Source organism: Mercenaria mercenaria, chromosome 6 (genome assembly GCF_021730395.1).
Source record: "Mercenaria mercenaria strain notata chromosome 6, MADL_Memer_1, whole genome shotgun sequence".
In the NCBI taxonomy this organism is placed as follows: domain Eukaryota; kingdom Metazoa; phylum Mollusca; class Bivalvia; order Venerida; family Veneridae; genus Mercenaria; species Mercenaria mercenaria.
The window spans coordinates 46,919-119,007 of NC_069366.1; the positions used below are offsets into that span (position 1 = coordinate 46,919).

The following is a 72,089-nucleotide window of genomic DNA, read 5'->3' on the forward strand; positions in this document are numbered from 1 at the left end:
AATATGCATGTCAGAGTTATGGGACTTGATGCTATCACCTAGTCATATAACCCTGAAGACACCCATGAAGTTTCAATTCAATATCTGCATTAGTTTTGGCGATAGTAACTTACATGCAAAACTTCAACCAGGATTTTCTAGTCCTAAAAGGGGCATAATTTGGCCAAAATACATGTCAGAGTTATGGGGCTTGACCCAGTGAGGTTGGTAATTGACTTAGAAAAAGAAAAAAATTCAAAGCTATATGTCTTAAAGTAATAGCTATATGTACCTGACTTATTGTGTATATTGTGCAATCGCTTTAACCTGACTTATTATGTTGCATAGAGGGTATCTGAAATACTGTATGACTTTTAAGGCGGTAAAATGCGGATATCGGAAATTATACACTGTTTTCCAAAGTGAAAGTACCATGTATTTGAATGGGACTAAAATTTCATTCTCATTTTTTTTACTTAATAGCTGCGTAATCTCTCTAAAGAAATTAGCGAAATCTTGTAATAGATAAATAAGTCATATCAAAATAAAGACAAATAATGCAAATAGCTGGGGTATCTTTTGCTCAAAATACCTGAAAAATTTGTTACGTGTCAAAATCTAGGACATGACTTTAACACGCAATAAAACTTCATCAGTAAATTTTATGCTCAAAAAACACAATTGATTTGTCATTCATACACTTAACATAATTTTCATTTTGTAATCAAAACTAACAAAGCAGTGGTGGTTGTTGCTACCAAGGTGTGACGCCGACGCCGACGCCAGGGTAAGTAGAATAGCTAGCTTTTACAGCGACGTGGTAGAGTGTCCGCCTTAGGTGTGAGAGGTCCCGGTTTCGATTCCCAGTCAGGCAAGTATTTTCAGCCTGTTGCGCTTATCAAAGTTATGGCCTGGACAAGCTCTAAAATGACCTTTGACCCCTAAATGTATAACCAAGATTCCTCAATGCATGTCAAAGTTGTGGGCCTGACAAGATCTGACATGACCTTTGACCTCCAACTGTGACCTTGACCTTTGAGATAGGAACATTGGGTTTACGATGACACTCCGTCTCACTGAGGTTAACATTCATGCCAAATATAAACAAGATTGCTCCATGCATGTCAAAGTTTTGGTCCGGGCGAACAAATCCGGATGCACGCACGCACATACAACGAACAGCCATTTGGACGACTATGTATTCGCTTCCGCAAGCGGGCACGACAAAAAAACGAGGGTTTCCCTTGAAAAAAAAAACAACAACAGTTTTTGGTATCATGGAATAACCATTTATTGTTCGACATAAATGACGCATGAATCAGTATTTGAAAGTATTCATGAGCTTGAGCAGACAATAATTTTATCTATCCATTCATTTTTTATGAAATACATAAAAAACTAAAAAGACAAGTTTTTTTCAACAACTTATCTGCATTTCGCTTGAATCTTCTCTCCTTTTTTGTTCTGTGGCAACATTACTGGAAAACTATGACTAATTTTCATTCAGCACAATTCTAGACATTTCTCATCCATAACAAAGATCCATTAGTTTCGAAAATCAGCAAATTCAGAAGTACACAATACATTTTTATGACTGTTTTCTTTACAATGATAATCATACATAAACAAAATAAATATCTATAGACGTCTTATCATGGCAACCACATTGTTCATTTCAGGTGTAATAAAACACACAAACTCTATATAGTTTATGTTAGTTAACTATTATTTTACTATAATGTAATCATATTGAAAATTATTTATATCATTATAATAAAATAAAAAATATTTATCTTAAATTTCATTTTTATTTTATTTTTTTATAATTCTATGTTTATTTCTAAAATTTATATTTATAATTTATTTATATTTTATTTTATTATACACCTATATAAATTCTGTAAAATATCGGCATGTATTTCACAATTAAATATGAACAGGCAGAAAAAAATCCGTATTGTACCTTTTAATTTCCGTGTTGTACCTTCCGTATTGTATGTTGCCGGACTACTATCATTAATATGCATGACTTGACCCAGTTCTATAAATAGCGCACATAAGAACTTCAAGTAGTTCCATTTTAATATCGATAAACATTGAAGATTTCGTTCAATAACAAAACAACAAACAGAAAGGTAGAGGTATATAATAAAAGGGTTATTACAACAGTAGCTAGATCTGGGATTTTGTATTCGGCTTTCGTGGATTTTGCAAGGTCGGATCACACTCGGCGCTTGCGCGCCTCGTGAGATCCGATCTGGCAAAAATCCACTCGAGCCGAATACAGCATCCCAGATCGAGCTACTGTTATGATAACCCTATTATATTAATACAATATTTTTTATATATCTGTTATAATAACCCTATTATATTAATGCAATATTTATTATATACCTCTACCTTTTCGTTTTTTGTTTTGTTATTGAATTTGTGCTTAGGTGAGCTCTTTTAAGAACATTTCCGTCAATTTCACAGGAATGTTTTTGTGCTGGGCCCCTTTCAGATGCCTTTAGATAAAAGTCATCCGTGCGGAATTGTGGTTGCCAAAATGAATAAAATAAAATTAAAAACCTACTAATCAGAAACCGCTAGCCCAGTCTCAAAATAGTTTGACAGCAATATCGCTTTGATGACCTGCCAAATTTCTTCGGTATTGTTGATTTGTTTACCATACTTGACAGCTCAGTTTTAAATATTTATAGTTGAACATAACTAGAAGATACATGCATAATACATTGCTTTGCCCGAAATACATTCGCGTTTTATTCTTTTCCTTGTCATTCTTTTCTAAAATCCAATTCAATCTTATATGAAAACTTACCTGTGCATGATTTGCTTAAAGTAAAAAATGAACGGCTTTGCAGAAATTGTCTCTCCCTTAGAGTTAAGTTTCACTTTGTACTATACAATTCGGCGTATAATGACATATGTGAAAGATATACCCAAAGGTTTTTATTTTCATCGACCAAGTAAGTTCAGTTTTATACAGTTGATTACCAATGTGGCATTCAAATTACGAAAGTAACTAAAGCAACAAAATCAATCAAGTACATCTCTTCTCCTTTATTGAGCTATACATGCTATGGGTACGAAATGGGGGACAAAAGAGAAACGTACATTTTGAAAGAAATACTAGAAATCGATTGATAAGGATGGAGAGAATACCTTCATGAGCGTATATGTTTGGTTTTGTGCCCGCCCACTAACCCTCTCATTTCTTTGTTGGGTGGGAGCACTTATGTTTGCCCTTTTCGTTCGCCTGTCCGTTTGTCAGTCCATCTGAATTGTGCCATGCATATCTCAAAATGTATTTGACCTTAACTGTTGTACACGTTTTGTGCAGTTTGTTTGTCATAATACATTCATTTCCTGGCAATATGCACATGTTCACCTCATATTGATATATTTCTGTCATTCTGGGCAAAATCCTTTGAAACTATCCGGACAATGATATTGTACGGACGGACAAGAGGACGGGTCAGCAACTATGTGCTCCCTTCCAGCTAATTTGGCTAGACATTTTGTTTTGATGGCTATAAAAATATGGCCGAGCTCCATCTTTAACAACCAAAATTGGAATTATTTATCATTTTCTTTGTAAATCATTTCAAGTTTTTATTTTTGAAATTGTATGTTCGTGAAGAATTAGCCCAGTCAAAGTTGGCATTAACTGTACGTAGTTATCTCGCAGTAAAGAAAGATACGAAAACCCGAACAGGAGTTCTCGTAGGAAAACAATTTGGAAAAATAAAAATCAGTCATAATTACAATCATTTGAAAGACATCTGCTGATTTATTTCGATTTTAAGAAATTTCTTAGAGACAGAAGTTAATTTAGGTTTACATACGTATACAAACTAATGCAGGAAATAATGTAATAACCCCCGTCCCCGAAAAAGGAACATTTTCGAAAGAAGAAAGATGTTTGAAATAGGATTTGATTTAAAATTTACAACGCCCTACAACATCTTACTGAGTTTTGTCCCTTACTGAATGTCTAGTTACCTTTATATATACCCGAAAGTAAGGATCAAACATGCTGGACGTTTTTTAGCTGAAGGGAATAAGAATTATTTAGTCAACAGAAATGGGAATTGTTTACAAAATGAGAATAGTTTGCAAAAAACTAACCCAGTTTCATTACTTTTCGCACGCCCCTCATTCGTTAAGATTTATATGAATCATTTTTTTTGTAAATTTGTCCAATTATCAAGGCTAGGATTGTGTAATTATCATCAGTATGATATACACAAACCACAGTTGCCTTAGCTCTCATTTTCGTGTGTTTAGAAATGCTTAAAAATGTAAAAATGTACCGTTTTGTCTTGGAGAATTTCAAAAATTTCGGGGACACCAAAACTCCACCCTAAGATATACGACGGAAGTAAACCAATAGATATCTATACATATAGGCCGTGAGCTGGACAAAAATTTGGTACCATTTTTCTGGCAAATTCTCTATGTCACTTTTTGAAAGATATATATGTGCACTTCTAAAAAAATTCTGGGTGGCCTGTCTACGGCACAGCTTAAGGTCTGAAATAAAGCGATTTCAAAATGGCTTCAAAAATGGCGGCCATTTATTTGAAAATGTCAATTATTTTAATATTCTACCTACCTACTACGTCTTAATGTCTAAAGACATATTCTTGATAGTTTTTAGCACTTACCGATGTGTTACATACATTATTACAAAGAAAACAACATTTTGACTTCAAAAAATGAATTTCTGTGGCAATAAATTAATACAACAACAACAACAACAACAACATAATTTTTCATCAAAATAGTATATTTTTTCAGTTTAGATATCCTGATAATGGTACTTACCTTGATATTTTAACTGAATATGTCAATTAGGATTCTATGTGGAGAAAAACACCACTTATTTCAGCTAATGAGGTCTTATTTTTAGTGAATCATGGGAAATAAATGTGGGTGGGGTAATCACATTTAAACACTATTTTTACTGATAGTATATATACTTCAGGAGTATGCATATGGCTATCATTTTATTTCCATTTAATTAAATTAAATAAGGCCATAAATAAGAAAAATTGATTTTTGAAAAAGGTAGATGAAGTGAAAAAGACTAAAGTGGAAAGTGTAACAGTCTTCGGATAGTCACTTTTATCCGGATTTTCATGATTGATTGAGACATGTTGTTAAATAAGTCACTTTATTACAGTAAACATTGTATACTACTCAGTTGTACTAGCATCTACCGCGCGGCCTTTTCTTATCTATTTAATACTTTATGTAGTGTGTTTTAGTGAAAACAGATCAACAAATACCAGACGTTTCAGTATAAAAAGGTACAAAATGTATATCATAATTCATTACAACTGCACTTTATGAAAACTGTATTTGCAATTGTTGAGAAAAAAAATCTAATATTGGTATCTGGTAGAAAAATATAAATTTTGCTTAAATTCCAAGTCCAGAAATCCACCACTAGTTAACTAGAAAATGGAGGCCAGCCAGCAAAAATATGCAATTATGAATTGAACAAATTAACACTTCATTGTTTGAAAGTAACTCATACCTATATATATTCTAAACAATTTAATATCAAGATGATAATTTTATTATCTATAATGTGTTCAAACACAACACAAATAAAATAGTTAAGTGGTGTTATAATGAGTAGATTAAGAATGTTTCCCAAAAGCAATCTTGACATTAACTTAAAACTCCATTTTCAAGTGAATGTACAATTTCCACATTATACAAATTAAAAAACAAAGTAAAGTAATGAAGGAATGTATCTTTAATTGAATTGCAATTCATCAAATATTTAGACGAAAAATTACGAAATACTATGTAACAAAATCACTCAAATATTCTATTTAATCGTATTTTCCTAATGATATTTTGATTTCTTATACCGCTTTTAGTATTATTCCAAATGTCCATATCAGATCATATTAGTAACCCGCTTCGACCGTCCAACATCGATACTATTTCTTAATTATGTTTCTTTAACTTTAATTTAAATGTCTCCAACTTACTTCTATCTCAAATGTTGTTTAGAATCCGGGATCCGTACCCTTTCCCTGCCCTATATCACCAATTGTTTATTGTTGTATTGTTTTTGCATTTCTCACACTACCTTATATCTTATATCAAATATTGTTTCTAGTAAGTATTTCTAATACCCCAACCACACTTCTACCTTTCTTTTACCAATGGCTTGTTTCGTCATTTTGATTCTCTAAAAGTACTTCAACCCTGCATTACACTTGGTTTGATCAAGTACGTTTTAGAAAGGTAATGAAACTTGTTACACCCCCAAGCCCGCTGGCTAAACCAGAATTCTAATACAGCAAATTTGAATAAACTTCATGATCACATTCATAAAAGTGTCTGAGACATATTTATGCTAAAAATCACCCTTGCAATTTATTAAATATGACTTTATAGGTGTTAACAATCAAATTTAAAAATGTTTCAACATGAACTCATATTTCCACACCAACAATGAACTTTCGTATGGACAAGGACAGTGAAATTAAAGTTTTGTTTCGTCAGAGTTAGAGTCACACTGACAGAATTTAGGTTATATGGTGACTTTTCCAGCTTTTGATGGTGAAGGAAGGCATGTGTTGGTTGTCATATTGGTAGAATGACCAACCTTATGTAAGCCAACTTCTTTGCATAAAGAAAACATACAAAGTGTACCCAGATAAGCGAGGGGCAAGTGATTCGAGTCAGCGACCTTGAACACTCCGCAACCAGACAAATAAAGATTTCCGTTTTCGTCTTTTATATGAATCGTTATCACTTTTCATAAGACCTAAGACCTATTATTCAGATCTTCGATATATAACAAAAAGAGATAATTTTTTAAACAAAAATATGTAAGCCATCTTTGTCCCCGTTCCAATCTTTTAGGGTGTGGTGGGGTTGAGGTCACTTAGAGTTGCCCTTGTCCATCCGTCTGTTTGAATTTAAGTTATGCATATCTCAAAAGTAGTTGACACCGAGTCATCAAATCTCACAGGTTATCACTCAGCATCTGAAGTTGTGCACCTGATGTTTTAATTGGGATTTCACACCACCAAACCAGAGTTGTGACCCTTTACTTGGTTGAAATATGCATTGAAAGGGTCTTAAAGTTTTTGTTGCATGAATATGTAACTTGGAAAAAAGTTGAATAATGGTCCTTTACTTAGTAGAAAAATAATCAGTCCTTATATCTGTTCTAATTTGTGCCGTGCAAAACGTATTTAACCCAGAGTCATCAAACCTCACAGAACTGTCATACAGCATGTAAAATTTTGCAAGTGGTGTTTTAATTGGAATTCCACTCAGCCAGGCCAGAGTTATGGCTCTTTATTTGGTCAAAAATATGCAAAAAAGGGTCTTAAAATTTGTGTCGCATGTATCCTAGAAAGTATTGGACCAAAGGTTATGTTACATTATAGAAATGTTATTTAGTGTATCACATTGTGCATCTAGGGTTTTGTTTGAGATTTCACTCAGCCCAAACAGAGTTTTAGCCTTTAATTTAGTAAAGTAAGCATAAAAGGGCATAAAAGTTTGAGTCACACGAATCTTAAAACGTATTCGAAGGAAGGTCACGAAACATCAGAGCAATATTATTCAGCATGTGAAGTTGTTTACCTTAGAGTTTGTTTGGGGTTTTCGATGGTCAGACCAGTGTTATGGCCCTTGGTTTAGTCAAAAATATACATAGAGCTTATACAAGTTTGTATTGAATGTATCTCAATAAGTATTTGACTTAGAGGATTGTTATATAGGATATGAAGTTGTACACCTTGTGAACTATTTGGGGTTTCACTCGGTCAGTCCAGAGTTACGGTCCTTGACTTCGTGAAAAATTCACATAAAGTGCTTATACGTTTGTGTTGCGTATATCTAAAAAAAGCATGAAATCATACAAGAATATTATTCAGCATGTGAATTTATGCATCTGGATTTAGTTTTGGATTTCACTCTGCAAGACCAGAGTTATAGCCTTTCGGTTAATCAAAATAATGCAGTAAGTGCATTAAAGTTATTGTCACATGTATCAAAAATGTTTAACCCAGAGACTTGAATGTAAGAGGATTGTTATACATCATGTGAAGTTGCACTTCTTGTTTTCTGTTCGCATTTTCACTCAGCAAGATCAGAGCTATGGTCCTTGACTTGGTGAAAAGATACATAAAGAGCTTTAACGTCTTTGTTGCATATATCTGAAAACAAAAAATCATCAAGAATCTCGAAACCATGTGCAGTGGAAGAAAGTGGAATCACCAGTGTCCGGTGGACACACAGCTTGTTTGTAAATATTCACAAACCATATGTATTTTGGCAACATCTCTTACAACAAGAATACATGTGGGGGAAAAGCATGTTATTACCGAAACAAACTTAGCTAGGATTCAGTGTTCATTTTTTAACTTTAAGGTAAACAAGTATATAGGTTTATATTTGATGAGATATATTTCAAGCACTCTTTTCTGTAAATAAAATGATTTTCTGTTTCTCTGTTTGAAAGAAAACATTTTTGATATTACACTTTGACAATTAATAACATTTGTTAAGTTTTAATTGTTTAAAATAGATGGACAATGTATATATTACCAATTGGTAACGTATTGTAAAAGAAAGTACGCTTTTGGATTTGTAACTATGGATATTTACATATACTAATAAATGTTCTTTTTGCACACAAATCAGAAAATGGTAAAGGAAAATAAAATAATTATAGTTTCTATTTCTGTTACTTTTAAGTAGGGTACATATTAATTATATGCGAAATGTTTAGTTCTTAAAACAAATAAATGTCATGTAAATCATAATAATGAAGGGTATTAAAAGCAGTTCTTTCAGACGATACAATTTTATTCATGCCAAAATATTAGGCGCATGACTGTAAAATAAACAGTTCATATACAACTTTGAATATTATTATTAAGCGAAAACAGTGCCCAATGTAACATTTTGTGCAATAGTAACGTAAAATACCAAAAATGTAACATATTCAGCTCAGTTTCCAAAATTCACTTCATGGTAACGCATTGCTTTGATTAATTGCTATGTACACATCTTTACAAAGCAGGTTTGGTCTATAAATATTAATTTTGGATCTTTAAATGCTAGTTATATTTATAAAACTGTACTTGATAAGGTTAATGTGAAACGAATTCTCTATAAAAAATGACTGATTATTATACTGAGTTTATTGTTCATATTATTTTGTAACGGAATATGAAGATAATGTTTCATAAGGATAATTGAATTCATAAAAGGATAAAACTGCTTCAAAAGTTCTAAAATTTCATTTTGATAGAATTAGCAAGATTACATAGAAATGTGACATTTGATATTTTGGTAACGTATTTTGTGTAAGTTACATTGCAAAATCAATTACTCTAGAGTATAATATATATTAAAAACATGCTTTTATATACAAAGTATAAAATACTTCAGGGAAGTATAAAATCACCACAGTTACTGTTATGAAGAAATATTATTAAAATGAATATGCAGTAATATGTTTATTTCTTTAATAAATAATTGTCGCGTAAATTATATTAATAAAAGGTATTAAGTATTTGTTTACTCATGCAATTTTGTTGATGGGATGTGATGAAGTGAATTATGATAAAATAAACAATTTAAGTACAGCTGAAAATTAAAACATTGCTTTGAACATAAACCTCAAAGGCAATTTCCATTGTATAAGTAACGTTATATGTTTAGTCACGTAAATTACAAAAAAGTGTAACATTTTGACTCAACTTGACATTTTTACTTTGCAAGAGCTTTTTGCATCTGAGTAAGTGATATATGATAATATATATACCTAATCTTTACAAAATTATATAGAATTTTTACATCAAAAATATGATAGATATATTTCTCCATATTTTTACAAAATTATGGTTGTCATAGAAACACATAACACTCGGTCACTAAGCTGTGCCATAGAGAGGCCCCCCAAACTTTTTCAAAGACTACAGACATGTACCTAACCAAAAATCACTAAAACTTTTTGCCAGTCTGATTGGTACCAATTTCTTAAATTTGGGGTCTTGGCTCACGGCCTAATAATGGACTAAGACTAATCAATTTCTAGACTTTATTTAATGTGATTCTGTCCTTGAACGTTTTAGGTTCTATCTCTACATGTTAACATCTTCATAACCTCCAAAACCATAACTTTGTCTGTTTAAACTTACGCCCGGAAGTAAACTGCTGAACCCGTAGTTCTGGTGCTGGGGCGTTGATGGAGAATTGTCCAATTTGTGATGGATTTAATTTAATTTTCAAGGGTATTCTGCACTAGGGCTCTGCTGTTTGCACCCCCTGCCTGTGGCCTGCTTCGCTGTCTCTTTTGTTTTTCGTGATCGATCCTTTCCGCTGGTCTAAGCATCCTAACTTGCCTTTTCCTTGGTATGGCTAACAATTAAAAATGACAGAATTGCTGAAAATAAAACAAGCAAACTACTCGTTCAAAGAAATAGTGAACAAACGACGCAGTAACAGACAACAACTGCAATTTTATGAAAAGTGTTACTTCTACAATTCTGTAGCAAAAATGGTAAATTCACTATTAAAATTCCATGAGCACCTGGCGTGCTAAACAATTGTGACGTCTACAGAAGACTGAGCCTGTCATAAGCAAGACAACTCCAATGCACTGTTTGTCTGCTCTGCAGATTTATCTTTCCTTTTCAAGCAATATTGTTTTCGCTGAGAGGAAAACGAGCACTATCGCGCTCTTGATAAATGTCTTCTTTTTTTTAAAGTTCTGTTCCCCGATCAGATCTTTCATGTACCGAGTAGTAATAACTAAGAATATGTAAAACACATAAGAAATAATAAAGCATTTATACATATCAATTATTTTTAGGGTAAAATAAAATATAGCAATTAAATAAATAAGAAAATCAGACAATTCTCAGATGTACAAACATTTTTCCTTCTACTTTTCAGAATACAGAGACAGGATATTTAGCTTAAACACATTTATTTCGACATCAGCATCAAATCAGAATTTTACAAGTATATACATATATTTCACAAATAAGAAAGGCATTAGAACGGAAAAATACATATATGTTTCCTCTCCCTAAATGACAACAATGTATTTACATCTATGGCGGATGATAATTTTATTCAATTAAAAGAGTTAAAGATTTTTAATGATATTTTGAATTGAATAAATAATAGAGTAGAAAAAATATTACATAGACTTAGAATGATAGAAAAAAGACTAACTTTTCATTGATATATGTCACGGATATGTAACATTGAATAAGGAGACAGATTTGATAAAAAGTCTTGTACAATTCAAATAGTTGAAAAAATCTTGAAGTTTTTAGGATTCCAGAGTTCAGCAGGAAACAGGATTTTGCAGCGCGCTTGAGAATGACAGACTAATAGATACATGTATGTTTTCTTATATTCTCAACCTTATGACTGTATAGCTTTCCATGTTTCTCATCTTCAATGCCATTTTACACATTTGGCATCTTTTTTTATTTTGTTCAAAGCTGATCTTCATATCTGCCTGTTTCAAGTCTGAGAGGGGTCATAGCACATCAAAACTTTGAGAAGGCTGCTCTATATGTATAATGATAAATAGTATTGACATATGTTGCGGTTAATTTTTTATTGGGCTTTGAGTCACACCGACACAAGTTAAGGTGAAAGCCCCCCAGTACAGCTCCAGGCATTGGTTTCATGCACGGGCGGGCACCAGGGTAGAACTACCGATCTTCCGTAAACCAACTGGATGGTTTCCTCACATGAAAAAAACCTACACCACAAGCGAAATTTTTTAACCCTCACGTAACCATTCGTCCAAGGAGGCCGCTTTTTTGACTTCAAAATGAAGCACGAAAGTTATGTATGTCCTTCATTTATTTTATTTGCTACCTGTTCTACTGTTAATTAATTGTATATAGATACTCAGTCCCTGCATCCAGATATTCACAATAATTTATCAATCAAAAGGCTTTTGTTTAAAACACTGTCTATGTTTAAGGTAGTCGACCCGTAATGACAATCGACAAGTTATGTATTCTCCGTATGCGATTTCTGCATTCTCCGTTTTTTTACGGCATTTTCCGTTTTTTACGGCATTCTCCGCTTTTTTTACGGAACGTCATGTGTACTTTGAGCTATATTTACAGCCGCCGAAGTCACAAAGCATGCGAATTTAAACAGAAATTGCCGAGCGTCATTACGTGTCCACTTCATTAAAATCCTTAACACAGTTCACTTATTAGCGCAAATTTAGCTAGATATAACGTATGAAAAGCATGAATTATCAATGACTTTCCAGTAAATGAGACTATGAAGTGGTCGTTTGGTATGGAAGTAGATGCAAGTTTTTCGACTTTTTGCAAGTCGGTCGGAAACCGTCTTCTATGGTGTTCAGTTTGGACCATTGATATTTTTATTTCTGAACCGCACATCTCGAAAGTCGAAACCACGTGATTTTGACTTTCGAAGTATGGGGTTCAGGAATAAAAATCTCGATGGTCCAAACGGAATACCGTTGTCTTCCTTAGATTCAGCAGAAATCATATAAACACGTTAGGGGAAAAGCAGGAGTTCAACAATGCAGTGCCTTGCACACAAACCTCTCCCCTACCTATTCTACATAACAAATGTACCTGTCAACCGATTTACCTTGCTGAATTAGGCCTCTGTTGATTTGACAATGGCACATAGAGCTAGCAGTCGACATTCACAATTTCGCATCTGATCGACTTCAGGACACTTATTCCGTTAAGGTAAGCCGAATGCGTGTTAAAAGTTTTAAAACTGTCCATTCCAGAGCACCAAATCACAAAATTTATATTGAATATCATTCTGAAGAAAAACAGGGCCTTCATGAGACTTACCTTTATTTTAAGATTTTGAGACTGCCTAATTCGCATCTAAGACTGGAAACTACCAGCTGCTTCCTAAATATGAGACAAGGAAATGTTTGAATTGGCATGGTCTAATTTTTGGCCAGTACTGGTCTGGCCTGGTCATGCCTGCTATCTTAAGAAAAATATGAGAATACACACAGGGGAGAATAGTTTTAAATGTTATTCGTAATTATGCCCATTATTCAAGCGTTATCTATAGAAAAAAATGGAGAAAACACCTTAACCTTTACCCTGCTAAATTTATGGCCAGGCAGTCTCATACTAAAATGCATATTGTTCGTTGGACAAAAGAACAAACACTTTCCAACTCAATGTTTTTATTCAACAACCAGTACTGATCAATTCACTCACACAAACATTGTTACATGTATACAGGAGATCACAAAACTAAGAAATGATGACATCACGTTTCTAGTCACAAAATAGAGTTTAAATAGGAAATAGCGAAGCAAAGAAACAACAATAATAATAAAAAGCAATGAAACAGAATAGCCTGCAAGCAAAATGCTATATAACATTTGTCACATTTTTTGTTCATTCAGCATAGCGTGTATGCCTTGAATTTTAAATACAAAGCATCTCTTTCAAAGACTGATTGGCGAAAATAGGATGATATCAAAATTTTAATTGTAGGGTCGAAAGTGAATTAGATTATTCAAATATTCTGCTTCAACGTCTCACAGAAAAGGTACACGGGAAGGAAATAATAATTAACATTCAAACATTTTAACTAAATATTTTGCATTGATGCTAACTACGAAAGTATCTATTCAATCAAACTACCAAAGGAAATAAAAAAGATCCCGTCAGTGGCCAAGTATGGTTAAAAGTACAATGAAAAATATATGTAACGATAAATTAAAAATGCTTTAAAGATTTTGAACATTTAAAACAAATCATATATCAGTACTCTTTGAGTTATTTATAAAATTATTTGATATCTATTGTGTGTTATTGTAAACCTAAAGCTACGAAGAAACATTGTTATAAATATACGAATTTTAACAGTAATGAATAGATCTATTACATAACTACACAACCAAAAAGCTTTTTTAAAAAATTGGTTCTAATAAAAACAATGTATTTTTATGCTTTACACAATTACTTACTATAACAACCTTGTCTGTAAACTATAAAAAACTAACAAACGTAATTCTAAATTTATCTATTCACTTTAATGAAATTAAATCACGGTATATCTGTGTAAATAATAGTTATAAAACAGGGAAAATGGAAAAATATCACAGCTTGACGGAATTAAGGTTTTACCCTTGAAGAAGCATTCTTTGCCTGCAAAAAGCACTTAAATGCACGTGAATTTCAGTCTTTTTCAAAGCTACTTATTCTATATTTATTATGCCCGAAAACCATTCTTCTATATTTAGTAACAATCAATGACCTTGACCCAAGTTACCTAAAATGAAAAAAAGTTGGTCTCAATGGAAGCTACCTATTTACCAGTTTTTGTCTGCTTATTTCATTCCTAACTAAAATCATCGTGAGAAAAATCACTTTTCTATTTGTAGAAACAATGTTCTGTGACCTTGCCCTTGGCAACCCAAAAACATATAAAAGCATAGACTCCATGCAAGCTTCCTACATTCTAAGCATGGATGCAATACCCTTTCCTCGGTGAAGTTATTGAGCAGAAACAATTTTTCTCATTTTTAGTAACAGCTATAAGAAAGCTATATATGTATTAAGCTTGGTCACAGTATCACATAGCAAAAATGGATATAATTATTATAATATATTTGCAAACAATAAATGGCCTGTATAGTAAGCATTATATAAATACTAAGGGCCATAACACATGTACAAAGGGCCATAAATATTGTTTTCCTCATGCAATCAAACTAGAACTTGCAGGGACACATGACTTAATACCAGTTAACATTTCATGTTTTATTGAAATCCTACAAACTGATTTTGCGGTATGACTCCGGACGGACAAAAAATCGAATAAAAACACTATATATGTACTATATATCTAATCTGTCAATAACTATAGTAACAATTTCCTGATTTCTTGCAATTTTCCCTTTCCTTTGTTGTCGTACGATGTGGAGGCCAGTCCCTCTAGAATAAGTAAATGCATGAAAAGAAGACATGCAGATTTTTTTTTTTTGTAAATGGTGTGATACTGTCAGGATATATAGCCCCTTTATTGCTAATTCAAACAGCATGGTAAGTAGCTGGTATTATTTGCAGAAATATTAACTTAAGAAATGATGTATCCTAAACAGTTATTATTTGTCGTTGAATATAGTCATTGTTCGGTGTTCATATGCGAAAGGGCACAGCCAAAGTAATATGATAACATACATCTGAACGACATACAATGATGTTGTTCAAGAGAAAATCGCTGATTGAGAAATATTATTTCAATTCTAACTCATTAACAACGATTATTATCTACAACCTGAGATATATTCACTAAATATTTGCCTGTTTTGTGTGGTTCTCTTTTCAGCGCCGCTATGACGTTTGAAAAATAGTAATGATTGTGACGTACAAACGGTGCATGTGTTGCATAATAACACACCGTTTCATTCTTCTTTGTTAATAGTGAAATAAATCGGGTCGTGTTAGAATAGTCATCTTCAGTAACAAACTTAATAAACACATTTTTATTGCAAATAACATAATCTAAGTAGAATAACTAAATATTAAGTATGCCAGTCTGATATATGCTGACAATACTTGCAAACATTGCATAAATGCAAATATTGCATACTATTATATAATACATTATATTACAATAATATATTGTAACTTAACATGACTGTTTATGTTTTCCTTACAGAAAAAAGGTAGTATGTAAACAACAGTGAATATGTAATACACATATAACTTTGTTTTCATTTTGCAACGAACAATTGCGTATGAATTTTCTACAAAAAATGAAGAGTTAAACATATTCACAACATAGGCACACTGGCATGGTACCAATACACGCAATTGTAAATGTAACACATACACAACCATGAAATAAAATGCAGAAATATGAATTTTGTTTAACATTGGAATAAAACAACATATTTATATCACATGTGCAAATGATTCAATTTCAACAGTTAAACTATTTTGTAAAATACAACATATACAGGAACATAAATCTTGATGTCTTACAGAAAATGATGATTATATTGCAAAATGTATTGATCACTGAATAAAGATTAATGTTCCATAAGGCTTTAAATTTTAACCCTTACCCTGCTAAATTTCTATAATGAACTTTTCCATCTTTCAATTTGGACAGTACCATTAACTGTTAAAGGGGTGTTTACCAAAAATATACTGACTGAATGACGAACAGTGCAGATCTTGATCAGACTGCACGGTTGTGCTGGCTGATTAAGATCTTGCACTGGCCGCAAAGGCAGAATCGATCATGTCCAGCATGATAAGCTTTAAGTTAAAAACAGATCAAACAGCTGTCCAATAGATGTTATTTATAATTACATGGATAGACAATCTGACTAAAGTACTTGATCTTCTAAACGAAGATCTGAGAACGACCCATTCACATTCGTCTTGTGTATATTTTGGATTTCCAATATTGCTATTTTCATTTTCGCAAATCTATCTTTATTTGAACCAATCAGACAACTTGTTCGAATGTCAAAGAGTAAGAAAAAAGAAAAATTTGAAGTCAATCCAGGGCTCGAACCCGGGACCTCTCGCTTACAGAGAAAGTGCCCTACCGACTGAGCTAACCGGCTATCTAATTACTTTCGACATAAAAATTGTAGGTATCAAATACCAAGGCTTTTTAAAGCTTGCAGAATGTTGTAAGTTAGCTTTTGATTGGCTAGCGGAAGGGTCGTCAGAACGAGGCCATCAATAGCTCGTTGTCAGATCCTAAGCGTAGCGTAATAGGAGATGTACTTTAGTCAGATTCACACCCTGGTACCGGCTCCTCCAAAATCGCTTATCAAGCGCTGTATGTGCGAGTGCCACCTGTACTTGGGAGCGTCGGTACCAGGGTGTGAGATTGATGGATAGAAAACCTTACTCACATTACTGCACATGAACATATACAGTTAAAAGCCATAAAGGGAGATAACCAAATTCAGTGGATTAAGGGGACGCATATTGCTACATTCACAGTTCATACAGCAATGCGGAAGGGGTGCATATTCAAGAAATCGATGGTGGGAAAATAAAAAACATATTCCTAAACTGATATAATACTGATGGACACCTGTAATATTCAGTATTTTGTGGATAAGGATGTGGTACTATGAATGTAATAGGAAAACAGAGGTCTTTGTGAAAGTACATTCAACACAAAATATTAAGCTTTTTTATAAGGAAAATACAGGTTTTTTACAATAACAGTGTTCCAAATAATGTTGAAGGGATGAGATTTTCTTTCTAACACACCAGGTTTGCTTAAACATGTAAAAATTTAACGCCACGTCTGTTCATCTCGGGATGGACGCCATATTTCTCATTGATAAAAAATGTAAACAAAAAAATCAGAGTGGGATTAGCATTGTAAGGGCATAACATGACATTCTACACAATGAATACCTTAGAACAGATATCTAAGATGCTACACAGGTCAGGCGGGTTAAATGCATAATGTCGATCACTTGAAATTCATCTTGAAAAGGTGGTTAATTTTAGTTTGTTTACATGGTTTTTAATTTTCCCACGACTTCTCGGCGATTCACTGCAAATGTATTACTGCGCCGGACGAAAGGTAACTCTAATAAACAACGGGAGACAACTTAGGTGTCAGCACGTGTACGATTTTTAAAAAAACATGTCGATGATTATAATTTCTTATCAAATAATGAATCCTATTCAGATATTCGTCTTTAATATTAGAAAATTATTAATTTCTGTGGACATTTGTCAAATAATATTACTTACAGTGGACTACTTTGCGCATCAAACTGGTTTCCGCTTCAGTTCTGAGGCACTTCCGTTATACTTTCTGACAACAATAACAAAACACAAAATGAATCAATAAAGTCACTTATAAACCGACTGCTACTTAAATCAGTGTAAGTAAAGTTGTTGTTACAACATTATACATGTTCGTTACGTTATGAGATAAAGTTTATCTTGAACTGCATAATTCATTAATTACGTTTAGATGATATTGCATTTACAACTTATTTGACTCCGTTTTTTTACGTGAATGACAGCATTCTCGTGCAACTCGTGCAAACAGAGTTATGAAAAGTATGGTGGAGAATTCAAGGACAAATTATAAATGACATTGTGACAAGTGAGGATAACTGTATATTCGTCCAGTTTTGATCATTGACATTCCTGTTGTTTATTAGTAACTTTTGTGAACAAGATTAGAATGTTGCTTTTGCACATATACACATTGATTGGACCTCTCAACCAAATTTCATACCTTATTTTAGGGATTTTCAAGACAATACATTTTCAAAAGTTTGTTGAATGTGTTTTGATATTTAAGTGCATTGTAGTTCATGAATACCAAGTTAAAAATTAATAATGGCAACATTTCTAGGCCTTTATTGTAAGCCACTAGACTTCTGTAACAATAAATGTTTAATGTATTAAGGGGAATATACTCTTTTAGTTTTGTAATGTGGCATTCCTTGACCACCGTATCTTTTCTTATGCACTACTTTGTAAACAAACTAAATAATGTGTTTTAGCTCACATATGCGAACTGAAAAGCAAGACAGTGAACTTATTTCACATTCTTTCTTTAAATTAGAATCTGTAGGACATTGATAAATGTTTGGACAAAGTAAAGCACTATTATGTTCGCACCAAAAAGTCTTAATTGTTGACTTTGAATGTACACAAGAAGTCTTATGTAATTCAACAATAACTTTCTTGTTTCAGTTCTTCTCATTTTTATTTTAGTGAGCAATCCTTTGTGTACTTATAACAGTTGAAACAGTATTCATTTCATTTACCAAAACCTTGTACTTTTTTGCAGGTAAATTTTATAATACCCCACCCACTTTTTTCTAATTTCAAAGTATGCGTCCCCTTAAATAAAACTTTCTACTGTGTTAATCAGTATGCTAACATTTGACAGTTTCAGAGAAAACAATTATCGAAAACAGGATTTAACAAGAAATTAATATATTTTATGTTCATAACAAAACAATGTCTCAGCAGGCATTATGACCCTACCTCAGCAGCCCGAAAAACATCTTCAATACGCCTCAAACGGGAACCAAACAAACGAAGTCATTGGTATAATGTTATAAAAATAGTATCGATGAATATATTTCTTATCCATTTTATCAAAAAGTACGATTCATAAATTTTCCCATAACGTTTAACAATCTGAAACAAAAAGTTGCGATTAATTGATATGATGGATGCAAAGATATAGCAAACACACTAACATGATACAAAAGTGTTATATATTCGTATAATGCGATTTTACATTTTAGTCATCTAATAGTGATTAGTTCACTTAGCTAATGTCCTTAAAATTTGGAAAACTGCTACAGAATGATCTTGCGCTTGTGACAACTCTTCAACAGAAACACGAGGCGGAGGATTTATTTCAAGATGAAAACCAGGCGCATCACCATTGAACACTTTTGCAGCCTCTCTACTTACAGTACTTAGTTATATAGACAGGGCCAAAGTAGCTTACCATCTGCATTGAAGAAAGCAGTTCGTTGAAGGACATACTTAGGGGTCAATCAACAGTTTTGGATTTTTTGGTGTTTATTTCATATAAATTCACCATAATTTCCTCTATCAGATGCAAGAAAAAAAGAACTTAAAAGTTCAAATATAAAACCATTATTTGATGAATTTCCAGAATTAACAGTAGATATTTGACATGTGTTTACAATAACACTCTTCTGAAAAGAACAGCCAGGCTATAAATTTAGTCACCGTATTTATGGACCATCAGCTTAGCATCTCAATAATTATAATGGGTCATTCATAGAGGGAGCGTTAATGGGTGATGTAATGGAAGTTATATGGGTGATTTTCATCAGGTAAATATAAATGATTTTGACTGACTGTCTTGGTGGAGAGGGTTAATTATTTGTGAATAATTATTACTAATGTTCAAATTGTGGATGGAATGGAATAATGAAGTAGTCTGATTCGTTGGCAGAAAAATAAGGGAAGTTCATGCTCTGATGAAGGTATTATACATTTTCTTCGTTTTCTCAGAACAGAAATTCACAACTAATTTTATTTTAATGCGATTTCTCTGTGTGACTGTTACTGTCTTACGTAAGTAGTCTTTCAATACGTCCACAATACCAAATGCAAAATGTTTAAAACTTTAAGAACCCCAGCGGAGAGACAGATCAGGACAAACCATCAGCTCCGGAGACATTAGATGGGCAGACACCATTCCTACCTGTGACCGGGACAGTGGCGAAGTGTTTGATGTGATTCAATTCCATTATTTATGAAGAAATTGCATAAAATTGGCAGTCTGTTCCTTTGAAGGATATTCTATAAAAGTGTATCACAGTTTGTTAATAAATGAACCATTCTTGAATTATATCAATTTTAATTCATTGGGGAAGGAAATAAATACCCACAAATAATCGATCTGTCTGTAAATCTTTTTTCTGGCAATTTAGAGAAAATTTGTGAAACACTTTTGTAGTTTCTGGGCCTCCCATACTGCACACAAAATGTTGGCTCATTGGATGTACTGATGAGAGAGGTGAATCTGTTTGAAGATAACAATAGACTCTTACATAATTTGTTATCTAAAAAGAATCATACTGCATATTAAAATGCTATGAAAATACCGGTAGTACCATGGTATAGTTCAATCTTTCACCTTCATTTTGGTACGCTACACATCATGTTTATTATTCAAAAATAGGAGAAAAATCATGTTAAAGCAGGTCACCCCTCGACCCCTAAGTGTGTCCTTAAATTTATGATCTCTGTTATGTCACTATAAATTGAACTACCTCAATTTAGTGGTAAATATGTTTCAAAACAAAAACTTACATCAGTCAATCTCCTGGGCTGTCTTAAAAGTTACTGAAAACTTCACCACCTTTCGAAACTTTATCGGAGATAACAGCTAAACCCTCTTCAATGTGTACGTCTTCCTCAGGATTGAATGGCTTGTGTTCATCTTCCACGTCATCTGTCTCATCAATATTGGTCTGAAAAGTCCAAAAGAAATATATTAAGTGCTATAAAGTCATCAAGACGTATAAATGTTGCTTTTATAAGGAATAAGATATCCAAACAGTAACAATCCTAAAATGTAGCCGAATGGTCATCTTTCGGCTTAAATATGAATCTGCTTTATTTACCTAAAAATAAATTGTCCAGACATCATTATCATAACATGTGGCCAGTAAAATAGGGGTTTGCATTCAGAAAATAATGTTGAAAATAAATCTTTAATGTCACAGTTGTTTGTATGGAACACAGAACATTTGTATTAAGTGACGCCATCCCCAACCCCTAACCCTCCACCCGCTTTGTCAAACCTTACCCTTTCGCGCCAAGTTGTGTATTCAGTACCTAGTATAAACAATATGTTTTAGTAAGAATGGGCAAAGGGGGAACGATGTTCGGTCTAGTGTAAAAAACAACGACAAAAGTTGGTGGGGGTAAAGTTGTATGGTACAACTGAACAGACTTTGCACTAAAATAGCAGAACAAACTTTGCACTAAAATAGCATGCAAAAAAAATCATTATTAGAACAAATATTTTTTCGGATATAATTAAGATACTCTGTGCCGTTCTGTTGACTGTCTGCATGTTTAGAAGAAAAACAAATACAAATTGACTTAGGCTAAGCCTGCGAGAATATAAAACATAGATCGAAAAAATTACCTCACTTACGTTGTTTGACAAAACAACACTAATCCTGATTAAGTCATAACTGAACAATGTACACATAAAATGTGCAAGCTCATGGCGTTTCAAAATAATATGAACCAAGAATTAACAATCTGAACTGTAGAACAATCAGTATTTTCTGCCATAGTAAATTTCAACATTTAACGCATTTATTTAAAGTGTAAATACACATATATCACAAGAAAACCTAAAAGATGCATTATCAATATTTCAAAACAAACATTAATTCCTAACGTAACACAAAACTATGAAGTATTCAACCATTAGCCCTTTTGATACATATATTGGTAAAGCATCAGTACTTAGAATGATACTGAACGCATGTATTTCAGATACCTCTGAGCGATTCAACATACTTCAAAAAATTAGACAGACTTCATACTAAACTGTCACAGGTCTTTTAAAATTTCAAACTTCTATTTGTCAAAAAAGTTGGGAATCATCCTATCAAAGTAAATTTTATAAGACATTTAGATAACTTAAAAACTCTGATTACCAGTCAAGGAGTTTCTTAGAATGATCTAAAATATAAATGGTACTGTCACATGTTAAAAAGAAACCGAGGAAAACCTTTGTTAGGGATAAGATAACATAGATAGTGCTTGGTATGTGAAGTAACCTGGAATGTGACAGCTAACATACATCCTGGGCATATAATGAGTTTCATATTGCACATGCAAGAAAAAAAACTGCCGTTCATACAGAATCATTATCATAAATAACCAAAATGTCTGTCACTTAGACGGAAAATATTAACAAAATACAAATTAATTTAAAGAAAGCTCAACCTACCTCTTCTATTTCAATGTCGGGCATAGCTGTATGAAGTTCATTGACTGACTCATAAGTGCTGCGTATCGGAGCATGTTTCTGTCGGTATTTGTACCACCAGTAAACAATTACGAACACAAGGACAACCGACAGAACGACAATACTGGCTGCAATCAATCCAATTATAATGTCTTTATTGTCTTGCAAAGCCACTTCAACATCTGATTCTGAGCTCGTAGTGGTAGACATAATCTTATCTTTGTTTCTGTGGTAAATAGAAATCTACTTTTAATAACAATTCTACTGGCGAAGAGTTAAGTTTTCTATTGCACATTTTATAACAGGATGAAGGCGCCCCTGCGTTAATAGGAAATATAGAAACCATTAATTATAAAGCGGGTAGGGACACAGTTAACAGAGCATCATGTATTATTTCTATTGCAGGGGTGAGGTTGTATTACGTATAATTGTTTATTTTCGTGTTAAATTGGATTTTTTGCATGTTAAAACATTTCTCATCTTTGCTTTCAGATTTTACTTATTGTCTCAATTTCAAATATCAGTTGTAATTTCAAATAGCGGATCCATTCATACAAAACTGAGAGGAGTTTGGTTAAAGATATCCAATGACTATCTTTTATCTATAGATATTTACTTCAAATGTATAAAATACTCATCAAACGTATTTAACTTAATTAAATATATAAATTAAGTTTGCACATACAGCGGCTATATTCATAATGAAATTTCGTGCAGTAACAGTTGATTGTCAAAAAAACAAAAAAACAAACAAAAACAGCCATTTTAAAACTGTGATTATTTATACATGTATACAGTGTGTACTATTTTAAACCTAAAGCATAGTACTGTTAGTACGCATAAACTTGTTAATAATTGTTCATGCTTTATATAGAGGATTTTACACGAGTGTCTTTTCATACTGAATTTATTAAAGGAGTTGAATAAAATTATCAAAAGGGAGGCTCTGCCGAGCATTTTATCAATTTAAGTCAACGAGTTTAATCAATTCAATGTGGAAAGACACAAATGTAATATTCTCTTTATTACATGTAAGATTTTCTAGCCGAAACATAAAATTTCTACTTTCTTTTATTATATAAACAAGTCAATTTGACCATCGCCTCCTATACTATAAACGACGTCGACGTCAAAGCTTTATTACACTAGAGTATTATCATGTTTGGTTCCGGGTTTATCCCGCTATCAAAGTTAAAGTGTATTTCTGACAGTCATAGCATCTTTATTTTATTCCGAATCACATCCAAAGGATGTTCATGTGCTACACAAAAACGTCCCATTCATGAACAATGCGGATGAATTGTCAATGAACAAGCAGTTCTTATTCAACCTGCATCCACTCACACTGACCATTTAGATTATATAAGATCAATCAGCCCATGGTTACATCACACGCTGGGTCAGGCAGAGTTCATGTTAGATATGAGGCACATTAAATTTGTATTTGTTTCTCATTCATGTATATTCATAGACTGACATTTAAACAGAAAATAAATTTACCAAAAGCCCGCAACCATCAGACATTTCAAGGCTTCAAACATGTGATAAAAACTATGAACTTTGGATCTAATATACATTTACATTCATCAAGTGGTTCAAGAAAACAAGTCGATTTGAATATTTTTCTATTTTGTAAGCGCCGAGGGTCCCTAAAAATGAACTACTTGATTAAAATTAATGATCTTTAAACCAAGTTTGGTGAAGATTCATCAAATAATTCATGCGAACTTGTTTAAAAATTGTTTCACATTCAGTTCTGGCAGTCCCTAAGCGTGGTCCATACTAGGATGTTACAGATCAAGTTTGGTGAAGGCCCATAGTTTGATTATAAATAAAAGTCGTTTACTGAATGTGAATGTTTTGCGTTTATATTAACTATTGCCTCCCCTTAAAGGGACTAAACACAAATAGAACAAATTTGAGCGAATTCGATGCAAGGACGCTACAGGCCAAGTTTAACGAAGATCCGTCATCTGGTTCATAAAAGCTTTTTCATTTTTAGCTCTGCCGGGTTCTGAAAGAGTCAAAGCGGATCCATTTGCACAACTGTTAGCGAGGACCTTACTCCTGCATTCCAACAAATAACCATGTACCAGAGCCATTTGATCAAGCATCTGCACATCAACAATCAGCTCAACGTATCAAAATTATTCGTGGGGGAATGTACGAAACTAGAAGATGCTTTTGTAGAAAAGCGCATGTCTACCCCAATGCATATTCGTATAGGCAAAAAGTCAAAAGGGGACTGCAGCGAAAGTCAAAGAGACACTGATGGTTGGCTGCAATATGGATCATCTACTTGGCATGCCCAATCATCCAACTAAGTTTCAACACTCTGGGCCTAGTGGTTATCAAGTAATGGATTGGAAACGGTTTTCCGTGTTCAGGCCCCTGTGACCTTGACCTTTGATCGAGTGACCCCAAAATCAGTAGGGGTCATCTACTCTGAAAATGTCCAATCATCCTATTAAGTTTCAACATTCTGGGACAAGTGGTTCTCAAGTTATTGATTGGAAAGATTCTTCTATGTTCAGCCACCTTTGATGGAGTGACCCCAAAAATAATAGGGGTCATCTACTCTGTAAGTCCTATCACCCTATGAAGATTGAAGGTTCTGTGTCAAATGGTTCTCAAGTTATTGACCGGAAATGGATTTCCATGTTCTGTTCGCTGCGACCTTGGCCTTTAATAGAAAGACCCCAAAATCAAAAGGGGCCATCTACTCTGTATGCCAAATCATCCTATTAAGTTTCAATATTTTGGGTCAAGTGGTTCTCAAATTATTGACTGGAAAGAGTTTTCTATGTTCAGCCCCCTGTGACATTGACCTTTAATGATGTGACTACCAAACCAATAGGGTCATCTATTCTGTAAGTCCTATCATCCTATGAAGTTTGAAGGTTCTAGGTCAAATGGGTCTCAAGTTCTTGACCGGAAATGGATTTCCATGTTTTGTCTGCTGCGACTTTGACCTTTAATAGAGTGACTCCAAAATCAATAGGGGTCATCTACTTTGCATGTCAAATCATCCTATGAAGTTTCAACATTCTGAGTCAAGTGGTTCTCAAGTTATTGATCGGAAATGGTTTTCCATGTTCAAGCCCCTGTGACCTTGACCTTTAATAGCGCGACCCTAAAATCAATAGGCGTCATCTACTCAGCAAGTCCAATCATCCTTTGAAGTTTCAACATTCCGGGTCAAGTGGTTCTCAAGTTATCGATCGAAAATGGTTTTCCATGTTCAAGCCCCTGTGACCTTGACCTTTAACAGAGTGACCCCAAGATCATTAGGGATCATCTACTCTGCATGATTAATCATCCTATGAAGTTTCAACATTCTGGGTCAAGTGGTTCTCAAGTTATTGATCGGAAATGGTTTTCCATGTTCAAGCCCCAGTGACCTTGACCTTTGATGTGGTGATCCCAAAAACATTAGGGGTCGTCTATGCATGATATAAAAAGTTCTTAAACAGACGGATATGGGTACACAGTTATCAGATCAATCATATGACTCAAAGTGATCAGCGGGTTTCCCGCCTAGGAAAACCACGTTCTAATAATAGGTACATATATAAATACGTTGACGAGGACGAAACGATACAGTGGCAACCGATAGACGTCAAAATGTTTAAAAAATGTTGTGTTAGATCTCATTTATAGGACTAAGCTCCCTAGAAACGCTTAAAAGATATAATTGTTCCTTCTCTCGAGAAGTAACACTTAGAATTGGTAAGTCACACATGACTGAGCAACTGACCTGTTGTCATTGCAAGCTGGCCAATCAAATTCCGTGACCTTAGACATAACCTCTGACGTTAAAGTTATTAACTTATTATTTTTCTAATTGAGGTGACTCTCTGACTGAACGCGCTCCGCGGATTACATATTACTAAACCAAAGGATGGAAAAGTGGCGTTGTTGAAACACACCAAACATCTTGTTTGTCACAAAGGTTCGTTACCCTCGAATGTATGGTCAATATGTGGAAACAAAGCCCATTGCGACCCTCTCATTGTGCTCAACAACTTCACGTATCGAATGCCCGGATGTCACATGCACGATATTTAGGACAAATACTACAAAATTATAGCCATGAATTACTTGATCAATGTCCACTAAGTATGTAAACTGTTAGCGCATCAAATCACTACATTAGGATGTTTAACAGAAAAAAAATAAAGCGAATAAATGCCAATAAGGTAGAATGGCTTTGTCCTTGCGTCCAATCCTGGGGTTCCACACACTGATGACTAATATTTAAAAACCAAAAGTTTACAAGATGATCATTATATATTTATATAGATGTGCCCTAGAAGGAACTTTTGCTACGCTTTAACTTGTTTAATAATAGTATTTGGGTGATCATGTCAACATAAGTAGAATGTGCAATTTTATTGTATTTTATATCGCATGTCAGTTTTTCACCTGGCCTTACTCGTTCGCAGATCGAGATAATCAGATATTTATTCCCCCTCTACCCCTTCGAAGAAGGATGGGTATATTGTTTTGCAGATATCGGTCGGTCGGTCCGTAGACCAATCCGTTTCCGGGTGATAACTCAAGAACGCTTGGGCCTAGGATCATGAATGTTAATAGGAAGGTTGGTCATGACCAGCCGATGACCCCTATTGATTCTGACGTCAGTAGGTTAAAGATCAAGGTTACAGTTAAATAGTTTCCGGATGATAACTCAAGAACGCTTTGGCCTAGAATCATAAAAGTTGGTCATGACCAGCAGATGACCCTATTGATTTTGAGGTCAGTAGGTCAAAGGTCAAGGTCACAGTGACTCGGAACAGTTAAATCGTTTCCGGACGATAACTTGAGAACGCTTGGACCTAGGATCATGAAAGTTGATAGTGAGGTTGGTCATGACCAGCAGATGGCCCCTATTGATATTAAGATCAGTAGGTCAAAGGCCTAGGATCACGAAACTAAATAGGGAGATTGATCATAACCAACAGATGACCCCTTTTGATTTTGAGATCAGTAGGTCAAAGGTCAAGGTCACATTGACTCAGAACAGTTAAACCGTTTCCGTATGATATCTCAAGAATGCTTGGGCCTAGGATCATGAAAGTTGACAGGGAGGTAGGTCATGACCAGCAGATGACCCTATTGATTTCGAGGTCAGTAGATCAAAGGTCAAGGTCCCAGTGACCCCGAACAGTTAAACTATTTCCGGACGATAACCTGAGAACGCTTGGGCTTAGAATGACGAAACTTGATAGGGAGGTTGATAGTGACCAGCAGATGACCCCTATTGATTTTGAGGTTGGTAGGTCAAAGGTCAAGGTCACATTGACCCAGAACAGTAGAACGTTTTTTTTTGCCAGATAAGTAGAGAATGCTTTGGTCTTAGATTACATTTGATACGAAGGTCACTTATGACCATAGTTATTGATCTGAGGTCAGCACGTCAAACGTCCAGTTCACAGTGACCAAATAATTTCTGTTCCTTGTGCAGTTACTGAATGCATCAAGGGGGTATTTCGTATTCTACGAGCTTTTGTTTTTAGTTGCCATCATTCTAAGCGTGACGGAGCAGCGACAGTCAAATGTTATCACGCTGTCCCTCAACGTCATATCATATGGACCAAGATTCACCTAGTCTAAATAATGAGACCTCGAGTAGACCGATTTTACAGTCTGATATTTCACGTTGTCTACCCAAAGCGGACGGGGATATTGACCAGTCAAAACAATATAACGATATTCAACTCTTGAGTACAATTATTTGGACTAAGCTCCACATGGATTCGTCTCGGGTTGTGGCATTATTTCGAAAATGAATAACATATGACAGCCTCAATCTTTTTCCATTACAGCTTTCAAAACTTTCAACTTTTAATGAAAATCCATGTTTTATGTCTCTCCTTGCCATTGTTTACATACACACTTATTTAGTATGTACAGGATAGTTTGGGTCATTTTTCAATAATTAGTTATAAAAACCACATTGAAACAAACATTTCAAGTTCTTTCTTTCTACAAATCAAAATAATAATGTGTAATTTTCTACAAAACATTCAGCTTTTTAAATGTGCACTTGTTGGGTGTTTTTACATACACACTGACTTACTGTACAGGATAGCTTTGATTTTCATAAGATGACATGTGAAAAATACACGAGATGCAAACATTTTAAATGTATGTGCAAATCAGTAAAAGAATGAGATGAAAGTTTATACAATGATTTAAGTCTAAATGTAAAAATTGTCAAACTGTCGTCTATACCCTAAAATCCACAATACCCCGAAACACTGTACAGATTTGAACATGCATTCAATTTCAAAGAATGTTCTTTTTAATAGGAAAGATTTTTATACATTTTGCATGAGGACAGAACAATTCTATATCATCATGACATAAGCTATTCAAGTAGTTTTTACGTGAACTAATTGTGTTCTGCTACATTATACTGTAATTATGTGTTAAACGCTTTACCTGCTAATTCCCAAGCATCCTAATTTTCAATATGACTGTAAACAAGCGGGTTTTCCCGAAATTAAAGTTATGTCATGTTACGTATAAGTAACTTTATTTATAGAAATGGAAAACCCCACTGCCAACAAAAATAGCTATCTAGTATGGTAAACCCATTTTATCATGTGATTATTTTAAAATTACTATTTTTAGTTCATTCGTTAAGAAATATGCGATATAAATAAACATTCCTAAAGGTCATGAAGGTCGTACCGCCGAACAGTGTGCTTTTACACAATTTATAACAACTTCTTTTAAGTCGATCAGTTCTTTTACCCTGGCAAAATACTTTGATGTACAAATCCCTGTATGTAGTAAAAATGTGCACTTGATGATTTGTTGACAATCAGTAGCCTTTATGCTTATCAAGTTTTCCCTAATTTTATATTAATTAATCTAACACAATTACTAGAGCTACAGTCGGGAACCTGGCTCCACCAATTTTGAAAGTAGGGTTGGGACAACATATGCTTTGTTTTTTAGGTAAGCTAGCCGGTCCCCCATTGCAGCTCCCCAACCTTCGTTCGAACGCCGATTTTTAAGGTCAGCTATGGCGCACGCAATTAATGCATTGAAAGGCGTGCAATCATTCCTATATTCAGACCATATTCCATTGCATACGAAAGGATAACCGAATGAGTGCCGTCACTGTTAAGAACAATGAAGGACAATTTTGAGTAACTTATACATGTATGGAAAAAAAACCATTAGAAAGTGTAATTTCGAAATTAGAGGACTTTGTCTCCAAATTGAGAAAAGAATATAGTATTATTTTGTGGAGTTTCTATAAGATACTGTAACAGTAGATTCTTTTGTCATCCATGCGACAGTCAAAGTTTTTTTTTTTCATTAACAGCCTTTCTGGGAAATTCATAGCAACCTGGCAGTTGCAATTTACATGATTTTTCACTATGATATCCTTGCAGTTTACATTTCCGGTTATTACAGCGTTTTATATCTGAGCTTTGCTGGCACTTTGTAACCATACGACTCCAGTCTGACTGTTCATACATATTGCTTTTTGCTATTTGACTAGTGCCAAAAGGAAGTAATATTTGACTGAGTAAACAGAGTCCATATCCAACTACGATGAACTTGTTTTTACAATACTGAATTTTGAAACAAGGACAGAGCCCAACAAGGCATTTACTCATGTACATTTTTCATCCAAGTTCATAAATGTGTTTGAAGATTATTGCCTTAAACAACAAGAGCTCCGCTAAGCGGGGCAATGTACACCCGAAAGCCCCAAAGGCTATTTCAGAAGAGAATGGAAGCAGAATTTTAAGAAAAAGCTTTTTTTTTCATGGGAGATGAAGGGAAGCAGTGTGTGTATGTGTGTGCATGTGTTCGCGTTTGCATGAGTGCGTGCATGCGTTTGCATGTGTGTGCGGTGTTGGTGGTGGCAATATACTAGAGGGCAAGAAAATAGATGGATTGTTTTTGGCGGGTGGATGCGTGTAACGTAGATTGTTGCAGTCATCACATTCTCTCATCACCATCTGCCTATATTCAAAGCTTCAGGTCAATACCTATAATAGTTATGCTCTTGACACGAAATATGATGGGTAGATTTGACCTTGCTGTGTCATTGACCTTTGTCCTCCCACCATGGTTCGTGAACTCTGCAAACCGTCCTGCATCCCAAGTTTGAAGTCATTACCTCGAATGGTTAATAATTTAATCACTAAAGGACACCAAATAATTATCACACAAAGAATGGACCTTGGAGCTGCAAACCCGGTTCATGTGCTCGGCACATCGCCTCATCGCCATCTACCTACATTCAAAGTTGGAAGTCAAATACCTTGCATGGTTATTATGCCATTTTAGCTCTATTTGTGAACTTTGATCTACAGAGCCGGTTTAAGCGCTCTGCACATTGTTTTGTCGCCATCTACTTATATGCCAAGTTTAAAGTTAATACCTATAATGGCTATAAAGTTATGCTCAGGATACGAATTATGACGCACAGACGAACGCACGCGCCATCACATAGTACGTCCCATATTTCCTAGACTGGCATATAAAAAGTTACAGATATCTTTCAATTCCTTCTTGCATAAAAACTGCTTTTCCGCTGTATCCGGCTCTGTATTACCGTATCAACAAGGCGAGATTTGTTGTTACACTTTCTTATCGAGTCCTTGATGCGACAGAAATTTTTTATCTTTGCATCAAACAAAGCTAGTTTATATCATATTTTTGTCGAGACTTGTTATGGTAATGGCATTGAAATAAAATTGAACGAGCACAAAGAACAGTGGAAAAAAGAACAAAAAGAACTAAGTCACCTTAACCAAAAGCTTTATTAGCAACCAATTATCATTGTACATGAAGAAAAGAAGCGTATAAATAAAATTATTATCAAGCTAATTTGCCATAAAATACCAAAATGAAGTAAAAAAGATGAAATAACTAAAGCATGATGCAGTGCTTATAATGAATTACGAGTGCAAGATTATTTCATATCTGTATATCTGTTACAATCATGGTGATAAATGTAGTTTCACTCTATTTATAATTTTGTTTGTGAATATATATGTAAAGTGATACTTATTTTCTGATTATACGTGTTTCCTGTGTGAAATTCTAAATATTTAATCCATTTATATTCTATTTTTCTTCGTTCCGCTACAGTATATTATATAAATTGAGTACAATGTTTCTTTGCGTGCATGCTTATATGTCTTTTCACATTTTGCACATTCAAAAGAAATATTATAAAGAGACTCAGTCAAACCGAGTCCGCTATTATTTCATTTGGTCACGTTCTAAAATGATTTTATCTGCTGTAAATACGTTTCACTTGTTCAAACGGTTTTGTACATTTTTTCCACAATAACGTGTATATGCTATATTTGTTCTCAATTATAATCCATGTAAAATTGGAAATAGCGAAATAATAATACAATGATGTAAAAAATGATAGAAACAACATTGACACAAAATGTATGATAATTATAATGATTACTATATAATAAGAGCCTAATGAATAACACGTAACTAACTAACCTTATACATTAACTTGCATAAGCTATATACATTTAAGAATGATTTCATATGTATTTGTACTACATGGTATTAGTTATTAAATATGTATCAGGAGTGGATTCCTTTTCTTACACACTTACGAGATTGAGCTAAATATCAGTCCATGATACATACTTTTTATCCTAGTCTCTAATTTGAAAACAAATACACAAAAAAAAAATCGCCGGAAAATATTTCCTTTTTACAAAAATAGTTGGCATCCTATATTAATTTATCAAGGTCAAAAATGTCAGTGTAAAGATACTTGAATGCCTAAAATAAAAACAATATTATACAAAATTGAACTTTGGCAACATGGAGTAATTAATAAGGATTAGATCTATGTGTTTGCTGTAACAAATGAAAAAAAAATCCTGACTGGATGAACTTTTGAGTTTCTATCATTCTGATAGTCAACTAATTAATGAGTAGCTACTTTTTATGCTGTTACTGATAAATGGTGAGTAACTAATTATATTGAGCTTCATGAATACTTTATGGCAATAATATTTTTAAAATTTTGATTTTGCCTTCAATGACGGTTATTAAAAAGAACTGAATAATGAAAACTTAACCAGTGAAATCAAAACAAGTGGAAATTATAAAAGTAATGGAATTCTAGTTACATTTATTTACAAAGATAGTTATATGAAATATGTTTTCAGCTTTATAGATAAACGGAGGCCATAAAAATAATTTGAGATAACAGAGAGGCTGACATTTACATACGTAAGCTGTTCAGTAGATTGAACTTTTGAAATATAACTCGTTCAAGTTCATAATAGATAACCCGTGAAATCAGTCTCCAGAAACTTGACATTTTCTTATGCTTATGATGTTATCAACAAGTCAAATATTCGCTTAAGCAGTGAGATATAAACTTTCTGAATAAGCAGCATTTATACCAAAGTAACTATTTCAAATTGTTCTGATCAGTATTCATTTTTTTTTGCATTAGAAATTGTGTAAATATTTAAAAAACCACATACTTTTGATATTTCAGTAGCTTTATGAACACATGTTATTAAAATTCATAGGTGATTCAAATATAATGCGATCTAAAACATGATCAGCTATGCCATTTAACAGCTCAAAATATTAAAAAATATGAACGCTAATCATGCAACAATGACCTGTCTGATGCATGAAAGCATCTGTCAGATACAGATTAATCATATAACCATGACAGTAGAAGAAATATTTTAGAAAATACCTATGAAAAACTTAACTTCATGGCCCATGCACATTTCGAGAAGAAAACAGTAGATGTTTGTAAAACACATACGCCCCCATGCTTGCCTGTCCCATTATCAGTTCGGAGATCACCATGGCGATGACCTTTGACCTACTGACCCCAAACTGAAAGGGGTCACCTATTGACCAAGTTTATCAGCCTTATGAACTTTGTCGACCCTCGGGGCAAAGCATTCTTCAGAGGCCATTTTGATATTGACCTTTGAACTACAGTCCTCTTAACAATAGAAAAAGGCAATCGTCCTGAATCTTAATTTGACTACTGACCCCCAAAACATCTACTTACAACAGGTAACCGTCTTATGAAGTCCAAAGCACTCTTTACCATTTGAGTTGAAACTGTTTTCAGTATCGATGTAATGGTGGCATTGTCCTTTGAACTACTGACCGCAACACAATATGTGCCACTAACTGACCACACTCGGTCATCCTATGAAGTTTGACGACTGTAGGCCATACTGTTCTGCACGTATTAAGCGGAAACCAGTAATCTTGACCTTTGACCTACTAGCCCACGAGTCATTAGGGGTCATCTGCCGACAACAGGCAATCGTCATACAAAGTTTGACGACGGTTAGACGGAGTTGTCTTTACTTAATACGTAGAAACCGATTTCAGCATCAAGGTAACTGTGACCTTGACCTTTGACCCACTGACCCCACAACAGGGGTCGGGGTCATTTAATGACCACATGCAATCACCCTGTGAAGTTTGACTATTATATGACCGAGCGCTCTCTTGTGACTGATTGGAAACAAAATGGTCTACCAACAGACCGATAGACAATGGTTGCATTTTTTTGACATTCTAGCATAAAACTGCTGTTATTGTCACTTTTCGGGAGTGTTTTAACAGGAGTGAAAACGTGTTTTAACAGGGAGATTCTCGCGCTCACGTGCTGTTAAAACACCTTTTTATATATGCGCGTTCCATGGCAAAGCATAAACGTATTACGGCCCGAAACGGATAATTCAAAAGGAAATGACGTCAACGTATAAAAAACAACAAAGCCTTGACCGCGCATTTCATGGAAATTTAACGACGTTAAGAGAAATATATTCATTTACGTGGTTCTACGCGATTTATGCTAGAATAGCGTCAGCGCATGTTCTTCGAAATCTTTCGGGAATCGTTGGTACCCTCGCCCTACCGGGCTGTGGTACCAACTAATCCCTCGGGATTCTACAGATGTTATAACAAGAAAAACAATGCGTTATCCCTACATTCTCAAAGTTTTATATGGATGGTCTAGAATGGTTGAAATTCAGACCGAAAATTACATTATCCTATTGTTTCGAGATGCTTTGAGAATAGAAAGATGTATATCTATAAAGATGCATGATATGTAAAGGTAAATCAACGAAAAATCTTGTAAGAGAACAGGTGAATCAAACAGTACTGTCATGTCTAATTACAAAATTGTTAAAGTAGTCACAAAATGTTACCAGAAGTTACATTCACTGATTAAAAAACTTACAAAATGTATGGCAAAAACAAAATGCTATATCATTTACACCACAAATAAACAAGAACTACCAAAAACCAAAACTCCTGTATAAAATAAAAGATTAAACAAGCAAATTCGATGAATTGGAATCCCCCGCCGAAAGGGTCAGAGTTGAGGAACGGCAAAAAATATCTCCAGCAAAAAGTTAAGAATGTTACCAAGAAGCAAATAATTTCATTAGTCAAAATCAAATTAAAAGAAAATGAATAGTTTGTTTGGGTGTGGGGGTGGGGTGGTGAGGATACAACAGTTTACATGTTGATTATAAATATTGATAGAAAACGAAAAATGAAAAAAAAAAAAAATGAAAAAAAAAAATTGGGTGGGGGGGGGGGGGGGGTGAGGGGGGTGACCAGGTGTAGGTACACAACATCACATGTTTATAATAAATGTTCATGGAAAAGAATGAAAGAAGTTTAATGAAATTCTTCCAATTGGTTGGTTTGTTATGTACAGATCTGTGGATTTTTAAACAATTAAAGGGCAATAACTATATGGAAAATTGACCAATCGAAAAAAAACTTGAAGGGCATCGTCGCAGTATCTTGGTTCATGTCTATTTCAAGTTTGATGAAATTCTACCTGCTAGTTACTGAGAAATGGCTGCAGACGGACATTTTTCATTAAATCAAGGGCAATAACTCTGAGGGAAATTGACCTATCAAAAAAAAACTTGATGGGCATCAGCGCAGTATCTTGGTTCATGTCTATTTCAAATTTGATGAAATTCTACCTGTTAGTTACTGAGAAATGGCTGCAGACGGACATTTTTTATTAAATCAAGGGCAATAACTCTGAGGGAAATTGACCAATCAAAAAAAAAACTTGACGGGCATCAGCGCAGTATCTTGGTTCATGTCTATTTCAAATTTGATGAAATTCTACCTGTTAGTTACTGAGAAATGGCTGCAGACGGACATTTTTTATTAAATCAAGGGCAATAACTCTGAGGGAAATTGATCAATCAAAAAAAAAAACTTGACGGGCATCATCGCAGTATGTTGGTTCATGTTTATTTCAAGTTTCATGAAATTCTACCAAGTAGTTACTGAGAAATGGCTGCGGACGGACGGACGGACTGACGGACTGACGGACGGACAACGCCATTTCAATACCCCCCTCCCGATTTCATCGGCGGGGGATAATAACTTGAGTAATAAAATCTAAAACTATGCCATGCTAAAAGTCAAAAGCTAGGGAAGTAACAACACACATGATATATGGTCTACTAAACCTCCTCTCTTCGTCTGAATGAAGGTGGGAAAAGTCATATTTAAGACGAAATTCTTCAAATATAAATTCTGAACAGCACATTCAACACACTTCAACAAAAGCAATTAAAATCCGTCATCTAAACTTTCTGTATTTTTCAAATACTAGCAGTGTGTTAATCTACATGCCTGATTTTAAGAACAAGGTCTTACGTTCTCAAAACAGTATCAATCTCAGCGGAGTTTGATAATGAAACGTCATTCGTCACGTGCATCTAAACGGCATGTTTAAAATTTTAATTTAATGAAAATTTCAAGTGACTGTTTAGTGTTAATGGTCAGTCTCAACTGGAATTTAATATTAAAGTTCTAGTAAAATTTGCTTCTCAAACTCACCTAAAAATGTTTTGTGAACATAGGGCTTGAAATTGCTAGAAATATGAGCACGCGGTACTTATAAAAGATATCACTTTCAGTTATTAAGGACAAAAGAGCATTTAAGGAATGGTGCCTAAAATCCATTGTATATTTTGATTCAATAACAACAAAATTTGATAAAAACTTTAAATTAAATGTTATGAAAGTTTAAAGCCAGGAAAATGATCGAAGCTTCAGCCTAAAGATCTCTTTGAATACAAGTAAAATAATGTTGTTGGAGGTGCAATCATTGAATATGGTAAGATATATAAAATATTACTACAAGTTTTAAATAAATTATTGGAAAATCAAATAAAAATTATCTTGAATTTTCACAGTAAATATATCAAATCAATTTTTCAGAATTCGTAAGAACATATTAAATAGGTAAAATTAAGTTAAGATATGAGTATAAAGAAAATTTGTGTTACATTAAAGATCAAAATATCTTTCACTCATGAACACAACATTTTACATTTTAAATATGTGGTGTTCACTTGGTAAAAGATATTCAAATCTTACTCTGGAACAAACAAATTTTCTTACACACTATGTGTTTTAAAATACAGATAATTAATTGGAAAGAATTTATTACTTTTGTTGAAGTTTTCAAAGGTGTCTGGACAGTATCTATATTTAAAACAATATCTCTTACACATGACTAGTCCCTGACACAGAAGTCCAAAAGAATTTTGCTGGATAAACAAGTACACATCCTCCACTATCCCACTTATCTTCCACTCAAGAGTCTCTTTCACTTGCTTACCCCTATCCCCCCAAAACGATATAAAGCCCCCACCCCCGAATTTTTGGAAAGAAACATTACTGAACAATTCATTCAAAATGAAATACATGCAATTACAACCTATTTTGTCCATATGAAAAGATATGGAAGCTGAACTAGAACAGGAAACAAGAAAAATTATACGTGTCACTTAATGCATACGAGGAGAAGAGCTAAATAGGACATAATATGATAGCGGAAATGCCGTCCAAAATGTTTTTCACTACCTGTAAAATTAATAGTAATTAGAACATTAATCTTAACGCTAATATGAATAATAAGAGTTCCATTTTAATTTTATATAGAAAATATTGACTTAAAGAGACTTGTTTTGATATAAAAGTGAAGTTTTATCGAAACTGCTCAAGGCTGTTTTTTTGGCTAAATTGAATAATACGAGTCGTGTTTCAAAGTAATACAGAAAAATCTAAGACAAACATTTTATACCAAACTCTGTGTTGATAGTGATAAAATTGTCACTCCAACTGTGAAAGAATAGATTTAATTCTTTTTAAAACAAGAGCTGTCTCATGACAGCGCGCTCGACTATTCGAAGAATTGATTGAAGAATGGGGTCAAAATATTTCCACGGATATTCAGACAAAAGAAATAAATAGATTAGACAAACAATGTTCTTGTATTACTTTGATTCCGGTAAGTCTTGCACTAAATGGCAATATATGAGCCAATTTCAAAGTCCAAAAAGGGCCATAATTCAGTCAAAATAGTTATGTACTCTTGCCTACAGATGGAAATCATAATGATAAACAAGTGTTCAAAGTTTAAAAGCCATATGTCAAATAGTTTTGACAAAACATGGACTTGTATGAAAACAGAACCAATTTCAAAGTCCAAAAAGGGACAAAATTCAGCCAAAATAGATGACAGAGTTATGTTCTCTTTCCTACAGATAGAGACTATTATACTAAACAAGTGACAAAAGTTTCAAAGCCATATGTCAAACACTTTACAAAAAATATGAACTGGTACAAAAAACTTAACCAAGATTTCTAAGTCAAAAGGGGCCATAATTCAGCCAAGATCTTTGATGGAGTTATGTACTCTTGCCTATAACTGGACATGGTGATGGCAAACAGGTGTTGAAAGTTTCAAAGCTTTATCTCAAAAGACTTTGTCAAAATATGAACTGGTACGAAAAACTTAACCATGATTTCTAAGTCAACAAGAGCTGTCGGAGGACAGCAACGCTCGACTATTCAACAGCCTTGTCAATTGAATGAATACAAAAGTTGAAAAAGGGGCATAATTTTGTAAAATGCAAAGTAGAGGTATTGAACCTCTGTACTGCAAGTCATATCATGACAGTGAACAAGTGTGTGAAGTTTCAATCCTTTCCAATTTTTGGATACTGAGATACCAGCTTACATACAAAAACTTCACAAAAAACTGCTAAGTCAAAGGGGCATAATTTTGTAAAAATGCCAAGTAGAGTTATGGGACCTTCACAGTGCATGTTAGATCATGACAGTGAACAAGTGTGTGAAGTTTCAATCCATTCTAATTAGTGGATACTGAGATATCAGATTACATACAAAAATTTAACCAAAAACTGCTAAGTCGAAAAAGGGGCATAATTTTGAAAAAAAAGAGAGTAGAGTTATGGGACTTGCTTAGTGCATGTCAGATCATGATAGTGAACAAGTATGTGAAGTTTCAATCCATTCCCATTAGTAAGTACTGAGATACCAGCTTACATACAAAACCTTAACCAAAAATTTCTAAGTCGAAAAAGGGGCATAATTTTGTAAAAAAGCAAAATAGAGTTATGGAACATGTGCAATGTAGATCAGTTCATCACAGTGAATAAGTGTGTGAAGTTTCAATCCATTCCCACAAGTGGTTACTGAGTTACCAGCTTACATACAAAACCTTAACCAAAAATTTCTAAGTCGAAAAAGGGGCATAAAAGAGAGTTGTGTGAAGTTTCAATCCATTCCCACAAGTGGTTACTGAGATACCAGCTTACATACAAAACCTTAACCAAAATCGGGACGCGGACGCGGACGCCGACGCCGACGCCGACGCGGACGCCGACGCATGGGCGAGTGCAATAGCTCACTATTCTATGAATAGTCGAGCTAAAAAGGGCCATAATTCAGCCAAAATCGTTGATGGAGTTATGTGCTCTTGCCTATAACTGGCCATGATGATGGTAAACAAGTGTTGAAAGTTTCAAAGCTTTATCTCAAAAGACTTTGTCAAAATGTGGACTGGTACGAAAAACTTAACCCAAGGTGTGACGCCGACGCCGACGCCGACGCCGTGGTGAGTAGGATAGCTCTACTTATTCTTCGAATAGTCGAGCTAAAAAAAATAATATAGACATTCTAGGAAATCTAATCCTTTATAATATTTCCATTTACTGGAATTTATCTTTGTATTGGAAATGACAATAAAAGTTTTCACTCATCGAAATAAAAAGTTACTAATGCTTATTTAGTGCAAATCTACAAAAAGTATAGTGGAAACTAAAGTATAGTGGAAACTTAGTTAAATAATGACCCCTTACCATACGTAATGCTTCAACAGTTTATAGGAACAACACCGAGGTCTCAGAGTCTTGTTGAAAGTATCTGTGTCTTCCAAGGTTTCCATAATGCCAGCGGTGACACCAGAGAATTTCCCCCTAACATCAACACTGTCCTGCGACCGTAATTTTTTGGATTATTTATCCCCCAAACCACAAAATAAATGTTGGAAATAAAACATTTTGAACGGCAGGGTTATATGAATAAAGTACAGACAGTCCCTCATTCACTCATAATATAATACTAATTACAAAGATACTACATCGTTTCTCAAACATTTTGGTAAATAAAATCTTTCTTTATATACGTAAATATGGGTTCAAGACGAAGAAAAGCATGCCAGTAAAATAAGTTAATAGTTTGAAGTGATTTCAAAATCATGTCGAGTTAGTTTATTTCTATATAAAATCGGAAAAGACAAAATCTCTCGAAAGATTATTAACTTAAAATGTTTGAGAAACAGAACGTATTTCTCGCGCTTAATCATCTAAAAACAAATTAACTTCAATTGGAAGTCAATTTTTATACATAAGTGAGTATGCATGCACACATATTGTGCTGTAATAACATACATCACACTACACAGCAATTGTTACACTACAATAACATGCTGTAGTTAAACAAAACATATGTCTATCAAAATAAAACTGGTGATGCTTCAACGATGTAGTGGAATCCATTGCTTGGTATACATCAAAGTTATAGAAGTTCTAATGTACGGATTGAAATTCAGGCTCCGTAAAAGTATGACCATCTGAAATAAAATTAAACGTGCAGAAAACAAATGACATAGAGCTAGAGGCAAAAAAGGTTATTATTTTCAACAAAATTTATTTAGCAAATATCTCGTGTCTATTGTTGGCTCTCATTTTTGACTATTCAATAGGTCAAATTTAGCTCGGAAACCCGATTTTGATATGATTTGATCAGTACCAGTTAAGTTCTGCCAAGTCTGATTTATATACTTGGAAATCAGTTATACAAGTTAGACAACCAATTCACATAAATCTGTTTTTGATTACTTTACATCTAAAAGTGAAGAATGGAGCTAAGTTCAACATGAGCTGTCTGTTGATAGCGCGCTCGACTATTAAAAGAATTGATTAAGTATGGGGTCAAAATATTACAAGATATTTTCACACAAAAGAAGGAAAATTAATAAGACAATGTACTTGTATTTGTTGGTTGGCTGGTTGTCTTTTTGGGGGGTTAACGCCGTTTTTCAACAGTATTTCAGTTATGTAACGGCGGGCAGTTAACATAATCAGTGTTCCTGGATTCTGTACCAGTACAAGTGACTGCCAAATTCCCTACATGAATTAGAGGTTGAGGACGAATGATTTCAGACACAATGTCTTTTATCAAATCGTCACGGAGAACATACGCCTCGCCCAAGGCTCGAACTCACAACCCTGCGATGCGTAGATCTGCGCTCTCCCTATTGAGCTAACCTGTATTTGTGGAACTGGAAAAATATCTTGCACTATGTAGCAACGTGTAATGTGAGTGGAATAGCCATCCTTATTGTTTCAAAAGCTCCAAGTATCAATGCAATATGTGAATTAATTTCGAAGAATGTAAAAAAATGTCGGAATATTGCATGAAGTGTAGGATATGTCTAATTATTTTTCGAATGGTCTAAGTAGAAAAGTTATGTAGTCTTGCCTACGTATGGAGACTATGATGGTAAACAAGTTGTCAAAGTTTCAAAGCCACATGTCAAACACTTTTGACAAGATGTGGACTTCTACGAAAACTGAATCAATATAATTTAGCAAAAATAGTTGACGGTTATGCTCTTGCCTTCAGATAGAGACTGTTATAATATGATAACAATTTAAAAGCCATATGTAAAACAATTTACACAAAATAAGAACTGGTGTGAAAAACTTAACCAAGATTTGTAAGTTAAAAGGGGCCCTAATTCAAACGAAAACCTATATGTCAAAAGGTTTTGTCAAAATGTGGACTGGTACGAAAAGCTTAACAAAGGTGTGACGCCGACGCCATGATGAGTAGGATAACTCTGCTTAGAGCTCAAGTTGTACAAACCATTATGAGAAACATATTGAATTGTAATACAAATACGTAGACTACTTACTTGCTTCTAGCTCCCGTACTTTAGAGAAACTTATTGAAAATCCTTCACCGAAATCATTGTGTTCCCCGGAAGTTACACTTGGTTCCATATTGTCATTGACGTTTTCAGTATGAAAAGACGGGATGTGCTCATCCGCAACATTCCCTGTCCCCGGAACAAAAGGTATGTGCTCGTCCGTCTCCACCGCTGCCTCGGGCTCCGGAAGGTATGGTATATGCTCATTCGGCTTTGTCCCGGTCCCCGGTAGGAATGGTGTATGCTCCTCCGCATCTGCTCCTGACTCCGGTGGGGATGGTATGTCCTCTTTTGCCTCTTCCCTGAGGTTCTTAAAGTTTTAAACATTTTGCATTTAGTATTGTGAACGTATTGAAAGGCTACTAACGTAAGACAGTATTAGTCTCTCACCGAAATTGCATTATAACAAATTACAGTACAGTGTGCCTATGACAAATGTATTGTATAAAACATGACGCTAACTGTGATGCAGTATGACAGTCATTTTGTGACTTTCAGCCTTTACAATTCATGTTATCCATTTTATCTATAAAACGTTATGTGCCTAAAAGAAATCAATTAACAGAAAGGCCAAAAAACCACACCCGTGAATGGATAACAGAACGAAAGAGACCCCGATAGTAACAGTATTGAATTGATCTTTGGCGCACGGGTCTTGGTTTTTCAGAGTACATACCGTCACGTTATAAATTAAGAAATGAAATGATTTATTTCGGTGTTCATGCGAAATGAACGGCAGAATAGGATCGGCAAATTAAACATGAATCGCGCTACACCGAAAAAAAAGTTTCAGTTCTTATATTTCCTTTCAATTTGTAACCTATATAATATTATGAATAGCATATAATTTGTAGCATTTAGCATTAAAATCAGCTTCCCGGCCATTCTGTTCGCCAGACGGAACAACTGCGACGTCATCTAAGGAACGTTCGCCCTGATTATACGCGAACGTCGTCAAAACAGCGGTCGGTTATCACTAAGCAGCGACGACGTAACTTTCGCGCCTTTCATTTTGCTGTTCATACGAAATGAACGTCAAAAGTTTCAATGGAAAAGAATAGGGCGAATGTAAATATGAATTTACGAAAGATGACGTAGTTGTAGTCCGGCCGTTAACATCTGACTTTCCAATTAAGCAATCTTAGAGCAACGGGACTTGACTTTATGCTCAACATGTCGTCTTAAGATAAATAATCTTTAATCCCTTAAAGGATGACATACCATACACAAAACATACCCGTTAACTTTTTAAGACCATGTATGACACTGACCTTTGAGGTAAAGACCTGAGCACGTTAAGTTGTCTTCTTTTGGGAAACATTTGCGTCATGTGATTTTTAAAGTTTTTGAATAATGGCAGTGGTCTGTACCAGATACAAAGTGTGACGGGCGCACACTATTTCTTTATTCACTCACGCCATTTCTTTGACAACAGGCGGAGAACAATGAAAACATCGATTTATTTCTACAAAAGCATTTCATATCGTACCTCTTCACTTTCCTGAACACCCAAGGACACGATCACATCATTCACTGGAACCTTCGGCATAGTTTCCTGTGAATTGCTTGGAGTCAAAGCATTTTTGTGCCGATACTTGCAATAACAATACAGTCCAATTGCACTGATCGCAATGACAATGAATATGGCAATTGCAGCCATCAATCCAAACGTGTATTTGCTGTCCATCGTCGCCGCTACAACTTTTGAAGACTCTTCAGTTGGCTTGATATCTTTTTCTTTCTTTGGTGGTAAAACTGAAATTCAACTTACACTCCTGTGTGTGTCTCTAATTTTATCCATTTTAATGTTTTCATTTTGATAGGAATGGGCAATAAATATACAATAGTTGTTTGAAATATGTACATGTATATACCTATAATACAATGGAAAGATAAGTTACAGTGCTGATAGCAACAATACTATTAAATCACTGCTTTAATCTAATGTTTTGCTGATGTCTCAATTCAAACCCTAAAAGCTCAAAATATTTAACATTACTGTTTATCAATTAATAATTGTTCTTTTGAGCAAGGTAAATGAAGTACTTAGTAAAGACTTAAATTTAGAATACATATGAACATAGTAATGTAATAGAGCAACTATCGATAACTTACATGGACATCTCTCGCCACACGTTTCCGAGGGACTCATCAAATCTTTACCGCATGGAATAGTGCAATTCAGACACGTATAACCTCTTTCAGTACGGTATTCGTCTCTGTCACAGATATGTTTTGAAGCTGAAAAAACAACATAAATATGTTTTAAGAATAGGTTAATCTGTAAAGTGAATTCATAAATATAAGCATATGTGTGCAGTTAAAAGTAAATATATGTTAATGAACCAAATTTACATTTTGTATAATGACTATTATTTTATTAAAGAAAAAAGAACAAAAAAAAAAACAAACTAGCGAACGCTCTGTTAGTATTTAAAACAAGAGGACCATGATGGTCCTGAATCGCTCACCTCTTCCCACATGATCCAGTTTTGAGTATGACGTCGTTTTTTCTATTATTTGACATAGTGACCTAGTTTTTGAGCTCATGTGACCCAGTTTTGAACTTGACCTAGATATTATCAAGATAAAAATTCTGACCAATTTTCATGAAGATCCATTGAAAAATATGGTCTCTAGAGAGGTCACAAGGTTTTTCTATTATTTGACCTATTGACCTAGTTTTTTAAGGCACGTGACCCAGTTTCAAACTTGACCTAGATATCATCAAGGTGAACATTCTCACCAATTTTCATGAAGATCCATTCAAGGGTATGGCCTCTAGAGGTCACAAGGTTTTTCTATTATTTGAACTACTGACCTAGTTTTTGACCGCATGTGACCCAGTTTCAAACTTGACCTAGATATTATCAAGATGAACATTCTGACCAATTTTCATGCAGATCCCATAAAAAATATGGCCTCTATAGAGGTCACAAGGTTTTTCTATTATTTGACCTACTAACCTAGTTTTGGATCGGACGTGACCCAGTTTCGAACTTGACCTAGATATCATCAAGATGAACATTCTGACCAATTTTCATGCAGATCCCATGAAAAATATGACCTCTAGAGAGGTCACAAGGATTTTCTATTATTTGACCTACTGACCTAGTTTTTGATCACAGTTGACCCAGTTTTGAACCTGACCTAGATATTATCAAGATGAACATTCAGACCAACTTTCATACAGATCTCATGAAAAATATGGCCTCTAGAGTGGTCACAAGGTTTTTCTATTATTTGACCTACTGACCTAGTTTTTGACCGCACATGACCCAGTTTCGAACTTGACCTAGATATCATCAAGTTGAACATTCTGACTAAATTTCATGCAGATCCCATGACAAATATGACCTCTAGAGAGGTCACAAGGTTTTTCTATTATTTGACCTAATGACCTAGTTTTGGACCGCACGTGACCCAGTTTTAAATTTGACTTTGATATCATCAAGGTGAACATTTTGACCAATTTTCATGAAGATCCATTGAAAAATATGGCCTCTAGGGAGGTCACAAGGATTTTCTATTTTTAGACCTACTGACCTAGTTTTGGACCGCTGTTGACCCAGTTTCGAACTTGACCTAGATATCATCAAGATGAACATTCTGACCAATTTTCATGCAGATCCCGTTTAAAATATGGCCTCTAGAGAGGGCACAAGGTTTTTCTATTATCTGAAGTACTGACCTAGTTTTTGACCGCATGTGACCTAGTTTCAAACTTGACCTAGATATCATCAAGGTGAACATTCTGACCAATTTTCATGCAGATTCCATGAAAAATATGGCCTCTACAGAGGTCACAAGATTTTTCTATTATTTGACCTACTGACCTAGTTTTTAACGGCACGTGACCCAGTTTCGAACTTGACCTAGATATCATCAAGATGAACATTCAGACCAACTTTCATACAGATCTCATGAAAAATATGGCCTGTAGAGTGGTCACAAGGTTTTTCTATTATTTGACCTACTGACCTAGATTTTCACCGCACGTGACCCAGTTTCAAACGTGATTTAGATATCATCAAGTTGAACATTCTGACTGAATTTCATGCAGATCCGATGACAAATATGACCTCCAGAGAGGTCACAAGGTTTTTCTATTATTTGACCTAATGACCTAGTTTTGGACCGCACGTGACCCAGTTTCAAATCTGACTTTGATATCATCAAGGTGAACATTCTGACCAATTTTCATGAAGATCCATTGAAAAATATGGCCTCTAGGGAGGTCACAAGGATTTTCTATTTTTAGACCTATTGACCTAGTTTTGGACTGAAGTTGACCCAGTTTCGAACTTGACCTAGATATCATCAAGATGAACATTCTGACCAATTTTCATGCAGATCCCATTAAAAATATGACCTCTAGAGAGGTCACAAGGTTTTTCTATTATTTGACCTACTGACCTAGTTTTTGACCGCAGCTGACCCACTTTCGAACTTGACCTAGATATCACCAAGGTAAACATTCTGACCAACTTTCATGAAGATCCATTAAAAAGTATGGCCTCTAGAGAGGTCACAAGGTTTTTCTATTTTTAGACCTACTGACCTAGTTTTTACCGGCACGTGACCCAGTTTCGAACTTGACCTAGATATCATCAATATGAACATTCTGACCAATTTTCATAAAGATCCCATGAAAAATGTGACCTCTAGAGTGGTCACAAGCAAAAGTTTACGGACGGACGGACGGACGGACGCACGGACGGACGACGGACGACGGACGCCGCGCGATCACAAAAGCTCACCTTGTCACTTTGTGACAGGTGAGCTAAAAAACAACAAAAAAACAAGAGGACCATGATGGTCCTGAATCGCTCACCTATCCCCACATGACCCAGTGTTGAACTGAGTATGACGTCGTTATTTCTATTATTTGACATAGTGACCTAGTTTTTGAGCACAAGTGACCTAGATATCATCAAGATAAAAAATTCTGACCAATTTTCATGAAGATCCATTGAAAAATATGGCCTCTAGAGAGGTTACAAGGTTTTTCTATTATTTGACCTAATGACCTAGTTTTTGGAGGCACGTGACCCACTTTTAAATTTGACCTAGATATCATCAAGCTGAACATTCTCACCAATTTTCATGAAGATCTCGTGAAAAATATGGCCTCTAGAGAGGTCACAAGGTTTTTCTATTTTTTCGACCTACTGACCTAGTTTTTGACCGCACATGACCCAGTTACGAACCTGACCTAGATATCATCAAGCTGAACATTCTCACCAGTTTTCATGAAGATCCATTGAGAAATATGGCCTCTAGAGAGGTCACAAGGTTTTTCTATTTTCAGACCTACTGACCTAGTTTTTGACCCCACGTGACCCAGTTTCGAACCTGACCTAGATATCATCAAGGTGAACATTCTGACCAATATTCATGAAGATCTCATGAAAAATATGGCCTCTAGAGAGGTCACAAGGTTTTTCTATTTTTAGATCTACTGACCTATTTCTTAACCCAATGTGACCCAGTTTCGAACTTGATCTAGATATCATCAAGGTAAACATTCTGACCAATTTTCCTGAAGATCCATTGAAAAATATGGCCTCTAGAGAGGTCACAAGGTTTTTCTATTTTTAGACCTACTGACCTAGTTTTTGACCGCACATGACCCAGTTTCGAACTTGACCTAGATATCATCAAGCTGAACATTCTGACCAATTTTCATGAAGATCCATTGAGAAATATGGCCTCTAGAGAGGTCACAAGGATTTTCTATTTTTAGACCTACTGACCTAGTTTTTGACCGCACGTGACCCAGTTTTGAACTTGACCTAGATATCATCAAGCTGAACATTCTGACCAATTTTCATGAAGATCCATTGAGAAATATGGCCTCTAGAGAGGTCACAATGTTTTTCTATTTTTAGACCTAATGACCTAGTTTTTGATGGCACGTGACCCAGTTTCGAACTTGACCTAGATATCATCAAGGTGAACATTCTGACCAATATTCATGAAGATCTCATGAAAAATATGGCCTCTAGAGAGGTCACAAGGTTTTTCTATTTTTAGACCTACTGACCTAGTTTTTGAACCCACGTGACCCAGTTTCGAACCTGACCTAGATATCATCAAGATGAACATTCTGACCAATTTTCATGAAGATCTTGTGAAATATATGGCCTCTAGAGAGGTCACAAGGTTTTTCTATTTTTAGACCTACTGACCTAGTTTTTGATGGCACATAACCCAGTTTCGAACTTGACCTAGATATCATCAAGGTGAACATTCTGACCAACTTTCATAAAGATCCCATGAAAAATGTGACCTCTAAAGTGGTCACAAGCAAAAGTTTACGGACGGACGGACGCACGCACGCACGCACGGACGGACGATGGACGACGGACGCCGCGCGATCACAAAAGCTCACCTTGTCACTTTGTGACAGGTGAGCTAAAAAACAAACAAAAAACTAGCGAACGCTCCTGTTAGTATTTAGTGACCTTGGTCTTAGACTTTCTGGCATTATAGTAATGTTAGGTTCTCAAATTGTTCTGGACAAAGTTATAGAGTTTGACCTAGACTGCTGACCTCCAGACCCTTTAACCTCGAAATTAGCGCTCCGTTTCGCCTGCTATTTGTCAAATACAATCTAGGCTATAGACAGAACAATCCAGCAGCTGATATGACCGTAACAATGCAGTTATATTATTTCCCTTATTGTATGATATTTCTAGATGTCCGTTTGTGAGTATTCAGTCATTCTCATGAAAATTGTTACTACTTGATAACAAGAAATATCTTTAAAAATGATGGTCGGCGAATTGTAATAAGGAAAGAAGTTTGTGAATTTTTCATCTAACATTCATCTTTCATCTAACATTTTTCAAATTGCAAAACTAAACACCGCACTTCAACAATTTAAATGGTTCTCTTTTAATTTTTCGCAAAGGTTTCGTAGGGTTGCAATTTTGTTTCGTTTATCCTTAGACGAATAATTACAGCAGTAGTTTGATGAAGATTCATGAAGCGGTTTATGAGAAGAGGTCATTAAACGTGTTTATATTTTTAGCTAAATTGGTCCCTGTCCCCATTTGTAACAAAATAGCAGGAGACCTTACGATATTGTTACACATCGGGTTTGATAAAAATCCATTACATTTTAGTGGTTAATGTGAAGAAAGGCATATCTACTTTTAGCTATAGTGGTCCCTATTAGGGCCCAAGTTCCTATATAAATAAATTTGGAAGAGGACCTTATAATGATGCTCCAGACCAAGTATGACAAAGATCCACCAAGCTGTTCATGAGACGCTGTATAAAGGCATTTCTAGTTTTAGCTCTAGCAGCCCCTAAATGGGGTCAAATGTCCCAGCTGAACAAAGTTGGCTGCGGGCCTAATAAAGATGCTACAAATCAAGTTTGATTAGAATACATGAGAAAAAAATCAATTAAAGGATTTTTTTATTTATTATTTTTATTTATTTCTAAAATAGGCCGACTGATCCCGCTTTAACAAATGCATATTCGCTATTCATGTATCTTTGGACAATGACGTCACACCTATAAAAAAGTGAAGGTCAAGCAAAACATACAATTGTAATTATTTCAATATTTCTGTTTTATAAGCAAAGTTTGACCGTAGTCATATCACATAGATAAACTGTACGCAGCGTACCTTCATTTCAGTGTAATGAGATTCAGTCATTATATAGCATATATATAATAAAACAGATTTCAACTGAGTTCAATATTTGCATACCATACTAAAGAAAAATATTTATATGTAATAAATCAGTTAAACAATTTATAACAAATGTACTCATTTTAATATGCAATCTGAATAAGTCACAAAAGCAAGAAACCTTCTCATATACAGACGCCAATTGTAACAAGGAAAATCTTTTAAAAAGCACTTCTCTACATAAAAGACTCTTATCACACCCTTATTCATGTGATACGCAGACCGTATTCAGCTCTTTCTTTAATTTGATATATGTTGGTATTTGAACAGGTTTTTATCATATTTATTAAACTAACTTATCATTTTGAGATATATCAATATTCTTGCTAAATATACTGAGCCAAAGTTAGCTTTATAACTGTGAACAGCGTCGTTTAGGATAAACGCTATGTCTACATTTCACTCAGCGTAGCACAATCAACAGAGTGAAAGAAACTGACACTCTCGTCCAATCAGGCAGAGTGTTGCATAAATCTTCCATTTTGATAAATTATCTATAATGCGTTATCAAGTAGTTTGATTTGCAAACTGAAGTCACGTGGCATATGTAACGAAAACGAATTTAGACGGCGTCGCCGAAAAAAATCCAAATTTCACCACCTTCGAGTTTGTTCTGTATCTGCATTATAGAGAAATATTAAAGAGTTTCAGTTAAAGAGTTTTCCTGACAATAACTGCTTAACTGCTACTTTGTCTTTAATAAATTTCATTTTGTCACATTTTAAACAAACAGTGCAAATTTGTATCTGGTGAAAATGTTAATAACTTACCACATGCGATTTGACTGCTGATCGAGTTTATTAGTCTGGTCAACTTGTTTTCACCTTCACTGAGTAAATGTGTGTGATTTTTGGTACTTGCCAAAGGTCCATAAACACTTGGAATTGAGTCCCCAATGACCACAAAGATTGCTTTTTTCTTGTAAAGCATCACCGACGTGCCAATTACATTTGTCGAATCACTTACAAAGACGATAGTAAGTTCAGCTTTTGTCCTGTGTTTATTAACAGTAAATTGAGAGTTAAGCTCATTATCTATGGCAGCCAGCGATATAGAGTTGCCTCCCTGTGGTAAATTATAATCATACAGTTTGGCAGACCAGCTCATATTGGCATACGGTGTACTGACTGAAACAATTTGTGTCATTATAGAACCAGACGCTGCATTCACCTTGACTGAACTGTGAGCTGGAAGATCGGAGATAATCTTTACAATAATTTGTTCAACAGTGTTTTTGTCTTTGCTGCCGATGTTTTTAGTCCAGTCCACTATTATATCCATCTGAACAGGCTTCGACTTACAGGCTGAAAAATAATTAAAACAAATTATTTCTAAAACTAGTCGGTTTTAGTTTGAGGGCGCATATGACAATTTCCCTGCTATGGACATCCCGGACGATGAAAATGATTATGTTGGTGCGAAGGAAACTAAAAACAAATAAAATATTTCAGTTTACATTTCTTGTTGTCCCTTGTGTTAGCTTTATCTTTCGAAATAATATCAACAAATTGCATCTTTCAATGATTGTGGAGTCTGTAAGCAAGATGACTACGTGGAAGACAGAGAACCATCGCCCTTATAGGATTCTATATATGAAAGAATTCTACACTGTAATAGGGCTTCGATTCCGCAGCGATGGTGGGAGATGTGAAATCATGCATACTTGTCTACTAAAACAAGCACCTTACATTTTATATAATTAACAAACTGCAGAAGACAACAAGCTCGAAAACATTTGTTACAATACGTGTCCTTTCACATCGAATAATTTGTAGTGTAATGCTCAGGTGTTTTGAATTTTATTTCGGGTATTTCTTTCAGAAGTTTAAGATTTTAAAAATTATAGAAGATGAAAACTGTACATTTCATAAATTGACAAGTCAGACAAGATTTGACAATCTTCAGTAGCTTTAGGCTTGTTGAACTTGTAGGTATCCTTAAGTGATCGGGAAATTAGATAATGTGTCTGCTGTGTTTTCCTGTATAATTCTTTATAAACTCAATACACTCTGTGATCAAGGGAGGTGCCCAGGTACGGGCAAGGGACATGTCGTCCCGTTCTCTTGAGCTGAAACTTAATAAGCTTTGTTAAGAGCTAGTTTGAAATATATTTATAATTAAGAAATGTTGTTAAATAGATCAGTAAACAGAACTGTTTTAAAAGACTTATTGAACATTGATTTTATTCATGAAATTAGACTGAACATTCATAAGTAACTGTGCATTGCTCTTCATAAGAAAATAAATGTTAGAACTGTTGTAATGTGTTGTGTTCAAGACAAACTTCAGGTACACAGAACAAGTGCTACGTTACAAATTGGCCAACTTCGTTTCACACAACTTGTCATACTCCAGTCACCTGAGCGGTAAGAAAAATATCTGCTTACATGCAAAACTTCGATCAAACTTTCTTTGTTAAAAAGGGGCTTTACTTTGAAAATGCAAGCTATAGTTTTGATACTTGCTCTGCGAGGTTAGGGGCCAATCATTTTAGATTCTAGGGAAGAGGGGGGGGGGGGGGGGGGGGGGGGGGGGGGGGGGGGGGGGGGGGGAGATTATACATGGAGTTAAGAATTTTTGTTTTGCGTTCTATGAAAGTCAGATTTCTTTCCTCAGAACATGAAGGTCAGATTTTTTTTTCAAAGTAAACTAAAGATAATTCAGTCTTTTCTTTTCAAATTAAATAGCTAAATGCAAGTCTCCTTGATTAAATGTTTTCAGTAAGAAGCAGTCGGACTCAAATTTATAGTGCTTAACCTTGAGCACTATCTCAAATACTTTTATAAGCAAAATGGTAAAAAATCTACCATTTATGTACATACATATTAACTATCTGATTGATACATGAAAAGATAAATGAACCAGGAGCTAAAGATGGATATTGACTGATAAATTGTCAATAAGAAGGGCCTATAATATACACTCAAATACTAAGTTATGTATACGGTATATATGTGTTCATCCAATACAAACTATACCTTTAAAATACTTTCAATTACTCCAATACAGCAGTGTTTATTTAAAAAAAATGACATGGGGGGCCTACTATAATACTAATCCGGCGTTTAGTTATTTTTAGAACTAAGATATAAATAAATTCGGATTTTCCAACTGATATTATCATTATTTATATATACTAGTCAATCATAGGCGTTCAGCTATTTTTAGAACCAAGATATAAATTTTTTACCACATTGATATGTTTACTGTAATAGCTGGGGGTTATCATATAAAAAGTTACAGTAGGCTTTTGGGAGACTTATGGATAGACTTTCAGATTCCTGTGTTGTATTAGTTTTCTTCCGTTCGACATCACAACCTTACAAAACATAATGAATACACATCACGTGCATATTACTCAGTTGCCTTAAATAACTCGGGTGGAAATCCCGGGAAAAGTATACATAAATAGACTGATCGCGGTTTAACTGGTTCCTGTACCGTCACCCCAAACCCTATTATTTTGTATCTCTTTACCTGCTTCCCCACAGGCACCTGAAATTCTATCCATAATAAAACTGAAACGGCTAAATGTTAAAACATAAAACACTTAAAAAATGACCCCATGACCCCCATTTAAAAACACACTGTGTTTGTTATTGGGATATTTTTTCACAAAATTAGCCGTTTGAGGTGTATTATGGATAGAATTCAAGGTGCCTGTGGTTTACCAAAATTTAAGTAATAAAAACAAAAAAAAAATCGTTGCACTTGTTAATTAATTAATATGTGTTTACTTCAAAATTAACTTTCAGACTGGAATGCAGGATAAATTTTATCTGCGTAGGCGCGGTTACTTCACGTGCCGCCGTGCTTGGATGGAGAAGGAAATCCTTAATTAATTACGAGCGTTTTTTTCAATTGCGATAACGGATAATGTTTTCCATTTTCGAGAAAAAAATCTGATCAGATCTAATTTTAACTTTAAAAAGAAAGTAAAAAAAACCAACAAAATAACATACCATAGTCTGCTGATTCTATTTCCCGAATAGCTGATATAATTACCAAAAATAACAAAAGAGAATGTTTGTTCGCCATTCTGTTTAACAACAGCACTCCCGTCAACCGCACTTTGCAATAATCCCGAGTGATGCAACGATACTAAATATAAATATATGCGCGCGCAGGTAAACTTGATTTTCGCCTAAGATAAACGTAAAGAAATAAAATAACGTTCGTTTTAATCAATTTCCAAGGGGAACATACCTTTATTCACTTAATTGATTTATGTCTGTTTATAAATATTTGCACTAATCTGAAATGGGGCAAGCTATATATGTGGACCTTTATCTTAAATTTATTTAGAATATATAGATAACAGGATTTAGTACATGCCCAAAACATTTTGACCACAGTTCAAACGATTCCTGCTCTCATTATAATGGATCCGTAATGAGTATCCACAATTTCCGTGCAGTTACGTATTCTCCGTGACGGACTTCGGCATTCTCCGTCTTATTGCTCGACCAGACTACATTAGCATACGAAAAATGCCGAAGCATCATCGGTACATTACGTAAACATGCATCCAAAAACATTAAATGCTGTTTATAGAACGTTATCTGGAGAGGACCAGATAGATATATTAAGTGAATAAAGGTACGTTTCCCTTGATGAACACACTGGGATCAGAACAGAAAGAAAATGCCCTTGTACATGTTATACCTTACCCCTAGATATTCTATAATAACCATGGTCATGAACGGCACTAACCCATTTCAATCGTACATTTCTCACCTAAAACGCGCAGTTCGATGAATGGGTACCCAGCATATTGAACAATCGGTAATTTATCTTACATCGAGTACCAGTCACTTTGTCTCAATATTTCATATTGCAGAGATACTCACATATTTTATGCTTCCGTACACGTTACAGAAAAAAACTTGCGTGAATTTCCCTATATAATGATCAGTCCGGTCTAGAGGTTACAGCAGTGCACACATGTTAGACGAAATGTAAACAAACAAAAACAGAATGCAAAATATTAACAGTTTTACAATAAAACTCGAAATGATGATTGAAATTCATCTTAGCTATGATTTTGAATTTGAAGTCATACATTTGTATACATCTGTACTGTTTACTTAATTCATATTGCACATGTATGCTGCATATACACATATTAGCGTACACGTGTAGTTAAACAACGACTGACATACATTTTCACATCAGCCAGTCAGAATGGTTTTGTAATCTAGACAGGAACTTCACCAGGGGGAGTTCAACGAAGTTTTTTGTGTAACGTTGAAAAGGTATAGACTACGCGTTGTTTCTCTCAAGTAAGAAATATTGAAAAAATGTGACCGGTACACAATGAAAGATAAATTACCTCTTGTTCAATATCAATAGTACACATTTACCGAACTGTGCGTTTTAGGTATGAAATGCGCAATTGAAATGGGTTCATGACTATGGTTCTTATAGAATATCTAGGGGTAAGATATAACATGAACAGAGGCATTTTCTTTCTGTTCTGGTGCCAGTGGATGAACACAGAAGACAAGTCTGAAGCTCCTACGTTACTGCATTTTGCAGCCCCCGAGCCTTTGGCTCCAGAGTTATCGATCAATTCGGTCATGCTGGGAACAAATTTCAACGAGAATTCCGCAATATCCCAAGCACATCTTGCGCTGTATACCGCCTTTGTCAGTAATGTCTAAATAACTGAAAAAGAAAATGTTCTCGCCCAAAATCACCAAAACCGCTGCATTTGGTCCGAGATCATGCGTTACTGTTGCGTTTCTTTTCTTTTTCATAGTAATAATTGGATGTGGTGTAAACGGTTTTGCGGGCGTCTCTCCATAAAGTTTTGTGGATGATGTGTGCTATGTCGTCTTTGTAAAAAGATTTTGTCAAATTTTGTCCATCCGAATGAGCACTGTGACCATTCATTATCATTTTACATCTTAAGATTCTAGATCTAAGGATTTATTTTGAAGAAAATCTGTCTATACATTTCTTTAAACAAAATTATTTCGTAAAATTGTTCAGTTTTCAATGAAAATGGATTTAAATAATTTTCAACTTACTGATTTCTCCTCTTAACGTTTCAATTTCTTATCAAATCTGTTTAAGTATTTAGATAAATGCAATTAGCATCTTTTGTTTGTTTTGGGTTTAACGCCGTTTTCAACAGTATTTCAGTCATGTAACGGCAGGCAGTTAACCTAACCAGTGTTCCTGGATTCTGTACCAGTACAAACCTGTTCTCCGCAAGTAACTGCCAACTTCCCCACATGAATCAGAGGTGGAGGACTAATGATTTCAGACACAATGTCGTTTATGAAATAGTCACGGAGAACATGCCCCGCCCGAGGATCGAACTCATACCTGCGATCCGTAGATTAATGCTCTACCTACTGAGCTAAGCGGGCGGGTTTTAGCATCTTTTAATTACGACCAAAAAGATCTATAAATGGCGGGGTATTGAGTCAAAAAAGAGACGGAATTGTAGAGTGGTGGAACGAAAAGACGCTAATTTGTGCTCTCTTTTGTCTAAATATTAAAACTAGATTAGTATGTAGGGCATTTAAACATATTTTGGCAGTTAAGCGTTCGTAAAAAATAGAGTATGCAATACATTTAAAATAAATACCGCGACCTCTATTTTCATTGACTATTTTTCCATTTATTCGCCTTATTCAACAAATGGACAAAATTTCAGAAAAGTCTGTCTATTAGAAGGAAACGAAACTTTTAGGTGTGCCTTTAGGCAATTTATTCTCGTGTCCTAGCTCGATGGGATCGCAGGACAAAAACAAGACATTCTAAAAGGAGCGGTGGTCTAGTGGATAAGGTGTCGGCCGCTCAATCAAGGGGTCGTGGGTTCGAGCCCCACTGGGGTCACGACCATGACTTCTAATACGACACCAGTACTGGTTTTTCCAGGAAGCGGACTCCAGAGTGGTTACAATAAGTTTAAAGCTTCCATCACAATCGAGCTAAAATAAATTAGTATAAACTAAGACGTTCAAAAATTTTAAGGGGCCTCCGCGGCCGAATTGTAAATGTCGCGGACTTCGAATCACTTGCTCCTCATCCATGTGGTTTCGAAACCTCGCTCAGAGTATACAGTTCTTTCATGAGAAGCTTGCTTGCGGAAGGTCAGCAGCTCTACCAAGGAAGCCTCGCCCATGATAAAACAAGAGGGCCAAGATGGCCCTAGGTCGCTCGCTTGAGAAACACACCATAACAGTTTAAACATGTTTGATCTAGTGTTTTCATGGAAACAAATATTCTGGAAAATTTCCATTAGGATTAGACCAAAAATGTGGTCTATTGAGTTTAAATAAGTATTTTCTTTGATATGACCTAGTGACCAACTTCTTGACCCCAGATGATCCATATTCAAACCTGACCTAGATTTCATCAAGGCAATCATTCTGACCAAATTTCACGAAGATCAATTGAAAAATACAGCCTCTATTGCATACACAAGGGTTTTCTTTGACTTTGACTTAGTAACCTACTTTTTGATCCCAGATAACCCATTTTTGAACTCGACCTAGATTTCATCATGGCAATCATTCTGACAAAATTTCATGAAGTTCAACTGAAAAATACAGCCTCTTTCGCATACACAAGGTTTTTCTTTGATTTGACCTAGTGACCTACTTTTTGATTTCAGATGACCCATGTTCAAACTCAACCTAGACTTCATCAAGGCAATCATTCTGACAAAATTTCAGGAAGATCAATACTGAACATTAGCTTGTTACTTCCCTTGAAAAGTTGTATGATAAAGCGCAACGATAACCAAATATTACATTGGTCCCTTTCAGTTGGATTCCTCTGACTTTTTCGTTATAACCTTTATCCAAGATGTTGCAGTTGGTCAAAATAAATATGCTTTTTATGTGTAGGTTTTAAAATAAAATGATTAATCAAACCCAAATCTAGCAGAGGGCCACTAAAAGAAAACCTGTCCTTAACCATTTTCCAGTCCAGTGAAATTTAGTATGGATATTGCTTTTAAAAATTACAAAGAAGTCAACGATAAAAACAGAGGAAGGACCAATCTACTTCTTGGACATAATCAGGGGAAGTAACTGACTAATGTTCCCCATTGAAAAATACAGCCTATATCGCATACACAAGCTAAATGTTGACGGACGATAGACGACAGACATATGGCAGACAGACGACGGACGCCGTACATCGAGCGATCATAATGTCGGTATGGGGCACCTAGGGTCTTCATCCGCCGTTAAAAGGCTAAACAGCCGCGATATAGCCTATAACTGAGTCGATTTGACGTGAAAAACGACCAAAAAAGGTCTCTGAATGGGGTATTGAGGCAAAAAAGAGACAGAACTGTAGAGTGGATGAACGAAAAGACGCTAATTTGTGCTCTCTTTTGTCTTTATGTCTAGTTTTTGTTCCGCTACCCCGTCGTAAGAGGTCCAAAATCTCGACTTTTCCGCGCGCCTGCTCATTAGTTGGTTATCGTCAGTCGAACCCGATGTTTATTTAAGGTTTGCTTAAGGGCCAATTTAAATTCTTAAATCTTGAGGGCTTTTTCGCTAGGCGGCTTCATGGGTTGAATAGACAAAATGGTACTCATCAGCTACCGTAGTAAACTATATCAATAAAAGTAATTTTGAAGAAAAAAAAACGATCTTATATCCAAATAGCTATTCAATACTAAGAGGGCGTTTTATCATTTTGAAATTGAAAAAACGGACATAATTATCTGTCTGCTTGTCCAGGTGGTTGAGCACGTCAAACCGGGCGATATATTTAGAATTACAATCAAAACGACTTTTAAATTACGTAGCGCGATATTTGAACATAGAGAAGAATCTAGAACATTTACTATGACGCATTACATTATACACCAGATATTGCATTAAAACTCATGGGCGTAGCCACGGAGGGGATGAGTACTCTCACAACTACCATTTTCTTATATTTTTATCGTGTTTAAATGTTTTGTTTTTTTAAATACCGTACATTTATGGTATTTTTCTGTAATTTTCCAGGTACATTTAAGTAGCAGGTATGTGTCTCTGGACGGATAAAGCCGTCAGAAAAAAAGGTAGCGTCAATGAGTTAGGGTCTTAGAATATTATGAGCATACACAGATGTACAGCTCCATTTTGAGGTGAAATATATACAGTATAAATTTTGATAAATTTACATTCCTAATTATTATTACAAATATAGATTTAACTGATATATAAGCACAGTCCTTTTTCATTTGTATGTACAATGTTTCTCAAATATTAGTGTTCGATTGGTGATTGCTTTGTAATGCGTTTGTGCCAACAACAATAAGGTGCTTGCGTTAAAGGCCCTTTTCTCGTAATTCTGAGCCCCTTGGCTGGTACTTCAGCTCTTGCCAAATTCAAATACTAGTAACAAAAGACTTTTGCTACACTGATTTACCCCGACAGTTAAACTAAACAAATTACCAGAAAGAAAATCAAAGTTTTTACATGACAACCCTCTCCCTATAAAACAGTCAAGTGCTTTTTTATTGAACCGAGATTGTGATCAGTTGGCAATGCACTATTTCTCCAGAATAAAGACTTCCTACTGAAAACTGAAAAAAATGGTATACATTTTATCACTATACGATGAATATTATCATAAGCCGCCGCTGTTTTTCTATGATGAGGAATAAACTACCTTCCTGATCTAAAATAAGCAAATTATGTGCCAAAATTTCTAGTGATGTTTCGTTTTTAATGTGAATAATACTTTATTTGTTACTCCTTTTCAATTTTATCATAATTTGCCACAAAATACGTAAAATTTGGAAAACGACAATAGTTGCAAGTTCACTTTTCCGAAGGGTTTCGGATCTTATAAGGTAATTGGTTCCAATACTGGTGCATTTAAACCAATTCCCATCCCTAATACGTTGGCTTCTATGCCATTACTTCCTATGTTTATTCCAGTTCCAAACACTTTCAGTTTTACTCCATCTAGACCTACTCTAGCTTCAGTATCAATGTCATATCCAGCACTTACAGTTATCGGACCAGCCCTTGCAAATACTTTTCCTAATCCCGCGTAGAGTCCGCCACCAACCCCGGTATATTTAGCGTGCGCTTCTGCCCCAGCATACGGCCCGGTCATTGAAACCTCTAGTTGGTGTCCATATTGCACTCCAAGGCTGCACGCAGAGACACCAGCCCTCACCTCATGCCCGATGCAAGTTGATTTATGCATTGCGTGCGCATATGGACTTTTAACGTGTGTCCTGTATCTACCGTTCCGGTGTTCGGCTCTAAAGAATCCTGCATGTGCATACCTCTTACCGCCCCCTATTCTTCTGTGTCTCTTGGAGCCACGCTCAGAATAAAAGCCATCGAGAACATACCTTTCTCCATCATCGCTGTCTCCATCCTCAGCTGCGTCTAAAATACTGTCTACAAATCGCTCCCATTTAAATCCGACACTGCTGTGCCATTCCGGGTGCCTGTTTAAGGCAGCGGCTCTTATTTGTGCTCGTATGTCCTGAAAATGTATACGTTTTACAAATTCAAAGGGAATACGATAATGGTGACTGCTTTACTGTTAAAGACCCAGGCTGACCGACTTTTCAGTTCTTTATATTTGTTAAGCATTTGGTTTAAAAGGTGATTCTCCTGACCCCTTGGGTTCGATTCCGGTGTCTCGATTTTTTTTCAATTTCTGCGTGTCTTTTAAAACGCAAACTATAGAGGTAAATCAATCAAAGTCATTTTTATCCATATGAATTTAATTTTTTTTTAAAATAGAGTGTTGTTTATTATAGTGCCACCCCTACTGAAAGGGCCAGCCAAGTTGGCTTATGAGACACCGACATACACTGAACAGCATTACTTCCTGATTCCTATTTTTACAATGCCAGGCACCAGGCAGGTAGGCTATCGGTAACTAGCTGGCGGCTCACCAACCGGTCCCTCTGCAGTATCAAGACCCGCCTCTGACAAGACTCGAACCTTCGACCTCCCGATTGCTGGGCAGATTCCTTATCCATTAGGCCACCGCAGCTCGGTAAATAATGTGCTGCAGTCAAAACTACCATCAAGGAAACAAAATGGAACAAAAATCCCTGGATGTTTTACGAATATATTCACATTATCTGTCTAAAATGTCAATAATAACAGTTATGAGTGTAAATGTCAATAATAACAGTTATGAAAGTTATTAACAAAACACTTACGTCCATTATAATAGTTCAGGTTTCTGAATCTTGTTCTTCTAAGGTCTTCGTAAATCCTTTTTTACAAAAAGAAAAGAAATGAAACACATCTTATTCAAATAGCATAATTATTTTGATACAAATAATCATGTGTTATCGAACTTTTGTTGTTGTTGTATCCGTAGTCATTCTTACTTTATTTTGTTTTGTCATATACTGATATAGTCCGGTTATCTGTGGAAATATAAAGACTATTTAAGCAAGCAATGCAAACTTTAAAATGACTAAATTAGTCACCTCCTTTTCCAAAAAACTTACACCAAATAGCATATTTTTAAAACGATAATGAGTATAAAATCTAAGAATGAAGTTTAAAGAAAACACTCTCTCTTTATCTTTTACCTCTGTACAGTGTTGTATCCGAGAGCTATCTAAGGTCCAGTGAATAACAAAGATAAAATATATGAAAAGCTAAATTTGTGGGATTCCATGTCATATGAGGATCGAGAGGGTCAGACTACAACAAACTCCATCTCTAAAAGCAGAGAATACCCTAGGGAAAAACAGGGACGTCTAACTCTTCTGATTTAATCATGTCAATTTATTAGAAATTTAGATATGCAGGGAAGTAATGTCAATTTGAAGTACTTGTAAATAGAATTATTTGAAGTATCATGTTCTCTGCACTATTTTGTTTTACCAGAACGCACGTGTGGTCAGTAAAAAAGTTATAACGCAATAAATGTTTGGTAAATAAGAAATATCACACTATTACGATGAATTCAACTTCAATGAAACTGAATTTTCATGATTCATAGTTATATTTCATATCTGACTTTCTTTTTTATAATTGATATTTTTTGCTGCACATCTGGATAGGCAGTGCTTTAAAAACATATAATCCTATATGGACGGAACAACATGTAAGGTAATTTAAAAACTAATTTCAGGTTAACGGACATTGCAATGCTATTTAAGTATCGTAAATTAAACAGACGAGAATAAAGCTTCCCTATTTTCATTTTGGCAAAAAAAAATATATACAAGTATGCACTGAAATTACCCACCATTATCTAACAGTGATGAATCATGAAAAGCTATGCATAAAAATAATAACACTTTTATATACATGCAGCGTATGTTAGACCCACGAGTCCCTCCAACTTTAGACCATACAGGTTGATAAGTTTACTGACCCTTGTCCCAACTCATCCCGTATAGCATCGCCGAGTATGTAGCATACTATACATAGAGCGGACGTCACACATTCCGTCTGAACATTCTATACATAGAGCGTGACGTCACACATTTTCCGTCTGACCTCTAAACTATGAACTGATAACTAGCCGATTTTGATAATAGTACATACACTAAAACATAAGTCCCGCGGAGGACGGTAATTTTTCAGAATCTACATATTTTTTTGCATGTTTAATACAAAAAATGTGCGTAATTTGATTACTTAACTTTTTAAACCGATATCGTTCTCTAACTCGTTCATAGATTATTTTTTGACAAAAAGGAAAATCTAACTTTTCATCTTTCCTATACTGTAGTATTGCCACGCAATTATGGTATATTAAATATGGAACGGAACTTAATATCAGAAAGATCAATGTCCTAAACGTCTAAAAATGATGCACAAATAGAGTGCTTACGTCATGTCATCAAACGGAATACTGTGTGGCCTGATACTACCATCTGGCACCCCATGTCAATGTACATGTAAATCATAATTCATATTCTGTCAAAGAGTTATTTACTAACCAAACACATACTCAAAGTTTACATATGCAATCTGATAGTCTAGTCCTTCCCTTGGTGCAACCACTGAACATATAGGACTAAAGAAGAGAATAAATCTTCTCTGCTATATAACTGGGGAAATGCTAAAAAGTACTTGTTGATTGTATAAGAATCAAGGACAATGTTAATACTGAAAGGATTTTCAGTTCAAACACCACATCATAGTGAAAAACAAACCACCTTTGAAAATTCCAGGTTTATTTGTACATATATTAAAGTTCATACACACTATTGTGCGTCTATTTTTTTTAATAAACAGGCCTACCAAACATGGTGAAAATATCAAACAAATACACTTTCAGGTAGAACATATAAAAATCCTAAGCACAGACAACTCAATAACATAAATTAATAATGGAAGTATTTCTGGTCATATAAAAAAAATGGCTAATTCATGAATACTGACTGGCTATCCATTCAATAGTAATATAACATGACGTTAGACATTAATATTAACTAATTATCCTCAATATTAGACATGTCATAAACAAACATAGGGATCAGATAATAATGTAAAGAAGTCATGCCATATAACAGATGATTATAATATTAATATTATTTCTTTACACACATTAAAAGTTTTTATTTAGATCATAAAAGGTATAAGGTAATACACACATAACTTAAATGAAATATAACTAGAATGTTAAACAATGAGTGTATATATAAACTGTACCAGTAAAGGCCCTGATACCGGCGACAGTAAACCATCCAAACAAATCAACACCCTTAACAATATTTACAAATTTAATTACATAAGATGATTATTAACAATGAATAGATATGAAAAGAAAAAAAAAAATGATTATAAGAAAGAAAAAAAAAAGAAAGTTTCGTATCACTAGATATAAAATTTCTATAGTCCATTCTAATCTGACGTGACACAGGTCTTTATTAATGTAAATTGTGACTTTAAGTAGCACAAACAAAACATAAGCTTCTAAATTAAGTCCCATAAAAAACCGTGAATCACGTATGATTCCCGTGTTGGCTTCCCTATGGTGGTAGGAGATTGCATCCCTGAGCTGACTTCAAGGATAACAAAAATCATCGTCTTTTTTTGCGGTTTACCCGGCACAACCATGGGACGTAAGCTTCTGCGTGGGGAATATCACATCCAGGCGAGTTGAAAGACAAGTGCACCTCGGGCATTGTACTTCCGGGTAAGACATCACCAGGTAAAATCGACAGGCGGAGAAGCTAAAATATATAAGCATATGGTAAGCTCAACATTGCAAAACAGATAGAGAGGTCAGGGCCAAAAAGTGGGCTCCTTGTGGGGGTGGGACAGGGGGGGGGGGACGCGTTAGAACTACGGTCATGGGAGGGCACACGGGTGTACTGCGGCCCAGAGCTATGTAGACTGACGCTGCACTGACTGATATAGCATTACGTTGTCTGGAGTGGGGGGGGGGGCGACGACGGGTTCATCGTCACAATGATTAAAAACGTCACTTATTACTTCCATATTACAAAGATTACTACTTAAAAGACTAAAGTTAAGGATGAAAATGATAATAAAAGTAGATGATGAAACATTATAGATACGGACATGAAAAACTGCAGCATTATTTACAACTACAAATTAACAAAATTCAATGTAAATAAACGTTATATCATAGCTGGCATCCATATAATATCTAATGCCATATACTAAAACGGACATTGTATGTGTATGCAATTGACTGTCACACAATTTCATATTACAATCATATATTACATCATGGTAACTAGACTTTGCATATAGAGTTATACAAAACAATACAGTGCAGTATGGCGTTCATAACAACGAAATGATTGACATAAATTTTTGAAACAGTGCTTTACATTATCCATGTTACAAATTTTCAGTACAAATTTAAACATCCATATAATAAACGAAACGTTTAGAACTCCTCTTTCTACATAATTTACAAAATTCTGAAAAATTTAATAAATCAATCCTGACATACCGAAACTAGCCAAAATCATGTGCCGAAAAGTAAATGTTTACAGAATTCTGTAGGAATGAACAAAAAATTTACCAAATACAAATCGTAATGCAAAAACATACAAACATCTAACAAATAAATGCTTACCTCGACGAGCAACAATTTCTAGCAAGAAATAATTCAGATCATAGATTCGTCCTATAAAGTCGTAAGGTGGTGTGCGCAAGGCATATCTAGTCCATCTATTTAAAGGATAATGTCCGCAAATACTAAATTTTCATGGATCCACGGTTAAGCCGTGTACTCCGACTAATGTCATTTTCACGGGATTCACGATATAGGCCGGGGAATCTAACTAACTTTGGCGCAATTTAAATTGACAATTTGAAGGCCATATAGTGGTTTTGATAAAACAATAAATTACTGAAGTTTATAAAAATCAACTTTCTTAATTACTGAACAGAATTTTAAATGAAATTTTACATGGAAATTTAAGTTATGAAATACAGAAAAACATAGAGATATGTCAAGCGTGAAATCTGACATTTACCTCAAAAACTCCAAAATTTACAAAAAGATGATCAATACCTGCATAATACAATACATAACAATAAGGCCCTAAATGTCATTTTGTGACACACCGTCCCCCCTTAAAAAGAAAATTCAATTTATTTCCTTAATTGAAAGACAAAATTGGACATACTTAAAATAGCAAACACAAAAAGAAACACACACTGTCACTATCTGTACACCATATACATATAGCCACCTGTCTACACTCTACTCAAATAATCTGCGCCTCACATTTCTCTACCAGGAATTGCACTAAAACTGGATCCTATATGGCTTGCAATGCCAAAGCCCCTCTCATCAGTCCTGGAGTTGCTAAGTTCGCTTTTAATCAATAAGTGAGCGGCTGATGAATCAGTCTCTAATACAAAGTCTTTACCGAACAAATACCGGTGAAAACTAGTACTGCCCAAACTATCGCTAAACACTCCTTCCCTATCACTGAGTACTTTTGCTCCCAAGGTGAAATTTTTTCTACTACAACGCTACAGGTATTTTTTTCCTACATCACATTCCTGAAGTAATACAGAGCCTAACCTACATCTGAAGCATCTACCTCTCAAGATAAAAGTCTGATCTAAATCTGGCAACTTCAAAATAGGCGGACCCAATAAGCAGTCCTTCAAAGTCTGGAAAAGCCTTTTCTTGACTTTCACCCACTCTACAAGATTGGCTGACCCTTTTTCGTCAAATCTGTGAGAGGAAATGCAATTGGCTCAAATTTGGGATAAACTTTCTGTAAAATCCAACTACACCTAAAAGAACGTATTGCCTTCTTGGTTTTCGGTCTTTCGGCTAATCCTGTATAGCCTGTACCTTATTTGGAACTGTTCAAGGGTCTGACATCTTCCTATCATGTGCCCTAAACATTCTAACTTCTGAAAACCTAATAAAACACTTAGTCGGTTTTGCTGTTAACTTCGCCTCTCCTTAGTCTGGTAACACTCAGTAAAGGGCTACTACATGTTCTGGCCATGTGATTTATTCACCCTGGATATCATCTATGAAGCTATCTGAGTGCCCCAAGGTCCCTTCAAAACCTTCCGCATCAGTCTACAAAACGTGCTGGTGCGTTAACTAATCCAAAGGCATCTTACGGCGAACTGGAACAAACCTTTCCGGGTTTCCAAAAGCAGTAATGGGTTTTGCTTTTCAGACAAAGGAACCTGCAGTAAACCTTTTGCCAAGTCTAGTTTAGAAAAATATCTATAATTAGATAGCATTGAAAACATCCCATGTTTGGCATAGGTTCAGCATCGAAAACCGTCAGTTTGTTGAACCGTGACGAAAAATCTATACAGAACCTTATACTGTTATCTTTTATTTCCTTAAGAGGACATAGGGAGGAAAATGGAGCATTGGATGTTCGATTTACTCCCTACTCCAACATTTTATCTACTTTCCTCTTTCACTACTGGCTGCGAATGAAAGGAAAAAGGAATCCCTTTACTCTATCGATCTTATTGACAACTGAATATCCATTTCTCAAACTAATATAGTATTCCAGGAATATCTGTCAGTACATCTGAGAAATTTTCTAACAAGTCTACTTACTTCCTGCTTACATTCCCCTACTGGTAACTCCGGATTCATCTCTACAACTTTGTACTTTCTGTACCCGCTTATAGGACACTAAAACTATATCCTTTTCTACTCTACTTGAAAAACTCTCAACTACTTCATTCGATCTAATCTGTTCATACTCTCTCTGAACTCTCTACAATAGCTGCTCCAACTTACTTAATATACCCTTATCTGGTATAGCCTTACTATCATCCTTTCTTTCACAGTACTGTTTCAGCATGTTTGCATGAAACGTTTTCAACTTTCCGTCTACATCTATCCAGTAATCTAGTCTATTTACTACCTCTAGCTATTACGAAAGACCCTCCAATTGTAACAACAACTATTATGTTTCTAGGTAACAATACAAGTACCTTACTACCTGCCTTACACTCCTAACTCAAGCCTTCCTATTGTATACTTCTTGTATCTAGCACAACTTTTAGCTAACGTTGCTGAGCTATCTTACACCGTAGCCTCCAACTTTCTTGCAAATCCATACACATACTGGTAGTGGTTTTTAAACCTCATCACTCCTCCGCCTACCAGCCCATAACTCTCTAGCCAGTTACAACGTCCACGGATTGTTTCATCGTAAAGTAACTCAAAGGAGAAAATCCCAAACTTTCTTGCGGAACTTCACGGTAAGCAAACAACATAGCATTCAAAACCTATTCCAATCTCAAGGTCTCTCACTACACATACGCTTCAAACATTTGCTTCAAACTAACCGTTAAACTTCTCTACAAACCGTTACCATAGGGTATACGTTGTATAGTTAACTGCCTTAATGACAATATACCTACAAACGCTGCCATAAGGTCTGACGTAAAAAAAACTTGGCCGATCCACACTCGGTAAGCATCTCCGTCTGGCACGCCTAATCTACTGTCCATACTACTAATGCCTCTGGCTACCTCTCAGTTTCAATAACTAGATTGCTATAGCTTTCTGGATAACTAGTAGCATAATCTAACCAAGTCAAGATGTACCTGTTTCCTCCTATCAGTCAATAGTTCGACTGACGAGAGAGACCAACGATATTCGACGGCAACTCCTCTAAAACGGAGTATCCAAATCAAAGGCATTTTTCCTACGGAACTTTACTTACTCTACCTTAGCTATAGTACGTTGACAAATGACTACATGACCTGACAGTACCATCCTAACCTCTGTCCATTACTCCCTGGCCAGTAAAATTCGCCTAATACCCTATCACTAGTTTTCCTTATACCTAAATGGCCTGACCAGTAAACGAGCCAAGTGCCAACTTCATCACAGTTTCTCGGTAAGACATTTAGGTACATATCAACAGTCTACTTTTGTCTAAATTCTGGGCGGTATACTCGCTATATAACATTTTATTCTTATCTCAAACCTAACTGAACTTTACCTCTACACGCATAATCGTACCTTCCTCATCCTTCTTTCAACACAGATCTAAACGTGCATATCTTTCGGTTGCTTTTCTAAAATTCCTCTCTAGTTACATCTAAAATCTGAGACGAACTTTAAGCTTTAATTGCTTCTTAACTAGGCTTGCGCCCTAGTTTTCTACAGCTGACGCTAAGCTACTAAACTGAGGTTCACAGCTCCCTCTACATTACCAATTATAACATCATTGGTAGGATTATCTACATACAACGCCTCTACTGTACCCTTAAATACGGACAATCAATATCTATTCTAGCACACTAGCCTAGTTCACCTCCCATCTATGTACTTACATCTACGTTTTCTCTAAAAACTGACTTGCTCTACAAGTCCCGATTCACTATCACACTGTACAACCTGTATCCCGCATACGATTACATCCCTACCATTACAAGTACCGGGTTTTGTAGGACATGTACTTACAACTAAGCATACCTAACACCACAACATCACTAGTTCTATAATGCTTAATTCCACTCTCTGACCAACTTGACTTAACTCCTATCATCTAATCTCTATTTCTTCCTCTACCTCTACTCCTAGAACGACAGCCTCTACACTAATTCTATTTTCCTTACTCATTCACTTCTCCCCTTTGACTACTTTCCGTTCTACCTCTACTCAGCTGCTGCATTCAGCACTATTACCGCCGTACTTTACCACTCCTACAGTAATAAGAGCTAAGCCCTATTCGACCACACTTACTACACTCAGTACACCCAAAGGTTGAAACCTCTAACCTCTAATTAGCAACATTGCTACTACCACAAATACTATGCCAACATTACGACAAAAGGAAACTGTCTCTGAGGTATATTCATATGGTTTATGCTCCGGTCCTTATTGGTTCGATTCACGCTCATTACTTGGACCTCCTCGAGACTTTGCAAACAAATCTGCATCTTCTGCTACAACCTTACCTCACTAACTTCTTACAACTAAAATCCTGGTATAGTTCTCTATTACATACATCTAAAAATTGGTCCCTAAGTATAATATCTAATAATCCTTCAACGTTTTCCACTACCTTACTCAGATCTAAGCCACCAACTAAATATCTACTCTATTCTGGCTAAAAACATCACAAAGGTCTCATTACACGGGCCTCTCAGTTCTAAACTTTTCTTATAGCCATCGTCAGTGAGTTCAACTTGCCGTAGCCAAAGCGTCTTTCAGTTTTATCAATAATCCTTCCTATCATCCAACGGAAGCCTATCAAAAACCTCCTCGGCCGTACCATTAGAAGGAACGGTAAAGTTAAGTGACCATATCTCTTTATCCCAATCCTGCGCAACAGCGTACGTTTCCGTACACATTCAATACGCATCCATGGAATCAATTTTCACATCAAAGGGAGACAAGCATAACCTTTACTTTTTTCTACTCATCTATTCTAAGTCTGTCTTAAACTTATGCTCAGTTTCTAATTTCCTACTTTTTCTGCCTTCCTCCATTCTCTGATTTTCTAACTTCCTACTAACATAACTTCTCCTTATTCATTTCTAACGCTTATCCCTGTTCTAACTTACGTCCGTATTCTAACTATCTAATTCTAACTTACGTTTTCATTCTCTATCTTTTCCTTCTGCAACCTAGCTTCTAATTCTAAATCTTTCCTTATCTGCTTCTAACCTATCTTTCTCTGCGTCAAATCTACTATGTCTTCTCACGTTCACTAGCCTGCTCTTCCCCTTAACAAAGTTACCGTAACTCCACTCCTCAAAACCTAACTCCTTTTCCTACCTTCGACAACACTACTACACTAGTCATGTTTGGATTACACTACGTTAACACTATATAACACACGCAACTACGCACTACAGCTACTATAACAACCAGAGACACTAAATAAACAATCTGTCCGAGGAAAAACAAGACAACACTAGTTTACATTAAGGCTCTAACAGACCACCACTTGGAAGTCCAACACAAAATACTATACTCCTACTATAACTACACAAAACCCGTCTCACAAAAATACTACTACACTAAGTTTGCGCAACAGTACTATGTGTCAATCAAGGTCGCATAGGCAACAAGCAACAAAGTACAGTGACAGTAGGCTGCACAATACCCTAGCCTTATCAAATATCAATCAACGTAACTAGTGTTTAACACTTTATGTGACAAATAAAACAAATATAAATCAAAGTGTTTTATCCTAAGATAAAGTATAGGTATAAACAACTGTGTAGCACTAAAACATAAGAGTAGGTTAAATGTATATGCACAGTAAAACAGGCTTGCTACACAAACAAATTAACAAAAAAATACTGTATCTTGTATAATACAGTACACTAATACAAATAGGATCACTGGGAGAAGTAGGTGCGACGCACAATTAAGAGTGATACGGATACTCTCCTTGGACAAGGGCGGTCACTCTCAGCACAGATATATGTGGACTTAATCATAGAGTGACACAAAAAAAACCCGAAAAAAAGAAAAATAAAAAAGGAACGAACCTCACCCAGAATCCAAGTGTCGTATACAACTGTCTTATTAGTCTGTGACCACTAAAGCTGGTTACTGAAGTTACGAACAGTCTTGACTTGTCGAGGTAAGACGTCACTCTGAAAAAGAATAAAGCTATTATAATGTGTAACAATAAACAAAACAAGAGAAGCTTTACAATTAAGCTGCAGTAAAATGGGTGTTAATAAGTTTGAATAGCTACTGTGTCTGGTCGACCTATCCACTTCTGACACATTTGTGACAGGAAAAGGCCGTACCGGCGACAGAGTAACCATCAAAACAAAATCAAACACCCTTTCCCATATTTTACAAATTTATTTTACATAAGATGATTATTACCAATGAAATAGATATGAAAAGAAAAAAAATGATTATAAGAAAAGAAAAAAAAGAAAGTATCAGTATCTCTAGATACAAAAGTTCTATAGTCCATTCTAAATCTGACGTGACACAGTCATTCATGTAATTGTGACTTTAAGTAGCACAAACAAAACATAGCTTCTAAATCTGCCCCTTTAAACCGTGAATACGTTGATCCCGTGTTGGCTCCTATGGTGGTAGGTGATTCATCCCTGTGCTGACTTCAGAGATAACAAAAATCATCGTCTTTGCGGTTTACGGCACAACCATGGACAAAGCTCTGCGCTGGGAATATCACTTCCAGCGAGTGAGACAAGTGAACCTCGGGCATTGTACTTCACTTGTTATGACATCACCAGTAAAAGCGTCTGCGAAGAAGCTAAATATAAACACATGTAAGCAACCAAAGCAAAACAAATAAGTCAGGCATAAAACTGCTAGTTCTTTGGGTACCCATACCTCCGTAGGCTCCCATAAATAATACGTGCTACTTATACAAAACAAATGTGCTACTAAGTTCAAACGTCACATGACATTAAAATACGTCACTTATTACTCCCATATTACAAAGATTACTTACTTAAAAGACTAAAGTTTAAAGTATGAAAAGAAATGACAAGTATATGACAATGAAACTTATAGATACGGGACTGAAAAACCTGCAGCATTATACAACTCCTAATTAACAAAATTCAATGAAAATCAAACGTTATTATCATACGGCATCCCATCTAATATCTAATGCCATATACTAAAACGGACATTGGTAATGTTATCACTAGACTGTCACACAATTCATATTACAATAATATATTACATACATGGTCTACTTAACTGCCAAAAGAGTTATACAAACAATACATTTGCAGTGGATGGCGTTCCATAACAACGAAATGTTTGTCATAAATTTTGAAACAGTGCTTTACAATTATCATGTTACAATTTCAGTACAAATTAACATCTTATATAAACGAAACGTTAGACTCCAATCTTTCTAAATAATTACAAAAGTCTGAAAAAATTAAATAAATCATCCTGACATACCGAAAACTAGCCAAAACCATGTGCCGAAAAGTAAATGTTACAGAATTCTGTAGAATGAACAGAAAATATACCAATAAAAATCGTAATGCAAAAATCAAACAAAAATCTAACAAAAATTTCTTACAACTCTCGATCGAGCATAAAATTACTAGCAAGAAAATAATTCAGCCAAAGATTCGTTCTAGT

The 72,089-nt window shown here is 35.1% G+C and overlaps 3 protein-coding genes across 5 annotated transcripts; all 3 read right to left on the reverse strand.

Moving 5' to 3' along the window:
• Positions 1-13,181: 13,181 nt before the first annotated feature.
• Positions 13,182-44,137, reverse strand: LOC123549815 (uncharacterized). 3 transcript variants are annotated; one of them, XM_053544917.1, is made up of 6 exons: positions 43,991-44,137; positions 43,365-43,630; positions 41,861-42,185; positions 22,501-22,744; positions 20,838-20,998; positions 13,182-17,829 (listed from the first exon to the last, which is right to left on the reverse strand). In XM_053544917.1, the coding sequence occupies exons 1-4, from the start codon at positions 44,025-44,027 to the stop codon at positions 22,662-22,664; spliced, it is 711 nt and encodes a 236-aa protein (XP_053400892.1). In that variant the 5' UTR covers positions 44,028-44,137; the 3' UTR covers positions 13,182-17,829; positions 20,838-20,998; positions 22,501-22,661. The 3 variants fall into 3 exon arrangements, with proteins under 3 accessions (XP_053400892.1, XP_053400891.1, XP_053400894.1); XM_053544916.1 differs by lacking the exon at positions 13,182-17,829 and adding an exon at positions 17,848-19,178; XM_053544919.1 differs by lacking the exons at positions 13,182-17,829; positions 20,838-20,998; positions 22,501-22,744 and adding an exon at positions 40,126-40,513.
• Positions 44,138-50,277: 6,140 nt separating this feature from the next.
• On the reverse strand, positions 50,278-53,660 carry LOC128557950 (uncharacterized). Its single transcript, XM_053546639.1, has 2 exons — positions 53,546-53,660; positions 50,278-50,887 (listed from the first exon to the last, which is right to left on the reverse strand). Exons 1-2 carry the CDS (start codon positions 53,619-53,621, stop codon positions 50,298-50,300), a joined length of 666 nt encoding a protein of 221 aa, XP_053402614.1. The 5' UTR covers positions 53,622-53,660; the 3' UTR covers positions 50,278-50,297.
• A 5,479-nt stretch (positions 53,661-59,139) lies between these two features.
• On the reverse strand, positions 59,140-61,201 carry LOC128557953 (uncharacterized). Its single transcript, XM_053546640.1, has 3 exons — positions 61,123-61,201; positions 60,742-60,797; positions 59,140-60,050 (listed from the first exon to the last, which is right to left on the reverse strand). The coding sequence occupies exons 2-3, from the start codon at positions 60,745-60,747 to the stop codon at positions 59,394-59,396; spliced, it is 663 nt and encodes a 220-aa protein (XP_053402615.1). The 5' UTR covers positions 60,748-60,797; positions 61,123-61,201; the 3' UTR covers positions 59,140-59,393.
• Between the last annotated feature and the right edge of the window lie 10,888 nt (positions 61,202-72,089).

Excerpts from the sequence above, each read along its gene's own strand:
- LOC123549815 (XM_053544917.1), bottom strand. The coding sequence starts at position 44,027 with ATGAGTCCCTCGGAAACGTGTGGCGAGAGATGTCCAT. Across the intron at positions 43,631-43,990 it reads GTGTGGCGAGAGATGTCCAT|TTTTACCACCAAAGAAAGAA; the intron begins GTAAGTTATCGA and ends GTTGAATTTCAG. Across the intron at positions 22,745-41,860 it reads AGTACGGGAGCTAGAAGCAA|AAACAAAGATAAGATTATGT; the intron begins GTAAGTAGTCTA and ends TATTTACCACAG.
- LOC128557950 (XM_053546639.1), bottom strand. The coding sequence starts at position 53,621 with ATGGCGAACAAACATTCTCTTTTGTTATTTTTGGTAATTATATCAGCT. Across the intron at positions 50,888-53,545 it reads AATAGAATCAGCAGACTATG|CCTGTAAGTCGAAGCCTGTT; the intron begins GTATGTTATTTT and ends ATTATTTTTCAG.